General features: G+C 34.1%; 1 protein-coding gene across 1 annotated transcript; it reads right to left on the bottom strand.

The window, feature by feature from the left end:
- Window positions 1-25,894: 25,894 nt before the first annotated feature.
- LOC139899791 (uncharacterized) lies at window positions 25,895-54,671 on the bottom strand. Its single transcript, XM_071882627.1, has 12 exons — window positions 53,699-54,671; window positions 53,249-53,399; window positions 28,650-31,302; window positions 28,560-28,570; window positions 28,154-28,301; window positions 27,582-27,873; window positions 27,404-27,503; window positions 27,193-27,317; window positions 26,648-26,732; window positions 26,434-26,566; window positions 26,203-26,354; window positions 25,895-26,141 (listed from the first exon to the last, which is right to left on the bottom strand). Exons 1-12 carry the CDS (start codon window positions 54,669-54,671, stop codon window positions 25,895-25,897), a joined length of 5,070 nt encoding a protein of 1,689 aa, XP_071738728.1.
- Window positions 54,672-72,089: the final 17,418 nt, after the last annotated feature.

The raw sequence follows: 72,089 nt of genomic DNA, 5'->3' as shown, positions 1-72,089 counted from the left end.
TTAAAAGCTATTAAACGAAATGATTAGGAAATAATGAGTAAGAGTATCATGATGAAATTAAAATATTATAAGATATTGATTTAGATAAAATTATCGTTCTTATTATTTTTATCATTACTATTATTATTAAAAGTATCGTTAGTATTAAAACTATCATTTTAACAAAAATTATCATTTTAATATAAATGTCATTGTTACTATAAAATATCATTATTATTATTATTTTAAATAGAATTATTATTTTAAAGATAATATTAAAAATTATCATAAATATTAAAGTTATCATAATTAGAATTATCGTTTTATCATAATGTCATCTTAGTAATTATAAATATTGATATTTTTATAATAATAATTATTATTACAAAATAATACAATTTTTACTTACTATCATTATATATATTATTTTATCAAATAAATATGTGATACAAACATATTTTACTACGTGTAATAACTTACTTTAATAATACCTATCATATTACCTTTATGATATTAAATGAACCCTATAAATTTTATTACTTAATATATATAAAAGTATATTTTATTATATAAATTTAATATAAAATTTTATTTATTAATAAATAAATTATATTATTTACTCTAATAAATCTTTTAAAAATATTTAAAAATATAAAACGACGATATTTAAACTATATATATTAATCATGTATAGATTTTTGGAAATTATTTTGAGTCAAATTTACTTTTGTTGACTTTTGCATATTAGTCTCGAGCATTAGGATTGTGGTACACTATGACTTAACCTAATTTGTTAGACAAATATTGACCAACACATAAATATATATAATTAATTTAGGTTCGTGAATCCGAGGCCAACCTTGCACTTGTTCAATGACGTTATATGTATTTTTACTACGAAATACAGTATGGTGAGTTCATTTAATCCCTTTTTTACTCATTACATTTTTGGGCTGAGAATACATGCAAATGTTTTATTAATTGTTTTACAATATTTATATGCGTGAGTTTCATTTACCTTTTTACCCTTTATATTTTTGGGACTGAGAATACATGCGCTTTTATAAATGTTTGACGAAATAGACACAAGTAATTGAAACTACATTCTATGGTTGAATTATCGAAATCGAATATGCCCCTTTTTATTAAAGTCTGGTAATCTAAGAATTAGGGAACAGACACCCTAATAGACGCGAATCCTAAAGATAGATCTATTGGGCCTAACAAACCCCATCCAAAGTACCGGATGCTTTAGTACTTCGAAATTTATATCATGTCCGAAGGAGGATCCCGGAATGATAGGGGATATTCTTATATGTATCTAGTTAATGTCGGTTACCAGGTGTTCACCATATGAATGATTATTTTTGTCTCTATGCATGGGACGTATATTTATGAGAACTGGAAATGAAATTCTTGTGGTCTATTAAAATGATGAAAATAAATGATTATGATAAACTAATGAACTCACCAACCTTTTGGTTGACACTTTAAAGCATGTTTATTCTCAGGTGTTAAAGAAATCTTCCGCTGTGCATTTGCTCATTTTAAAGATATTACTTGGAGTCTTTCATAGCATATTTCGAAGAACGTTGCATTCGAGTCATTGAGTTCATCAAAGATTATTATTAAATCAATTTATAGTTGGATAGTGGATATTATGAAATGGTATGCATGCCTATCAATTTTCGATGTAAAGAAAGTTTGTCTTTTAAAAACGAATGCAATGTTTGTAAAATGTATCATATAGAGGTCAAATACCTCGCAATGTAATCAACTATTGTGAATCGTTTATAATGTATATGAACGGGTCCTTTCAAAATTGATACCAAAATGTAGAGGATGAATAGAGGATCACGAAAATGTAATTTGTTTTGATGTTTGCTTCTTGATTCGGATTTGGATGATGATTTAGTGAAATGGGTGTTTGAGTTCAAAAATGTAAGAGATAAAAGAGAGAAGAGATAAGGAGGTTGAATGAGTGGTGGGGATGAATGGTTGACTAGTTGACCTAGTCAACTAGTTTGTCCCCTAGCCAATTTTGGTCCCTCGAGTTTCAAAGCGGGTGCGGGAATTAACCAAACGAATATTTTAAAAGAAAAACGCTCGAGTAAACGAGTGATGTTATAATTAAATAACGGTAATATTATGAACGTTAGTCAACGAAAACTACGAATTTAAATAACGAAAGATATAATTTAAAAAAAAAAGACAGTGTCAAAAATAAATTTAACGAAAAAATGCGGGATGTTACAGTAACGTAACAGACTAGTTGTTACACATGGTGTGTCTTTTAAGACAGACCAATATTATTAATGTCAGTGCAAGTGGGAGTCTGTTGGAAATATGTTCTCGGGTTGGCTACGGTTCGACCGTGATTTGACCGTGGTACATATATTCCGAAGATATGCTCATGACATTAAATAATAAAAGTCCATTTATCCTATTCGGTCACACACAAAGACCAATCGTAAATTGTTTGATATACCTTCTAATCGGAAATTAATTTATTAATCATTAGTTAATGGTTTAATAAATTAAGTAAGTTTTTTTATGTGTATACTTATACTTACAAATCTAAATATGTAGAGATTTGATTAGATTTTGCAAATCATATTTTATATAAGATATAAGATTTGATTTGATTTATAAAATATGATTTGATTTTGTAAATCTTATTTTATATAAAGATTTGATTTTGCAAATCTTTTCAAATCTTTATTTATTATATTTGTACTAGATGTATTATTGTATCAATTATGTGATATATGATATCAAGTCTTGGTATTGAAAAGTTACGTTACTTGTGATACAAAAACCACATATAAAAAAATGCTATTTCTTTTTCTCATTTTCAAGTAATCAAAATACTTGAGATCTATAATTGGGTTCGGTTTTGGTGGAAATAAGGAAGAAGAAAAGATCCGTTAAGTAGAAGATATAGATCGAAGCAAGGTTGGAACTTCGGGTGTCTACCGTTTCGAGGAACTCTTCTTTGAGTTTTCAAATTCGATCTTCAAAAGGCTACAAAGGTTGTATTCTAATCTTCTCTTGTTCGGTTTCGTTAATTTGTTTTGTTTACTAAAGTTTTGTACAATGATCCGTGGAAGTGTATGATCTTGTAAAGTTTTAAAAATGCTTCCGCTCGCTTTGTATTTGTATCATACTCCAACAATTAGGAGTGTTTTTATTGATGTTGGAACCTAAAATATAAAAGCTGAAACATGATACGAATTTCAAATCTAGGATGATGCTTTTTAATGAATTATCATCCTCATCATGTGAATAAGAGTTGAATGACATATCCGGAAGATTATATTTGTTTTCCGCACTTCTACTTGCCTCTTATCACTATTCTAAAGAGTTTAGGTCTATTTCAAAGCTTAATATGTAGCACGGGCCTCTTTCTAGACAACCTGAGATTAAATGTCATCAATGTCATGATACCTATTTTGATGTTGACATCAGTATATATATTATGCTTATTTTTTTATTAGTAAGGTACTGTTAAAGGTAATAACGACGTTAACTTGTTTTAGTTAGTAAACTAGATAGAATGATTGATGAAGATGCTAGTAAATTCCTTATAAATTGATTGGCTTCTTTATGCAGCGTCTGATGTTTACATAGTTAATTACATTATACTGTATTGTAGGCTAGGAGCGAGGATACTTAATTTTGGATTTAATTGGAGTTGTGTTTTCGTAGATGTAATGAGATCATGCATATCCTTGCATGCAGGTAGAGACTCAAAAAGTACTGTTGGATGAGCACAAGGTCATCCTGGACGAGGAGACACATGATTTTTCTCCTACTCGTCCGGTGTTGGCTGTAGAGAAAGTAGGTTCCAGCGAAGACATTGTGACCGAAATCCTATTAAGATTACCGGTAAGATCCTTGGTTCAGTGTAAGTCTGTATCCAAACATTGGTACTCAATTACAAACAACCCTGGTTTCAAAAAGCCTAATAAGCCAGCCGACCCTCCTTCCGGTTTGTTTGTCCATACTCTGAATGGATATGTGTTTGTCCCATTCGACATCCATAATCCGGTTAAATTCCCAACCCTCCAACATAATCTTTCTTCATACAAATTAGAGTATGTATTTTTTAGACATTCTTGTAACGGTCTGATGCTTTGTGGTAACTTGATAACACCTGATAATAGTATTTTGGAAAAAGTTACGGACGAGAGTTACGTATTTAATATTACCATCAACCACATGCATTATGCTTCCCGTCCCTCGTGAAGGAAAACATTTATTAAATATGAGCATAGCTTTTTATCCTTTAATCTCACCTCATTACAAAGTTATATATGTTTTTAAAGATTTGGATCAAGTGAAAGGGTGGTATCTGATATATATGTATTCTTCACAAACTCACACTTGCAAGCTTTCGTATACTTTTAAAAACACTAGAGTCCATCTAAACACGTTTACTACCGCTGTTTATTGGAACAACGCCATTCATTGGATTGACGATGCCGTTGGACTGATTGTGTGTTTTGATTTGGATCAAGAGATCACTTTCGAAATACAAGCCCCTTCTCTTCGTCCTGGGTACCATTCCAGTAAGGACTTTATATACTATGATCTATTTGAGTCTCGGGATCAGTTGCTTCTTGTTGAAACCTATCCTCATATTGTTACCAGCTTCAAAATATATGAACTGAAAAGAGATTATTCAGATTGGTTAGTGAAATACCATGTTGATTTTGGAGAATTTGATGGATTCTTGTCCACTATAAACAACCTGAACGTACTTCCTTTCCAATGTGATTAAATTTATTATCACTTACGAGATAAGGTTAATGTATTATCTATTGTGTTGGGGAGTGATAATGATGATGATGATGAGTTCTTCTTGGTGTTGGAAATATATGAGAAAATCACGAGGTTAAATTTGGAATCAAAGACATACCACGAGCTTCGTGACATTAGCCGTTATAAACGCTTCACACGTACCCGTCCCAATTTTTCTCAATGGCCGAATGTTGAATTTGCAGCGTCTCTCTACCATGCATTGATATGATGATGAGGTAACCATCTTTCTTTCTTTTCTTTTTTTCTTTTTTTTTTCAAAAATAACGGAAACTTGTGTAAATACGGAAGAAACGCCTTTGAATAGAAAATGTCTTCAACAAAAGTTACAAGAGAACCCCGATGAGGCTTGTACCTAGAAAGCGGCGAACATACAAACTATCTATACCGCCGAGCCTCATCTTGACTATACCGAAACAAAAACTGAGACAAGTCGGGACAAGAACTAGCCAGAAAGAACCCAACACGCTCAGAAAAACTAACAAGAAAAAGAAATCTCAAAACCGAATAGACACTACGAAACACGAAACCGAAAACTTTGAGCTCTTGTGACTGCATGCAGCCTTAACTTCATATTCACCGGATATAGTTGAATAATCAAGAACATTGGGATACTAACAATTGAGGCTGTCACATTTCATTGTTATAATTACTGCTTTATAAAAGTGTGTTATCTTTGATTTGATGATCAAAACATGTTTGTATACTTAAATGTGACAGGTATAGTAGATACCGCTTGTGATAGGAGTGTGAAGCAGATGGACTGCACTTTGAGATACAAGTTAAATCGTAATGGAACTTTTTTTTAAAAAGGAGCGTGAAGCTGACCTTGGAAAACAGTCATGTGAGAGCACTCCCAATGCTTGTCCGCCATTCGTCTCGCCACCAATGACAACGATGGCACCCACTCTGCCATCCATGTGCCATCCCCTCGCCCTCTTGTCGTGCTCTTGAAGCATATTCAACTACAAGATCATTGTGTGGTTCTTTGTATATCTAGTTTATTATTATTATTATTATTATTATTATTATTATTATTATTATTATTATTATTATTATTATTAAGATTTACAAATGATGGGACTACCTCTGTAGATGTTTGTTAAACAATGGAGGGTAGTTTCAACTTTCAGTATTATAATGTAAACTGTATGCAGATTGCATAGTCGATAGTTGGGTTTAACTTAAATATGTAACTCTTTGTTTTTACTGAATGTGTGACAAACCCGACCCATAAGCCAGTGCAATGGAAAAAGCGTTAATTTTTCATTACAAACATTATAGCACATCAGCTATTTATTAAAAATGAACAAGGAATGAGAAATGGTCTGTCCAATCCACACATCTTTCCAACCCACACATCTTGAGAACTCTCATATTATAAAGTGACCACTCTATTTAAAACAGCCAATGACATACTACTCGTATTAGTTATGGATTGTATTTAAGTACTCTTTGATCAAATATTCTAGATTATATTTAATACGTGAATATTTTCTGTGTTTGCTTTCTTTATTTGCAGTTAGGTATAGCATTTGTATGTTTATTGTTTAACACATATTAAAAGCTTTTGATTTTTTGTTTTTGTTTTTGCGGCGTAAGATTGTGGCTGATGGTGGAGACCGACGACTGTTGTCGATATCATGGTTGTTTCTAGTTACCTCTGGTGGTCAGTGGCGAAGCCAGGATTTTCGATGGATGGTGTCATAAAATAATATCAAAATTATCAAGTCGCACTAGAAGTTCTCTTTCTCTAATACCAAGAAGACATCCATTTGAAAATTTTCTGAACAAATAATCAAAGAATAACAAGATATGATTCTTCAATCACATAAGAATGAAATCTCTAATCACAAGAGATTTAACCGAATTAAAAACAAAGAAAATAAACGATCCAGTACACTCAGAATCACTATGATTCACTACTAACAAGATCAATACAGTTTGATCTTGTTATAATTCACAGATTGAAACAGAAATATCAAACCCTAATTTGAGAGAGAAATCGCTCAAAATTACAGAAAATATGAAGACTGAATAAATTAAAAAATAATTTAACTAGTATTTATAAATTAACAATTTGCAGTTTGCCCCCTTGAAGTCTTGTTTAAGTCGGCTGCACAAAACTTTTCCTTTTTACACTTCAGCCACCAAACATCAGAATAAGAGAATTACAGCTTCAGTCCCTGCACATGCTTAACCCAGAAATAAATACAAGCTTAACTAAAAATGTTTAGATTATAAATGTTTATAATTCAATATCCCCCCTTAATCTAAACATTAGTAAATCAATCTGAAAGAGTGAGCAGGTCACACAACACATTGTGTTGATTTCCATTTAAACCTTTTGTGAATATATCTGCAAGATTATCACTAGATGTGATCAAATGAGTTTGTAAAATTCCAGAACTTATTTTTTCCCTTACAAAATGCAAATCAACTTCAAAATGTTTTGTTCTTTCATGACAAACAAGGTTTTTAGCAATTTGTAAAGCAGTTTTACTATCATAGAAAATATTAACAGGTAAATTATATTTAATATTTAGATCATTAAAAACTTTTAAGATCCAAATAATTTCACAAGTTACAGAGACAAGAGCTCTATATTCAGTCTCTGCTGAAGATCTTGAAACAGTTGACTGTTTTTTGCTTTTCCAAGAAATTAGATTATTTCCTAAGAAAACACAGAAACCAGTGACATATTTTCTCAACATGTTACTTTTTGCATAATCAGAATCAACAAAAGCAGATAAGGTAAAATCACTAAAGCTTTTAATAGTAATACCATTACCTGGTGATCCTTTTAGATATCTTAAAACCCTTAAAGCAACTTTCATGTGAGAATTTAAAGGAGCATGCATAAATTGACTAAGACAATGAACGGCATAAGCAATATCTGGTCTTGTTAATGTTATATAGATTAATTTTCCAACTAATTTTTGATAAACACTAATATTATCAAGAAAAAATTAGAACTGGAATAATCATCTATATTAGAAAAAACAACACCAGACTCAATTAGAGTAATAGCAGGTTTACAAGCAAGCATTCCAAATTCAGCAATAACTTCTAAGCAATATTTTCTTTGACAAAGAACAAAACAGTTATTATTTTCAATAAGTTCAAGTCCAAGAAAGTACTTAAGTTTTCCTAAATCCTTAATTTTAAATTTAGTTTCAAGAAAATTTTTACACTCATTAATTGAAGTCTCAGAATTACCAGTAATGATTATATCATCAACATACACAAGCAAGTAAACACAAACATTACCATTTATTTTAACAAATAAAGAGTAGTCATTCACACTTTGTTTGAAACCAAACTCAAATAAAACATCACAGAATTTCTCATTCCATTTCCTAGGAGCTTGTTTAAGGCCATATAATGACTTAACAAGTTTACAAACTCTAGTATCAGTTTTATCAAAATAACCTTCAGGTAATGACATGTAAACATCTTCAGTTAAGTCTCCATAAAGAAAAGCATTGTTAATATCAATTTGATACAAAGGCCAACAATTTTTGCAAGCAACAGATAAAATGATTCTAACAGTTACCATTTTAACAACAAGAGAAAAAGTTTCATCAAAATCTAAACCCTCTCTTTGATTATAACCTTTAGCTACTAATCTAGCTTTGTATCTATCAATTTCACCTGTTGACTTGTATTTAATTATGTAAACCCACTCACATCCTATTGGCTTTCTATCTTTTGGTAAATCAGTTAAAACCCAAGTGTTGTTTCTATTTAAAACCTCGATTTCATCATTCATTGCATTTATCCAGTTTTGGTCTTGACAAGCCTCTATGAATGAATTTGGTTCATGACCTTTGTTCAAACATGTTACAAAACAGTAATTTTCTGATCCCAATTTAGAAAAATTCAAGTAGCTGTTAAGAACAAAGTCTTTGAATTTAGAAGGAGTTTTTGTCTGTCTACTTGATCTTCTTAATTGAGGAACACAAATATTTATATTATCATTTTGATTGCCCTCAGGGACAGTCTGTGTCTCAATACCATCATCATTGGAAGTTGCAGGTACACCATTACTTGATGATTCAGAAGAACCAATAAGTAAGGTATTGTTGCCATCATCCTTAGTACTGTCTCTCCCTTCATCATTGGGACTTACAAAAACAGTTGACTCATGATTATGAGTAAAAATATTTTGTTTACAATTATCAGTAAACTCATCATAACAGTCAAAAAAGTTTTGGTAATTTACATTATCTTCAGTAAAACTAGTTTTAAAAACAGAATCCAATTTGAAAGGAAATATATTTTCATAAAACTTGACATCTCTTGAAAAAATAAAGCTTTTATCATCCAAGCAAAACAGTTTATAACCTTTTTGAAAATTAGAATAACCTAAGAAAACACATTTTAAAGCTCTACTAGAAAACTTATCATGATTGTTTAAAACAGTTGCAAAACAAAGACAACCAAAAGTTTTTAAATGGGAGAGATTAGGACATTTTCCATATATCAATTCATAGGGACATTTGCCATTTAAGACAGAAGAAGGAAGCCTGTTAATAAGATAAGTAGCAGTTAGAACACATTCAGACCACAAATACAGAGGTAATCCCCCCTGAAACATAAGGGATCTAGCAATATTAAGAAGATGCCTATGTTTCCTTTCAGCTATTCCATTTTGTTGGGGTGTGTATGTACAAGAAGATGAATAATCCCTTTGTTTTTTATAAACTCACTCATTTTGTTATTTAAAAATTCAGTGCCATTATCACTTCTAATAGTTTTAATTGTTTTACCAAACTGATTTAAAATTAAGTTGTAAAAAAGTTCAAAACAATTAAATACTTCTTCTTTTGATTTTAACAAGTAAGTCCAAACAGCTTTTGAAAAATCATCAACAATTGTTAAGAAATATCTTAATCCATCTTTACTTTTGATTTTATATGGTCCCCATGTATCAAGATGAATTAATTCTCCTAAGCTTTTAGTTTTGTGTTCACTCAATGGAAAAGGTTCTCTTGTTTGATTTGCCTTATGACATGTATCACAAGGTTCAGTGTTATCATTAACTTTACTAAAACCAAGTTTATCACTTAATTCATTTAAAGCTTGATTAGCAGGATGACCTAACCTTTCATGCCAGAGTTTATGTTTAGATAAATTAGTATATATCATGTTGCTCTTAAACATCTTACCATGTAAAGTTTCATCAAAAAAGTAAAGACCATCAAATTCACTACCAATCCCCATTAGCCTTTGATGTATTAAATCCTGTATATAACATCTACTTTTATCAAAACTCACAACTAAATTACTGTCTTTAATCATTTTGTTAACAGACAATAAACTAACACAGTATTGAGGAATAACCAACACATCATACAGTTCAATAGTGTCAGACAGTCTTAAGTTCCCCATTTGTAAAATTTTAGCAACAGTACCATTTGGGTGGTTAACAGTTAAATTTAAATCAGTAACATCAATAACATTATTTAAGTTTTGAGAATTAGAAACCATGTGTTGATTTGCCCCTGAATCAATTATCCACCCTTTAGAAACAAACTTAAATTGAAAACAGTTTGAAGAAATTTTTTTATCAAAATGTGTATTAAAAAACACATTATTATTTTAAAAGATACCTGACATGTTTGATTCCATTTGACTGTAAGCAGGTTTCTCATTAACAAGACTAAATAGCTTCATAATATGTTCACTAGTAAGTTGAACATTAGTAGTACTTGTATCATGTTTATCACTAACACAATTATTGCTATTAAACATAGGTGCACCTTGATTAAATAGTTTCTTAATATAACCAGGAGGATAACCAATTAATTCAAAACACCTCTCAACAGTGTGACCAAGCATGTTACAGTTAGTACATTTTAAAGGTGGATTTTTATATTTTCTTCTGTTATTATTAGAGTTATTATTAACAACATTAACAGTTTTAGAATTGAAAGCAGATGATTGTGTTTTGCTAACATTAGAACTTGAAGAAGTATGCATTCTATGTGACTCATCCCTAGAAATAATAGAAAATGCAGTTTTAACAGTAGGAACAGGGTCAGAGGTGAGAATTTGACTTCTAATAGGAACATAAATATCATCAAGACCCATTAAGAACTGCATAAGCTTTAAAAACTGAACATGTTCTTGAAAAGACTTATTAGCAGACACAATATCATCAATTTTAATCATATCATCAAATTGTCTCCACATAGCATTCAACTTATGATAATAATCAGATAATGATTGTCTAGATTGACTACATGAATCAATTTTCTGATATAGATTAAAAGTAACAGAAGCATCTATCTTATCATAGGTTTCTTTTAACTCAATCCAGACAGATTCAGCAGTTTTGGAGAAAATTTGGCCACTATAAACATCCTCGGATAAAGACAATAAAATCCAGGTAAGCACCACAGAATTACATCTATCCCATTGACCGAGTAAAACTTCATCATCTTCATATTCATATCTAGGACAAGAACCATCAATAAATCCTAATTTGTTTTTAGTTTGCAAAGCAAGTTTGATAGCACATGACCATACATTATAATTTTCAGTACCCTTTAACTTTTGAGTAATAAGTGATGCTCCAGATGTATCACTATGATGTAGATAAAGTGGATCATTAAACTCTAAACTACTAATCTTAGTCATACTAGCAGAACTAACAGAACTATCATCAGACATGATTACAGATAAAAGAAGAAGAAAATAGAAAAGAAATACAGTAAACACACAGTAAAAGACAATCAACAGATATAGCTATTAATAAAAAACAGAAAACAATTAGCACACAGCAAAAGCAACAAATCCACAGATCAGACACCTGTAAGGAAAGAAAGAACAAACCCCAATCGACTGGTTACTAACCAGGCAACCTGTAGAGATGATTTACAGTAAAAAATGGTCAAGATCAAACTACGCTTGATCAGGTATTCATAGATCTCAAGGATCTAGATCAAGAGTTGGGCGTAGTGATCTGGTCAAACAAGGTAAAAGAAAAAAACACAAATAAACGTGAGACTCCCCTTTGAAGAATCCAAGAATAAAGCAGTAGCAGCGGAAGAACACAGTTAGGGTTTTAAAGTGAAACCCTAATTTATCAAATCAATGAACCCTTGCACCAACATGATCAACAACCGAACCCAAGCATAGTAGAAACACTTTTCTTTCAATCGGCTGAAAGAAGAATAACAAGAACCACAGAAACCCTAATTTTTCAATTCAATTGAAAAACAGGAGAAGAATGCAATAAAGACGAACACGATCAAATTAATCAACCTTGCCGCTCTGATACCGTGAACAAATAATCAAAGAATAACAAGATATGATTCTTCAATCACAGAGGAATGAAATCTCTAATCACAAGAGATTTAACCGAATTAAAAACAAAGAAAATAAACGATCGAGTACACTCAGAATCACTATGATTCACTACTAACAAGATCAATACAGTTTGATCTTGTTATAATTCACAGATTGAAACAGAAATATCAAACCCTAATTTGAGAGAGAAATCACTCAAAATTACAGAAAATATGAAGACTGAATAAATTAAAAAATAATTTAACTAGTATTTATAAATTAGCAATTTGCAGTTTGCCCCCTTGAAGTCTTGTTTAAGTCGGCTGCACAAAACTTTTCCTTTTTACACTTCAGCCTCCAAACATCAGAATAAGAGAATTACAGCTTCAGTCCCTGCACATGCTTAACCCAGAAATAAATACAAGCTTAACAAAAAATGTTTAGATTATAAATGTTTATAATTCAATAGTTTCATTCATTCATTCATTCAATTAATAATATCTTATTTTACAAGCTTTATCGTCAATAAACACCTTTGACCTTTCAACCGTTGTTGCAACAAGCAAAACTAAAGCAAACTTTAACAACTAATAGATATGATGATATGAACTAAAAGTCCTCTCTGAGTGATGCTTATATCGCCGTTCGGGAAAAAAAATATACGTATATTAAACGGTACATACATGATATAAACTAAAAGTATTTAACTAAATTAACCATAAAAATTAGTAAAACATTAATAAACCATAGAATTTTAGATAGCACAAAATTTTAAGAACTATAAAGACAATTACCTTAAGTATGTGAAATATAATGGGCTGTGTCTTTGACATATTCAAATTTGTCAAATACATCGTCCAAAAGAAACCCTAGAAATAGGTGGAGGAAACTTACCAGTTACCCCAAATTCGTTATTCTACTCCGTATTATTTAGTTTAAACGAGCTTTCACGTGTAATTTCATTAGTTTAATTGTAATTAACCCAGATTAATCACATTAACTAGATTTTTAAGCAGTGCGATCCACGACAGTTACAAAATTATTTATATATTTACTTTTAATTACCTTAAAACTAAGCAGTGTTGTTAAATTTAAACGGTTTATCTACATATGAAACGATTTGTAAAATAATAAATATATATCAGAGGAACAAATCGTCAAGTTTTGTTAATATAAGTAACTAAATATGAAAACTATAAATGTTGCAAGACTCATTTATAAATGATGTTTGTAATAATGTTTTTTAAGTGAGTGCCTTGTCAAAGTGTATTGTATGACACATTTAAAATTTGGAGACGATGTTTGTAGTGGATTTTTTTTGATAAAGTGTTATTAATTTGATATTTCGTTTTTCTTGTGAATGCCTTTTTTTCCTCCGAACTATCTAACTTTTTAGTTAAGGTCAACCAAACTTAGAAATGTGAAACATAATATACACTTCTATCTATCTATCTATCTATCTATCTATCTATCTATCTATCAATCACTACATTATATAAAATTAATACACCAACATTATATGAGGTAGTATAGTGACCGGAGTATTACAAACCTCACACCTAGACTATAGTCTGTAACTTCGTAAGATACTATGTGATTTTAATAGTAGTAAGTTTACTTTATACATTCGTATACCTTTCTTTTTATGAAAATAAACATATAATTATGTTATACTGATAGAGTTATACCACACATTGTAATTAATATTTGTACATAAAGACTTTATAACACCCGTGATATTTGTATTCTAATAACCGATTTATTACTACCATAATAGCTTATTTCAAAATGTAACGTAGCGTTGCGCTGCGCTGTACTGTATTGTATTGAGCTCGAATTATCGTACCCCATTGACTCTGGATTCATTTAAAATCCCATTGACTCTGGATTCGTTTGAATCCCATTGACTCTGGATTCGTGTGAATTCGATCGACTCTGGATCCTTTTGAATCTCATTAACTATCTATTCGTTTGATTCTTATTGTTAAGCCTTTTCCTTCGTTTGACTTATCTCAAAGACATCGTTTTATCAAAAAGTATTTTATAAAATATATACAAGTGGCTTTCTATATTATTTAAATCTTCATGTTTGGTATTTTTTTTCAAAACACCCCCACTTTAGATTTTATAAAGCAAAAACATTTCTATATAACAAATATATATTTTTCTTTTGTTTGTATCTGTGCACCGAGCCTTTCGCTCAACCGCATTTACTTTCCATGCGACAGGTACTAAAGAAACGCAAGACAAGGAGTTCTGAAGAACCTAAGGAAGTCGAAAAGTTTGCTTAAAGATTTATTATTATTTTGAATTTAATTATGTAACGCACAGTCAGTTAGTGTATTTTAATGACTTATGATTGTATTAGACGAACTTTTCTCCTATTGATTATCGTTAGTGTGATATCCCTTTCCGGTTGCGAAAATGGGTCGTTACAGCTAATCTAGTTAGAGTGTATATATGATCCTCTATGTCTTAATTGATCAATTCTTAATTATTAATAACTATTAGCCGATGTATATGGAAAATATTATGATATCTTTTACTTTTATTATTTGTAATTATCTACCAAATCATTGTATATTTAGAATATGTTGTATATCCCTATTATGTTGGGGAAGTTGGTCAGAGGTAGGATTCCCTTTCATGTATAAATACACACATATAATGAATAGATCGGCAAGCATTGATTTGTAAACTTTCATGGTATCGAGCAATACCTTGATTTATCTTCGATAGGCATCTCATCCTCTACTACTGTAGATTCTTTTTTTCTGCTATTCATCGTCTTCCTCTCCCAATTAAATCACCATGACCACCGATAATAAAACAACACCAATCGCTCAACCAATTAATCATATCACCCACTCCGTTCCTATCAAGCTAGAGATGGAAACAAGTTCATACGCATCATGGTGTGAGCTTTTCAAAATACACTGTAGGGCTCACGATTCATCAATCATCTCACATCCGAGAAACCTCCTGAAGCCTCAAAAAGTACCGAACCTGCAATCACAAAAGAAGTTTGGGATCGTCAAGATGCAATCGTCTTACAGATTACAGTGGTTATATGCAACCATCTCCAAAGATCTTCTTCAGGCAATTCTTGAACCCGACGCTACCGCCATGAAAGCTTGGAACCGTCTTCCAAACATCTTTCATGATAACAAACACTCGTGAGCTCTTGCACTTGAGAAAGCTTTTTTGAACACTAAATTGGATAATTTTCCCAATGTGTCGGCTTATTGTCAAGAATTGAAGACAATTTCTGATCAGCTAGCCAACGTCGGATCTATGGTCGAACCCCATCGAAGGGTTCTCCGGGTTTGAACGGGTGATGCAGAACCGAAATAATCAATTGCTTGGAGCTAAAGATAAGGAGTGCTAGTTTATTTTGTTTTAAGATTATCTATTACTCCGTGATATTAACTATATATCTATTAGTTTATTTAAATTATTTATTATTTAATTACTTAAGTTAGATCCCGTGTAAGTCTAGGTCGGTTAGAATCCGTCTATTTATTTATATATACTCCAACATGTACGTAGATTTTGGAGATCATCTACCTCTATTTGTTTTTAACTAGAAAAGTGACCGACCGCGCGTTGCGGCGGTCTAGTTTGGATGTACATTTTTGGTGATTACATTTTAGATACTTACATAGCTTATAAAAAAGTGTTATGTATATAAACAGAATGAGAAGTGGTACTAATATTTACATGTGTGGGCTTACAAAAGTGCAGCAAATAATATGTGAAGATAAGGACCTGCTGCAATATTTGTTGGCCTTCTCGTCCTTTGTTTTATTTTAGATTCATTTGTGGGTGTAGTTCTGTAAATACGTGCTTCCTGCATCGTGTATAATTGCCACAATTAGTACAAACATCACTATATATATATATGATTGTAATTGCTACTGTTCATTACGCTCGATCATTTTATCTCAATTCAAATTAGCATCACTGCAGGTAAGGCAACTTGCCTTTCAGTCTTCTTTTACATATACTGGGCAGCCGGCGTAGAACGATTCCTTGGTCGTGTAGATGTTGCCGAGTGTGCCTTGATATGTGAACAGAGGCCCCTGCAGATGTACAACTGTTTTTGTTTAGTGGTTGTATGTGGTATGAGATGTTGGATGGAGCCAAAATAGTATATCTCCAATAATGATAGTATGTGAATGCACATTATTTGACTCACCAACATCCAATCCATTACAGTTGACATCAAATGATCACCTAACATAACATATGAAACATTTCAGCCAACATCAGCAGCAATAGACATCGAAATCCGACATCAATGAAAATCTGAAACAAAATACGAATCATACCATAGCCGGCATTTGCAGCATCACACATCAACTGTCGATTAGTCGAGGTAGTACATACATATTCTTCAAGAGAAGAGACACCAATAGTTCCAATATCATCGGGTATAACCTCCATTCCCTTATTCAAACACTTCTAGTCATTATAGCTATCGATTATCAAGTTCACACTTTTTTCTCCAACACTACCCACCTGAGGAAAAAAAGTCCATCATGCATCCGTATAAAGTAACTAACTAAGTAACTATATAAGAGTAAAAACATGTTGAATGAATTCAACTAATTACAACAATGAATCTAAAGAAACATAGAATCAAAATATTGAAAATTAAGAAAATGTATCCAAAATTGTAGTAAATGAGTAACTCGTGTCAACCACCAGCACTATCACGACTCATGACTGGTCAGTTTGTTAACCATAGTGAAGAAGTTGTCAAAGGCGTTGGAGACATCTGCAATCATGTATGACATGGCTAAGACTTCACAATCGTTATAGATAGCAAGAATTTATTACCATTAGAGGTCGGTCACCGCACTGACGTCAGAGTTGTCCGTGGTTCATTATTATTGTGCTTCTGTGCAGGGTTGCTGACAGTATTAAACGTGAGATTAATAGCCGATCCATTTGAAATCGGTCTTATAAAGCACCCGCTCAAAATAATGGACTTGTAATTATGGTAGTGGCTAATTTTTTTAAAGTATTATGCTATCAGCTTAAACTTACCATTTATGATAAAACTTGCAATATCATATTAGAACACCAAATTTTGCTGTTTAATCTATATCGAATTCACTTGCAAACCATGGCACTTAAATTATCTTATTCACTTGTAAACCATGACACTTAATTTACCTTATTCACTTGCAACAAAGGCACATGAGTCCTAAGGATGAATGATTATGTAAATGCAATCCAACTTTCCCCTTCTTTCCATAACTACAATAAAAACATTGCAGATGCAGTATAGTCCCTGTCATTCAATAAAATGAAAACACAGCCCTAGAACAATAATTAAGGTGCAAATTTTAGTTAAGCAACCGAAAATACAAACTTACTTGATTTCAAAATCCAAATTGCCAATTCTATAATGGACTCTTTACCATCATAATCTGCACATACACTAGCGAGTAGACCTGTGAGAGCCCCCATCAAAGGTCGATATCTTTCCTTGTATAATCTGTAGATTAACCTTACTTTTAAAGGAAACTAACAACAAATAGAAGAAAAAGAAGCAAGTATAAACTAAAAAATATTCAGATAGCCATTGGAAACTTACCAATTAATAAGAGCTTCAGTTTGTCAACCCTAATTCCCCCCCCCCCCCCCCCCCCCCCTCCCTTTATCGGAATGGATGGATGGGATGAGGCCGGGGATGGTGGTGGCGGTGCCGATGGTGGTGGCGGTGCCGATGGTGACAGCGGCGGCGGTGGTGTGGACGATGGAGGTGATACAATGGTTGTGTATCAAACTTATGTAATTCTATTGAATTAGTTAACACTTCAGATCAAAATGAACAAAAGAATATTTGTAGACTTCAAAAAGTTAGAAACATATTCAAAGTACCAACACATATATAGATTGCAATTACTATACCAACTCAATTTCAATTAATAATCATTAAAAAAAGAAAAAGAAAAAAGAAAACAACATTGTAGAACTGACAAATTAAAACTAAAATCCCACCTAAGCTAAAATGTCACGCGACCATATAATGGAACACATTGTAGAAACTAACATAAGAATCTATAGTTTCAGACAGATAACCACAAAAATGATTAACAATTTCCAGTTAAGTATTTCATTTACCTAGCTTTCATTTAATTTCAATATCTAAATTCCTAATTAATCAACCCATCAAGTCATCATATGAAAAATTGAAAGCAAATGTAGATGTATCTGATGGCCAAACCTTTGAGATGATTAAGCAGAAGATGGCGAGGTTGTTGGTGCTGATGACCAAACCTTTGAAATGATTAAGCACTTACGAACATAGAGTAACTTCCACTTTCCCAACTGTGTTCTACACACAATAAAACAAAAATATGAATAATGTAGTGTGATCAATAAGAAGAATAAAACGTATGAATTGTGTCCAGTAATGAATAACCTGAGATAACATGTGGCTAAACGATTGTGAACGATGAAGCTAAAAGTTGGCTCCATGAACACAATAATTTTCAGTCGCTTCATCAATTGTCATTTATATTAGTAATGAAAACCTCTAACTACCTAATTGTTGCAAATTGATGTAGTAAAATCATCTTTACAGATCTGCCAAACCTCCTGCTCCTTAGAAGCGTCACGTGCTTTAAGAAGTATAGACCTGTTAATCTAAAGTTGGATTGCAATTTTAATGATAAAAAGAGGAAAGAACTTCGATAAAATAGCAACCATATTGGTTAAATTCTTCCTTGAAAAAATGCATTGCACTTGCAGCGTGCATCATGCTTAATTACATGTAGCTGAAAGTGGTTAAATGGATGGGTTGGCTAACATGTTATACATGGTACTTTTGCAACCTAAACTGTAATAAAAAATATTAAGCGTACGTTTTTCAAAGCGACTTCATTTTATACAAACTTCCGATAGAAAAAATAGGTTAGATAGCATGCAACTTATTATTACATCTTAGTATTTAGCAAATAAGCATCCTTACTGCTAACACCTTCATGAGTTAAAATCTTAATCGTCCATGAGTCATTGCAGCTACAAATCTTCATCATAAAACTATTTGACTAATATGACCCTTCTGATCAAAAGGCATTATGTGTTGAAATCATACAACACCTTTAATTTTTAAAAAGACAAAGCCACTTGCTAAAATCATATAGCACATTTGATATAAAAAACAGTTAACCACATTAAAACAACATGTGATGTACTTTGAGTCCAATTTATCAAATGTACCTGACATATTTGCTAAACAACAGAAATAATAAAAACAATCACTGCATCACCTTCTTATTATAACAACTTAGTAAAAACCGAAACACCATACCTCCAGAAAAATCAAAATAGAAATCTCATATTACATATAATATATTAATACCTTCCAATCTCAGAAAGTCAGAAGCCAAAACATCAAATTGACCAACGGTGGTGGCTGCCGTTTTTTGGTCTGTAAATTAGATAATTCAAATCAATAATCTACACATAAACTCAATATCACGTACACCTACAATTATCCCCAAATACAAATCAAAACTATAAAAGAAATCAAAAATTTGACTCAAAACTAAAAGAAACCAAAATATACACACTGCTACTATTTGCTAATTTCTATCAACAAACCTAATACATAATTCCTTCTTTCTAATTTTCTTCAAGTAAGAACCATTAGTAACTGTAAATCGAAAGAAAGCATAGCATAACCCAAGTCGAGAATCAAAACAAAAACCCTAAAATAAACCTACAAATCCAACCAAAAAACAGGGAGGTGAATAAAAAAAAAAAAAAAAAAAAAAAAAACATACCTGGACGGCGATCGTGGTGGCTGTGGTGGCGATGGTGGCGATGGTGGCTGTGGTGGGAGCGGAGGTGATGGCTGTGGTGGCGATGATGGCTGTGGTGGCGATGATGGCTCTGGTGTGTGGGGTGGCGATGGTTGCGGCCGGTCCTGCTCGTGCAGCGAACAATCTGGAACAAAGGGTAGGGTGAGGGTAAGCAGAGGAGAGAGGAGAAGAAGAACGGGATGTGGTTTTTTTTTTCTTTTTTCTTTTTTCTTTTTCCAGCTTATATTTTTTTGGAAGATGTCGTTTTGAAAAATGGATGTGGGGGAGGGCGATCAAAACGAGTGAAAGCCTGGTGGCTTTCGGTATGTAAGGGGGTGGCTTTCGGTATGTAAGGGTAATAATAATATTATTATTATTTGATTAAGAATTGATATTGCATTCTTTTAAATCACGTTTGTGTTTTAATTTATTGTTGTGAAGAGCGTTTGTCTTTCAACGGATCCTTTGATCTTCATCAATGGGGCTTATGAAGTCGTCGCCTCCCAAATCACCCAAACCGAACCTCTTCCGTCATTTTATGATGCACGCAGCAAACTGGTACTTGAAGAATCGAGGAAAGCAAGACAAACTGTTATGGCCGCCATTGCACAATCGGTGACCGGACTAATCAGCACCACGGAATCCAACGATTCTTCGGTCACAAACAACGGGAGGAGAAATCACTAATTTAATGGGTTCGGAGCAATGGGAGTTTTAATCGAGGAAGAGGTGGACGATCCTGCAACAGAGGTGGTAGGAGCAATGGACGGGGTCGTGGGAGAAATTCAGGTAGCTACGGTGGGTATTACAACAACAACTACAACAATAACCCCAATTTTTTGGGCCGAGAGGTTTTGCACCATGGACTCAAAATAATTGGACTACTCTTATTTGGGCCTCACCTCCTTGGAACGGTTCAGCACCTTGCCCCTATCCAACTGGTCCGTGGACCAGGCCAACCAACCCATCACCAACTGCTGGAATACTTGGGCCAGCAAGCATAGATGGCCCAGTCTGATGCCGCTTACACTTATGCACCCACTGGCATTGATCAGACACTATATACGATGTCTCTCAATCTACCGGATAACATCTAGTATATGGACACAGGTGCTTCTTCGCACATGACAGGTTCTCGAGGTACTCTCACTCGTAATTTTAATATGCGCATCAATAAAAATATTATTGTTGGTAATGGCAATAGTCTTCCGATTCAAGGTTTCGGTCATACTACTCTTCCTTATTCGTATCCACCCTTTTTACTTAAAAATGTATTACATGCTTCCCATCTAATTAAAAACCTTATTTCTGTTCGCCGACTATCTACTGAAAATTCTTTATCTGTTTGTTTTGATCCTTTTGGATTTACTGTAAAGGATTTCAGGACAAAAATTCCACTCATGAGATGCAATAGCTCTGGAGACCTCTACCCCATCAACAATTTCGCACTTCGCTCTCTATGCAAACCTTCCACCTTCCTTGATGTTAATCAAGACCTCTGGCACTATCGTCTTTGTCATCCCGAAGTAAATGTTTAACGTTTTCTAAATAATAAAAAGTTTATTAATTCTTGTTGTAATAAAAACTCACCTTTATGTGAGTCATGTGTCCTTGTAAACATATTAAGTTGCCATTTTATGAATCTACTTCTTTTACTACTTCTCTGTTTGAGATTATTCATAGCGATGTTTGGACCTCACCCGTAGTAAGCTCGTCGGGTCACAAATATTATGTATTTTTCTTAGATGATTACTCAAATTTTCTATGGACATTTCCTATTAGCCATAAGTCTAAAGTATATCCCACCTTCCTAACTTTCTATACATACGTTAAAACACAATTTTCAAAATCCATAAAAGCTTTGTAATGCGATAACGGAACTGAATACAATAACTCTTCCTTCCACCAGTTTGCCAACAAAATGGTATGATTTTCCATTTTTATTATCCTCACACATCTTCTCAATATGGCAAAGCCGAACGCAAAATTCGCGTCATAAATAATATTCTTCGCACCATGCTTGCTCATTCCTCCATACCCCAAAATTTCTGGCACCACGCGCTCTCTATAGCTACCTACATTCTCAATATTCTTCCTACTAAAATACTTAACCACTACTCTCCCAAATATATCCTATACGCTCTCCAACCCTCCTATGGACATCTACATGTTTTCGGATGTTTATGTTACCCTTTTCATCCCTCCACCACAATTCACAAATTACAACCCCACTCTACTCCATGTGTGTTTGTGGGATATCCCCCGTCTCATCGAGGATATAAATGTTATGACATTCACTCGTAGAAAATTCTCATATCTCGACACGTTCTTTTTGAAGAATCCTTTTTCCCTTTGCTTCAAAGTCTTCGAAACCTACTGCTTTAACTAACTTTCATCCACAAACACTTCCTTCTCACCCGTTAACCCCTCGGCCCATTGATCCTCAGCTCAAAGTTACATAAATTCTGCCTCCTCTTCTTCTTCGGACCTCCCTTCTACGGCCTAAACAGTTCCATCGAGCCAAAATTCTCCGGCCCACAGCTCTTTTACCCAATCCACTTCTCATACAAATAACTCAACTCCGTCATCACCTCATCCACCTCCTCGATCAATCACTACCCGTAGTATGACTAGCATTACCAAACCAAAAATCCCATTTAATCTTTTAACTACCACCTTTCCTTCTCCCATTCCCCGAAATCCTCGGGACGCACTATATGACCTTAATTGGAAAAATGCCATAGCCGACGAGTTTGATGCAATTATTAAAAATGGGACTTGGGAGCTCGCTCCTCGTCGTCCTAATATGAATATCATTAGATCAATGCGGATTTTTAAGCATAAATTTAACTATGATGGTTCTTTTGAGCCTATAAAGCGCGTCTATTTGGTGATGGCAGGTCACAACAGGTTGGAGTTGATTGTATCGAGACTTTTAGCCTGGTGGTTAAACCGGCTACGATTCGGGTGGTTCTTTCTCTAGCTTTGTCGAATTATGGCAGATTCATCAATTAGATGTGAAAAACGCCTTTCTTCATGGTCACTTACATGAGACTGTCTACATGCATCAACCGTTAGGGTTTTGGGATCCACGTTTTCCACATCATGTGTGTCACTTGAAGAAGTCTCTGTATGGTCTTAAACAAGCTCCGCGAGCATGGTATCAAAGGTTTTCCCACTTTGTATCCATTATTCGATTTACTCATAGTAAGTATGATCACTCTTTGTTTGTTTATCAGCATGGTCGAGATACTGCATATCTGTTACTCTATGTCAACGATATTATTATCACTGCATCATCTTACGTGCTTCGATAACATAGTGCTTCGACAGCATATCCTTAGTTATTTATCCTGTGAGTTTGCTATGAAGGATCTTGGTCCTCTTCAATATTTCTTGGGCATTGAAGTCACTCGTACGTCGAATGGTCTTTTCCTCAATCAATCTAAATATGCACGTGAGATACTTGATCGGGCTGTCATGATCACATGTAAACCATCTAAAAACCCGGTGGACACTAAACTTAAACAAAGTGCTACGGCTGCGGCTAGTTCATCGTACCATGATCCGACATACTTCAGGAGTTTAGAAGGTGCCTTACAATACCTTACGTTTACTCGTCCTGATATCTCTTATGTTGTTCAGCAAATTTGTTTACATATGCATGCTCCGCACACTATCCACATGGATGCTATGAAACGCATCTTGCGGTATATACAGGGCACTATCACTTACAATTTGCATCTTAATCGTAGCCCCACGCATCATCTTGTCTCATATACTGATGCCGATTGGGCAGGGTATCCAGACACACGACGTTCCACATCCGGATATTGCGTCTATTTTGGGGATAATTAGGTCTCGTGGTTTTCCAAGCGTCAGTCGACTTTGTCACGTTCTAGTGCCGAAGCAGAATATCGTGGTGTCTCGCATATGTCGTTTCTGAGTCATGTTGGTTACGTAATTTATTATTGGAGCTTCATAACCCGATTACTAAAGCTATGATTGTGTATTGTGACAATGTCTCCGCTATGTATCTGTCGAGTAATCTCGTTAAACGTCAGCGAACGAAGCATATTGAGTTAGACATTCATTGTGTTCGGGAAAAGGTAGCTCGAGGACAAGTACGTGTACTACATGTTCCTTCTCGGTATCCGATTGCGGATATCTTCACCAAAGGACTACCTCAAGTTTTATTTGATGACTTTCGATCCAGTCTCAACGTCCGATTACATCTCGTTTCGACTGCGTGGGTGTATTAGCCGATGTATATGGAAATGATTATGATATCTTTTATTATTTGTAATTATCTATCAAATCATTGTATATTTAGCAGTGTTGTAAAATTCGTCCGACTTGACTGACGGGTCGGCCGATGCGTCGTTTTTTTGGGTTCTCCGTCCCGTTTTTTCTGAAAACGACTCAAAAGACGGTCAGAGCTAAAAGTTCGGTCAAAGTCTGTCAAAGACGGTCAGAAACGGTCAAAGTCAGTTAAATTTTCGTCAACATCTGATATATTTTAAAATTAGGGTTTGTTTTCATATTTTGGGCCGCTCTTTTCTCTGTGTCCTTACTGATTATGTACTCGATAACATTAATTGAGTTTGAAGTTTGATTGTTTTTATATTCAAGTTCTTATTTAAGAAATTTATGGTACATAATCAACTATTTTACATATATATAAATATATATTTAAGAAATTATTAATAAAGTCAACGTTTGTCAACGACCGATGCGTCCCCGACGCGTCCCCCGACTCGGCCGACGCGTCCTTTTTAGGTCTCGACCGATGCGTCCCCGACTCACGACTTTTACAACCTTGATATTTAGAATAGGTTGTATATCCCTATTATGTTGGGGAAATTGTTCAGAGGTAGGATTCCCTTTCATGTATAAATACACACATATAATGAATAGATCGGCAAGCATTGATTTGCAAACTTTCAATGACATATTGAATAAGGATGGAAAGGATTGTAACATAATTTTTTTTTATCAATTCTGGGTGAAAAGGAGTGAGGTGGAAAAGAGAAGAGGTAATAAGGCCGGAAAGGATTGTAACCTAAAATATTTTATGAGAATTCTCAAGTTGAAAGGAAACTAAAAGAAAGGAAAAGTTAGTGATTACATATTACTCAGTATATATTTATTATTTATTTTATTATAATTATATTATAATCATATCATAAGTCACCACATACGGTCGTAAATGATCTGGTGACGGTCATGCACTTTTATACGATTACAAAAAATTGTTATTAAACAAGGTGTTCGCTATCCGCGCGTTGCTGCGAATGTTATTGTTGGTGGTGTATGAGGAAACATAAATACATACATAATTTACGATGACCATCCAAAGTACATTACATAACTTTGTTATTATAACAAAATTATATGAAGTACATAACTTTATAGATTACGTAAACTAACTATTTCGTTCATAACTTTATAGACTACATAAACTAACTACGTAGACAAAAGTTTTACAAAAGTTGGTTCATAAGGGAATGGTGTTTGCGCTTGGTGCGTTTGTGTTTTGGTACGTCGTTGATGTTTCCTATGTTATTTCGCTGGCGTGTCTGCAATTGGAATAGGAATTGCCACTGATCATGATGATAGATAGAAAGATATAATCGAATGACTACAATGTGAAGGAACTTTGTGTGCTATATTTAAAGATTAATTTTTGTACTTTTTTTGAACTGTAACTTATAAGAAGTTGTTTAAGTAACGATGTTATAATTTAATTTTTTTATTCAAGTAATTTGAGTTAAAAGATGGTGTACAATAAGTATATTAAAAAAGTGTAATATGGTAGATGTACCTGGTTTGAATGAAAGTGGGAGTTTAGGTGGTGTGTCGGGCTCTTTTTGTATGGTGTTGCTGGAAGAGCATGTTGCGATTGAAGTTGGTCCTGTGTGATGTTCGTACATTAATAAATGGGATTGGAAAATATGTGTTTCATTAGAGTACTTACTTTATTGTTGCGAATTGAAGACACCGGTGGCTTTGAACTCGCCTTGTCTTTCGGTGTGTTGGAATTGAAGAAGATGAGAAGTTCCTTTAAGTGCTCTTATCTGTTGTGGCAGTGGTTTCAGGCTATCTGGATCAGGGTCTGTTATGAGAGATTGGCATGGATGACCAACTATTTTTTCTCCAACATCATCAAAGAAAGTCAAGCCAGCTATTGCACTACTGTCATTGATAGTTACTCTGAAGTAGTACCTATATGTATTCTGAATGTTAGTACATTGTATAATTTTTTATTTTTTAATATTTTTTTTACCTGTAGTTGTTTGGTTTGTATCCGTGGTCCAAGCATCCCATCCCGTTTTTAAACTTGTCGAGTTTTTTGTTGCACTCGTCGCATGCATTATAACACCATATTCTGTGCTCATCTATCGTTTCAATTGTCGCTTCACATGTCATTATTGCTCTCTGCAAGAAGTTGTATCTTATTAGTTATGTGTATATATGCTATGATTTGAAGTTGTTGATTGAGTTGAGCCTTCGTTACTTTATAAAGGTTCGGGTTCCTTGATATTAATTCAGATAGCCGGTCTTTGGTTCTTTGTTTTGCTTCGTCTATGTTTTTGCATCGATTCCTGTTCATATTAGCCATCGGATTTGCATTGTATTTTTGTGTGTACCTGTGTTTTCTTAAAATAAATTATCATGGGTGAAATAAGGAGTAACGAAACATAGATTTATTCAATGTTGTTTGTGCTTACATGTTTATTGTTTCATGATATTCTGGAATGTCTGGGTTTAGGTAATAGTGAGTTGCGGGAGTGCTTGATAATTCTGGCCTTCCAGCTGTTGAATTTGTTGGTTAGAAATTATAAAGCAAACAAATGGTATGCAGTCATATGATATATACATATACATATATACATACATAAATATATACATATACATACATATATACATATATACATACATATACATATATACATAAATATATACATACATACATAAATATATATATATATACATACATACGTAAATATATACATAATAATAAATATATACATATACATACATACATAATATATATATATAATATATATACATATATACATATATTCATAAATATATGCATATACATACATATACATACGTATATAAATATATACATATATAAATATATACATACATGCATACATACATAGATACATATGTACATACATATATACATATATATATATATATATATATATATATATATATATGATAGCTTGTTAAAGGATATGATTGTAAGAGTGGTGAATGTTACCTTCATTTTTTGTTACCCGGCATGATGAGACTGCAATTATTACGGGTTTTGGTAAGGTTTCGTAATACTGCATATCGAAAGTAGTTGCTAGGTCACCCCAAATTGTCAGTTGAGTAATGGTGTCGCTGTATGGATAAGATGTATGAGTTTATGATTTTTTTTTGTAACAAAACAGTTGTGTATATAATATTTTGATATGGTTAGCATGTACCTTAAGTTGATGATGTCGATCCGCCTGTTCCTTTTGAATCCTTTGTTTATGTTTCCATATGTGTTAACACCACTGATGTAGTGTATTGCACCCATGTAATCTGTGGTTTTCAGGTGTATTTGTTTATATATATTTTTTTGTGCTGTGTAAATATGGTAATTTTTGTAAAATATATTACCTGTGAGTACTGGGTTGTTGTAGGTTGTTTTTTCTTGTTTTTTATCAGTAGCTCTCGTGTAAAGCTCATCGTGTGAAATAAAACGGAAATAATGTGATGGAAATCCTTCGGCTGGTATACGTTTTATCTGCGTAATTTTTTTCCCGAGTTTTAAAGTCGTTGGATGATCTACTATACGTTGCAGGGGAAGTGATGCATTGCACACGAAATCTGTCATTCTGTAGGCATTGTGTAGATCGATTTTTAGGTTGAAGAACCTCATATCTTCAGCAATGGCTTGTATTGCATTTCCCTGGAAAAAGAGAAATGTGTTTTAGAGGAGGATACAATTTTTTGATGAGTACTATATGGATCAAATGGTATGATGTAAGGCTGAAATAAGGATAGGAAGCCAAATTCTAAATATATGATTCGGGAGAAATAACTTGATTATTTAATTAAGGAAAGGCGTCTTTGTTTATGATAGTAAAAAAGTTAAAAACATTTATTGCAAACATAAGAAATTTACCAAACGAATACCTATAGTAACTAAATTATTTTTAAAGGGTGAAAGTTTTTTGTAATGAAAATACCTCTTTGTTTAGTAGCATGTAACCGTATCCGAGCTCCGTTTCATGTGGCGGTTGTTTAATTATCCATCTACGATAAACTTTGGCTTCAATTGTTTTCCCTATATCATGTGGCTTTAGTGCCGCTAGTGGAGTTATTATTTCTTCCATTCTGCAAGGAGATAGAAACATATTGAAGTTACAATTAGTAGTGGTGTTGAACATATGAGTATGAATGACAGTTGAGAGAAACAATAAAACACTTTAAAATATATTAGATGTCAGCATAAATATAGGACATAATAAACATAGTACATAATGTAAATCATACATGTAGAATTTAGATAAAATTGATGGAAAAATATATATATATATATATATATATATATATATATATATATATATATATATATATAATATTATAAAAGACCTGGTGTAAGGCTACATTTAGAAGGAAATCCTTGTAAACTATGTTTTTGGTATAATTTTTTCCATATTTTTCTTGTTGTTTGATTAATACTTTTAGACCATCTATCGAAGTTGCTCTAGATAGAGCCACATAAAGCTGACCGTGCGAGAAAATGGGTTTAGGTAAATATACACCAATTTTGCTTAAAGATTGCCCTTGGCTCTTATTAATAGTCATTGCATATGATAGTTTAACAGGGAATTGTATTCTCTTAAATACAAAAGGTAACGATGTTTCTTTATGAATAAGAGTTATTCTCGGTAGATGAACTTTTTCTCCGATTCTCGTCCCTGTTATAATCTCAGCGGCTATCATTTTGCTTCGAAGTTGAGTTATGATCATTCGTGTTCCGTTACATAAGCCACCGGCGACGCTGATGTTTCTTAGAAGTATAACGGGAACGCCTGCTTTCAGTTCTAATTCATGGGGTGGTAGATTTGGGTAATTTAGGGTGTTTAAGTATTCTGGCGGGAATAATAGATCTGAATCTGCTGTATCATTTCCGTATGGTTTAGCTATATCGTGGCTAGTATATATTATTGATTTTGTTGGGATGTTTTGTAAAATGTGTTTGTTTATTGTATCGGCTTCGTCATTTTTGGGACATACAATTGCCTTTTGTTGGAATTGTAATGGTGTAGGGTTATGGAAGAAGCCGTCACCATAAACAAAAGATATAAGCTTTTCTATCTCATTGTCATCATCATCTACACAATAAGAATCAGGGATTTCAACCCATGACGTGTTTCTTGGGTCTTCTTCATCGGGGATTCCTATAGTTCCATTGCCGATGTCAAGTAACCATGAAGAAAAATTGGAGGTCATTTCTTTTTCAGTTTTGGTCATTCCAGGTTTCGATAAACGCATGTTTTCTGTCAGTTTGAATAACTTAAAGTGAGGCCATAATTTAGAAGAGACTATTGAAGCATCTATAATTTCTGCTTTGTTCCCATGTTTTTCCACAGGAAGTGTTTGACGAAAATCACCGCCAAGAATTAGTGATTTACCACCGAATAATAGATTATCTTTTTCTGTTAAATCCCTAAGAGTTCGATCTAGAGTTTTGAAACAACGACGGTGGTTCATTGGAGCTTCATCCCAAACAATTAAGTCAGTTTGTAGTAGAAGAGATGCAAGCTGGGTTTTCTTTTTTATACTACACACTGATTCATCGGTTAATTCGATTGGGAGTTTGAATTTCGAGTGTGCTGTTTGGCCTGATAGGAGTAGCAAGGAAGCAATGCCTGATGATGCAACAGCTAACACAATCTTCCCTTCTGCTCTTAAAGATGTAATTATTGTCTTCCAAAGGAAAGTTTTTCCTGTACCACCATGGCCATAGACGAATATTAAGGCTTGAGTGTTATTGGAACTTGATTGCATTACCAAATCATATATTTGTTTTTGATCACCGTTTATTCTATGCAAAAGGTACGTCCTTTCAGCAGCTAATGCAGCTCTATCATATGATTTTTCTTCCATTATTAAACGGTTTTCTAAGTCTTTAAGTAATCTTTGTGGTATTGTTGGTAAACCAAAATCGGCGAGACTCTTGGATTGGTAACTAAGGAGTATCTCTATCTCGTATAAGACATAATATTCCAGTTCTGGTTCATTTATATGTAGCCTTTGTGAATGCAATTTTGCAGCAGCTTTTAGTGGAATGTCATCTGACATTGCTTTCCAGAATTTTTTCCATAGATTTACTGGATTCGAAACGTCGCAAAAGACTAAGATATAACTAAAAAGAGATCTTATTTGAGCAGCGGTTGCAGTAGCATTTGCTTCTTCGATAGCTGTTTCCCATTCTTTGTCATTACCTAACAGACCCATAGCCTCACACGCTGCTCGGTATGTATCATATACTATATTGTTGACGGTTCGTAGGTCAACAAAGTTAGTTGAGCCTTTTTTGTGACAGAGAAGCATACGTAAAAAAAATACCTCACCTGATGAAGGGTGCATATAAGATAAACGGCCAATTGCTCCTTTTCCATTAGGTGATCTTTTTTTCCATATTTTAGCATCAGACTGCCAATAGAATTCACTTGGGAAATCAATATAAGTAAGGTGTGAACCGTCTGAATGCTCAGTGTTATAGGTCAACCATTCAGTTAGCGTTGTCATCTTTCTTAATGGATCGCTAATAATGGAATGAATAGGTTGCTTGGCGCGATACCTAATTAACTGCATGTTAGGGAGGTGAACTGCTAAAATTTGTACAGCAGGTTCTCTAAAATGAACTGGGAAGTTGAAAATACGCCATGCTGCTTCATGGGGACATATAAATCTCGCGTCTACAAAATTCTGAATTTCATCAACAATTGGAGGTGATGACGTTGATGTTTTTCCAGCAGCAGGTGAGTTGCTTGTGACATATGCAGCAACCCGATCAGCACCTTTAGAAATGTATTTAAAAAGGTACTTAATTAACATGCTCCACCAGCAGTATTCAACGTTGATATGAGCGTGAAAAGTTAAGCATAATAGACGGTTATAGGGTACAACGTACGTATTATCAAGGTCCACACCAAATCGTTGTGTCTCAATTCCTGTTCTTCGTCGTCGGTAGTGAACGTAACCATCCTTATCAAAGAAAGTTTCTTGCTTAAATGGTTTTAGAAACTTTTTAGAGCATTTTTTCCCCTGTGTACGCTCATTTTCTTGCATACAGGGCGCCTCTGGATGGGCGTCACCACATGGCCTGAAATGTCCCGTTCTTATTGATTAAAAACGTTCCATATTAATTGATTTCGTTGCGAGGTTTTGACCTCTATATGAGACGTTTTTCAAAGACTGCATTCATTTTTAAAACAAACCATAACCTTTATTTCATAAATAAAGGTTTAAAAAGCTTTACGTAGATTATCAAATAATGATAATCTAAAATATCTTGTTTACACACGACCATTACTTAATGGTTTACAATACAAATATGTTACATCGAAATCAGTTTCTTGAATGCAGTTTTTACACAATATCATACAAACATGGACTCCAAATCTTGTCCTTATTTTAGTATGCAACAGCGGAAGCTCTTAATATTCACCTGAGAATAAACATGCTTTAAACGTCAACAAAAATGTTGGTGAGTTATAGGTTTAACCTATATATATCAAATCGTAACAATAGACCACAAGATTTCATATTTCAATACACATCTCATACATAGAGATAAAAATCATTCATATGGTGAACACCTGGTAACCGACATTAACAAGATACATATATAAGAATATCCCCATCATTCCGGGACCCCCTTCGGATATGATACTAATTTCGAAGTACTAAAGCATCCGGTACTTTGGATGGGGTTTGTTAGGCCCAATAGATCTATCTTTAGGATTCGCGTTAATTAGGGTGTCTGTTCCCTAATTCTTAGATTACCAGACTTAATAAAAAGGGGCATATTCGATATCGATAATTCAACCATAGAATGTAGTTTCACGTACTTGTGTCTATTTTGTAAATCATTTATAAAACCTGCATGTATTCTCATCCCAAAAATATTAGATTTTAAAAGTGGGACTATAACTCACTTTCACAGATTTTTACTTCGTCGAGAAGTAAGACTTGGCCACTGTTGATTCACGAACCTATAACAATATATACATATATATTAAAGTATGTTCAAAATATATTTACAACACTTTTAATATATTTTGATGTTTTAAGTTTATTAAGTCAGCTGTCCTCGTTAGTAACCTACAACTAGTTGTCCACAGTTAGATGTACAGAAATAAATCGATAAATATTATCTTGAATCAATCCACGACCCAGTGTATACGTATCTCAGTATTGATCACAACTCAAACTATATATATTTTGGAATCAACCTCAACCCTGTATAGCTAACTCCAACATTCACATATAGAGTGTCTATGGTTGTTCCGAAATATATATAGATGTGTCGACATGATAGGTCGAAACATTGTATACGTGTCTATGGTATCTCAAGATTACATAATATACAATACAAGTTGGTTAAGTTATGGTTGGAATAGATTTGTTACCAATTTTCACGTAGCTAAAATGAGAAAAATTATCCAATCTTGTTTTACCCATAACTTCTTCATTTTAAATCCGTTTTGAGTGAATCAAATTGCTATGGTTTCATATTGAACTCTATTTTATGAATCTAAACAGAAAAAGTATAGGTTTATAGTCGGAAGAATAAGTTACAAGTCATTTTTGTAAAGGTAGTCATTTCAGTCAAAAGAACGACGTCTAGATGACCATTTTAGAAAACATACTTCCACTTTGAGTTTAACCATAATTTTTGGATATAGTTTCATGTTCATAATAAAAATCATTTTCTCATAGTAACAACTTTTAAATCAAAGTTTATCATAATTTTTAATTAACTAACCCAAAACTGCCCGCGGTGTTACTACGACGGCGTAAATCCGGTTTTACGGTGTTTTTCGTGTTTCCAGGTTTTAAATCATTAAGTTAGCATATCATATAGATATAGAACGTGTGTTTAGTTAATTTTAAAAGTCAAGTTAGAAGGATTAACTTTTGTTTGCGAACAAGTTTAGAATTAACTAAACTATGTTCTAGTGATTACGAGTTTAAACCTTCGACTAAGATAGTTTTATATATATGAATCGAATGATGTTATGAACATCATTACTACCTCAAGTTTAGTAGGTAAACCTACTGGAAGTGACAAGAAATGATCTAGCTTCAAAGGATCTTGGATGGCTTGAAAGTTCTTGAAGTAGGATCATGACACAAAAACAAGTTCAAGTAAGATTTTTACTCGAATTAAGATAGTTTATAGTTATAGAAATTGAATCAAAGTTTGAATATGAATATTACCTTGAATAAGAAAGATAACCTACCATATATAACAAAGGTTTCTTGATCTTAGATGATTACTTGGAATGGATTAGAAAGCTTGGAAGTAAATTAGTAAACTTGAAGGGATTTTTGAAGTGTTCTTGAAGTGTTCTTCCTATGATGATTATAGCTTGATTCTTGAAGTGATTTTTGATGAAGATGATGATTAAATACTGGAAAAATACGTTCATAATAGTGTGGGTGTGTTGAGAGAGAATTAGAAAGAGAATTGGAAGTGAAATGGAGTGAATGATGAGTGGTAATTGGTGAGTGGTGAGTGGGGTTAAAAGGAGTTCTAGTTAGTTGACTAGCTCATGGTAGAAGTTAAAATTGATTAGTCATACATGACATAATCAAGAGTGTAATCCCATGCTAGTTCCTATTGGTATATACCCATAGTAAGTACGTTTTGAAGCTGTGTATAATACGGGTAAAAATACGACTAGAATTCTTGATGAAAGAAAAGAATGGGAAAGTAACTGTAACCATTTTCGTTAAGTATGAGTGTTTTGATATATGTCTTGAAGTCTTCCAAAAGTATTTTAATACATCTAAATACACTACATGTATATACATTTTAACTGAGTCGTTAAGTCATCGTTAGTCGTTACATGTAAGTGTTGTTTTGAAACCTTTAAGTTAACCATCTCAATTAATGTTGTTAATCCATTGTTTATTATATCTAATGAGATGTTAAATTATTATATTATCATGATATTATGATATATTAATATATCTTAATATGATATATATACATTTAAATGTCGTTACAACGATAATCGTTACATATATGTCTCGTTTCGAAATCCTTAAGTTAGTAATCTTGTTTATATGTATATAACTCATTGTTAATATACTTATGGAGATACTTACTTATCATAATCTCATGTTAACCATATGTATATCCATATATATATCGTCATGTCGTTTTTACAAGTTTTAACGTTCGTGAATCGCCGGTCAACTTGGATGGTCAATTGTCTATATGAAACATATTTCAATTAATCAAGTCTTAACAAGTTTGATTGCTTAACATGTTGGAAACATTTAATCATGTAAATATCAATCTCAATTAATATATATAAACATGGAAAAGTTCGGGTCACTACAGTACCTACCCGTTAAATAAATTTCGTCCCGAAATTTTAAGCTGTTGAAGGTGTTGACGAATCTTCTGGAAATAGATGCGGGTATTTATTCTTCATCTGATCTTCACGCTCCCAGGTGAACTTGGGTCCTCTACGAGCATTCCATCGAACCTTAACAATTGGTATCTTGTTTTGCTTAAGTCTTTTCACCTCACGATCCATTATTTCGACGGGTTCTTCGATGAATTGGAGTTTTTCGTTGATTTGGATTTCATCTAACGGAATAGTGAGATCTTCTTTAGCAAAACATTTCTTCAAATTCGAGACGTGGAAAGTGTTATGTACAGCCGCGAGTTGTTGAGGTAACTCAAGTCGGTAAGCTACTGGTCCGACACGATCAATAATCTTGAATGGTCCAATATACCTTGGATTTAATTTCCCTCGTTTACCAAATCGAACAACGCCTTTCCAAGGTGCAACTTTAAGCATGACCATCTCTCCAATTTCAAATTCTATATCTTTTCTTTTAATGTCAGCGTAGCTCTTTTGTCGACTTTGGGCGATTTTCAACCGTTGTTGAATTTGGATGATCTTCTCGGTAGTTTCTTGTATTATTTCCGAACCCGTAATCTGTCTATCCCCCACTTCACTCCAACAAATCGGAGACCTGTACTTTCTACCATAAAGTGCTTCAAACGGCGCCATCTCAATGCTTGAATGGTAGCTGTTGTTGTAAGAAAATTCTGCTAACGGTAGATGTCGATCCCAACTGTTTCCGAAATCAATAACACATGCTCGTAGTATGTCTTCAAGCGTTTGTATTGTCCTTTCGTTCTGCCCATCAGTTTGTGGATGATAGGCAGTACTCATGTCTAGACGAGTTCCTAATGCTTGCTGTAATGTCTGCCAGAATCTTGAAATAAATCTGCCATCCCTATCAGAGATAATAGAGATTGGTATTCCATGTCTGGAGACGACTTCCTTCAAATACAGTCGTGCTAACTTCTCCATCTTGTCATCTTCTCTTATTGGCAGGAAGTGTGCTGATTTGGTGAGACGATCAACTATTACCCAAATAGTATCAAAACCACTTGCAGTCCTTGGCAATTTAGTGATGAAATCCATGGTAATGTTTTCCCATTTCCATTCTGGGATTTCGGGTTGTTGAAGTAGACCTGATGGCTTCTGATGCTCAGCTTTGACCTTAGAACACGTCAAACATTCTCCTACGTATTTAGCAACATCGGCTTTCATACCCGGCCACCAAAAATGTTTCTTGAGATCCTTGTACATCTTCCCCGTTCCAGGATGTATTGAGTATCTGGTTTTATGAGCTTCTCTAAGTACCATTTCTCTCATATCTCTAAATTTTGGTACCCAAATCCTTTCAGCCCTATACCGGGTTCCGTCTTCCCGAATATTAAGATGCTGCTCCGATCCTTTGGGTATTTCATCCTTTAAATTTCCTTCTTTTAAAACTCCTTGTTGCGCCTCCTTTATTTGAGTAGTAAGGTTATTATGAATCATTATATTCATAGATTTTACTCGAATGGGTTCTCTGTCCTTCCTGCTCAAGGCATCGGCTACCACATTTGCCTTCCCCGGGTGGTAACGAATCTCAAAGTCGTAATCATTCAACAATTCAATCCACCTACGCTGCCTCATATTCAGTTGTTTCTGATTAAATATGTGTTGAAGACTTTTGTGGTTGGTATATATAATACTTTTGACCCCATATAAGTAGTGCCTCCAAGTCTTTAATGCAAAAACAACCGCGCCTAATTCCAAATCATGCATCGTATAATTTTGCTCGTGAATCTTCAATTGTCTAGACGCATAAGCAATCACCTTCGTTCGTTGCATTAATACACAACCGAGACCTTGCTTTGATGCGTCACAATAAATCACAAAATCATCATTCCCTTCAGGCAATGACAATATAGGTGTCGTAGTTAGCTTTTTCTTCAATAACTGAAACGCTTTCTCTTGTTCATCATTCCATTCAAATTTCTTCCCTTTATGCGTTAATGCAGTCAAGGGTTTTGCTATTCTGGAAAAGTCTTGGATGAACCTTCTGTAGTAACCAGCTAGTCCTAAAAATTGGCGTATGTGTTTCGGAGTTTTGGGGGTTTCCCACTTTTCAACAGTTTCTATCTTTGCCGGATCCACCTTAATACCTTCTTTGTTCACTATGTGACCGAGGAATTGAACTTCTTCCAACCAAAATGCACACTTTGAAAACTTAGCGTACAATTCTTCCTTCCTCAATACTTCTAACACCTTTCTCAAATGTTCACCGTGTTCTTGGTCATTCTTTGAGTAAATAAGTATGTCATCAATGAAAACAATGACAAACTTGTCAAGGTATGGTCCACACACTCGGTTTATAAGGTCCATGAACACAGCTGGTGCATTAGTTAAACCAAACGGCATGACCATAAACTCGTAATGACCGTAACGTGTTCTGAAAGCAGTCTTTGGAATATCATCTTCTTTCACCCGCATTTGATGATACCCGGAAAGTAAGTCAATCTTTGAATAAACAGACGAGCCTTGTAGTTGATCAAATAAGTCGTCGATTCTCGGTAGTGGGTAGCGGTTCTTGATGGTAAGTTTGTTCAACTCTCGGTAGTCGATACACAACCTGAATGTACCATCTTTCTTCTTGACATACAAAACAGGAGCTCCCCACGGTGATGTGCTTGGTCGAATGAAACCACGCTCTAAAAGTTCTTGTAATTGACTTTGCAGTTCTTTCATCTCGCTGGGTGCGAGTCTGTAAGGAGCACGAGCTATTGGTGCAGCTCCTGGTATAAGATCTATTTGAAATTTAATGGATCGATGTGGGGGTAATCCCGGTAATTCTTTCGGAAATACATCGGGAAATTCTTTTGCAATGGGAATATCATTGATGCTCTTTTCTTCAGTTTGTACTTTATCGACGTGTGCTAGAACAGGATAGCAACCTTTTCTTATTAGTTTTTGTGCCTTCAAATTACTAATAAGATGTAACTTCGTGTTGCCCTTTTCTCCGTACACCATTAAGGGTTTTCCTTTTTCTCGTATAATGCGAATTGCATTTTTGTAACAAACGATCTCTGCTTTCACTTCTTTCAACCAGTGTATACCGATTATCACATCAAAACTCCCTAACTCTACTGGTATCAAATCAATCTTAAATGTTTCGCTAACCAGTTTAATTTCTCGATTCCGACATATATTATCTGCTGAAATTAATTTACCATTTGCTAATTCAAGTAAAAATTTACTATCCAAAGGCGTCAATGGACAACTTAATTTAGCACAAAAATCTCTACTCATATAGCTTCTATCCGCACCCGAATCAAATAAAACGTAAGCAGATTTATTGTCAATAAGAAACGTACCCGTAACAAGCTCCGAGTCTTCCTGTGCCTCTGCCGCATTAATATTGAAAACTCTTCTGCGGCCTTGTCCATTCGTGTTCTCCTGGTTCGGGCAATTTCTAATAATGTGGCCCGGTTTTCCACATTTATAACAAACTACATTGGCATAACTTGCTCCGACACTACTTCCTCCGCCATTACTCGTTCCGACACCATTTGTTCCTTTCGTTCTATTAACCCCTGGTCCGTAGACCTCACACTTCGTCGCGCTATGACCATTTCTTTTACACTTGTTGCAAAATTTGGTGCAGAACCCCGAGTGATACTTTTCACACCTTTGGCATAGCTGCTTCTGATTGTTGTTTTTGTTGCGGTTATTATTGTTGTTGGGATGATTGTTGTAGTTACTGTTGTTGTTGTTGTTGTTGTTGTTGTTGTTGTTGGGCCGTTTGTTGTAGTTGCGATTGATGTTGCGATTGCTGGGATAATTGTTGCGATTATTGTTGTAATTGCTGTTGTTGTTGTATTGGTGATTCTTATCACCGTTTTCCTCCCACTTTCTTTTGACTTGCTTCACATTGGTCTCTTCAGCAGTCTGTTATTTAATTCTTTCTTCAATCTGGTTCACTAGTTTGTGAGCCATTCTACATGCCTGTTGTATGGAGGCGGGCTCGTGTGAACTTATATCTTCTTGGATTCTTTCCGGTAATCCTTTCACAAACGCGTCGATCTTCTCTTCCTCATCTTCGAATGCTCCCGGACACAATAGGCACAATTCTGTGAATCGTCTTTCGTACGTGGTAATATCAAATCCTTGGGTTCGTAACCCTCTAAGTTCTGTCTTGAGCTTATTGACCTCGGTTCTGGGACGGTACTTCTCGTTCATCAAGTGCTTGAATGCTGACCACGGTAGTACGTACGCATCGTCTTGTCCCACTTGCTCTAGATAGGTATTCCACCATGTTAACGCAGAACCTGTGAAGGTATGCGTAGCGTACTTCACTTTGTCCTCTTCAGTACACTTACTTATGGCAAACACCGATTCGACCTTCTCGGTCCACCGTTTCAATCCGATCGGTCCTTCGGTTCCATCAAATTCCAAAGGTTTGCAGGCAGTTAATTCTTTGTAGGTGCATCCTACACGATTTCCTGTACTGCTAGATCCAAGGTTATTGTTGGTATGTAGCGCAGCCTGTACTGCGGCTATGTTTGAAGCTAGAAAAGTACGGAATTCCTCTTCATTCATATTCACGGTGTGTCGAGTAGTCGGTGCCATTTCCTTCAAAATAGTCAAATGGAACAAGTTAATCATACAGAATATTAAGAGTAGTTAATAGTATTTCGTAGCATAATATGAACTCATTTATAAAAGCTTTTTCTTCATATTAGCGTTTTATAAGTTTAAATTCGGGTAGTACCTACCCGTTAAGTTCATACTTAGTAGCTAATATACAATTCAACTACTACAATTCTATATGAAAAACTGATTATAATAATATTTCGCGTTCAAACTTTTACACAATATTTTACAAACTTACAATACCGCTTAATTTACATATAGCATGAAATATAGCACACAATAAATTTGATACAAGATGGTTGTGAAGATAATTCTAGCTAGTACACAAGTCGTTCAGCAAAGGCAATAAAGACACGTAATTCATACGTCCAGAAACAAGTCATGCATTCTGGTTTTACTAGGATTACTTCCCATCCTTGGTCTTGTGGAACATAACCATTATGGCCTGTTGATAAGACAGCGTGTTGTAACGTCGTCAAATGGACGAGGGTTACGTAATGTCCAACAGTCCCGTAACAATCTAAAAACCTCATTTCTTACCCCAATTACCGACTCCGTCACTTGTGGGAACGTTTTGTTTAATAGTTGTAGGCCGATGTTCTTGTTCTCACTTTGGTGAGAAGCGAACATTACTAATCCGTAAGCATAACATGCTTCTTTATGTTGCATGTTAGCCGCTTTTTCTAAATCACGAAGTCTAATATTCGGATATATTGAGTCAAAATAATTTCTTAACCCATTGCGTAAAATAGCATTTGGGTTCCCCGCAATATATGCGTCAAAGTAAACACATCGTAACTTATGGATTTCCCAATGTGATATCCCCCATCTTTCGAACGAAAGCCTTTTATAAACCAAGGCATTCTTGGAACGTTCTTCGAATGTCTTACAAACTGATCTCGCCTTAAATAGTTATGCCGAAGAATTCTGACCGACTCTAGACAAGATTTCATCAATCATGTCTCCGGGTAGGTCTCTTAAAATATTGGGTTGTCTATCCATTTTGTGTTTTTATACTGTAAAATAGACAAGAGTTAGATTCATAAAAAAAATACTTATTAATACAAGCAATTTTTACATATATCATAAAGCATAAGCACACTATATTACATATATTACACCACACGAATACAACTATCTTATTCCGACTCGCTTGTTTCTTCTTCTTCGGTTTTGGTTCGTTTTGCCAAGTTTCTAGGGATATATGATGTTCCCCTAATACGAGCCGTCGTTTTTCACATTGGTTTAGAAAAACCTGGTGGTTTAGAGGTTCCCGGGTCATTGTTACAACTTAAGGACTTCGGGGGTTGACGATACATATAAAGTTCATCGGGGTTGGAATTAGATTTCTCTATTTTTATGCCCTTTCCCTTATTATTTTCTTTTGCGTTTTTAAATTCAGTTGGGGTAATTTCTATAACATCATCGTAATTCTCGTCAAAATCCGATTCATCGGAGAATTGGTAATCCTCCCAATATTTTGCTTCCTTAGCGGAAACACCATTGACCATAATTAACCTTGGTCGGTTGGTTGAGGATTTTCTTTTACTTAACCGTTTTATTATTTCCCCCACCGGTTCTATTTCTTCATCCTGTTCTGATTCTTCTTCCGGTTCCGATTCTTCTTCTGGTTCCGACTCTTCTTCCGGTTCCTCTTCGGGAACTTGTGAATCAGTCCACGAATCATTCCAATTTACATTTGACTCTTCATTATTATTAGGTGAGTCAATGGGACTTGTTCTAGAGGTAGACATCTATCACATAATATCAAACGTGTTAAGAGATTAATATATCACATAATATTCACATGTTAAAAATATATAGTTTCCAACAAAATTTGTTAAGCAATCATTTTTCAAGTAAACACGGTCGAAGTCCAGACTCACTAATGCATCCTAACAAACTCGATAAGACACACTAATGCAAAATTCTGGTTCTCTAAGACCAACGCTCTGATACCAACTGAAATGTCCCGTTCTTATTGATTAAAAACGTTCCATATTAATTGATTTCGTTGCGAGGTTTTGACCTCTATATGAGACGTTTTTCAAAGACTGCATTCATTTTTAAAACAAACCATAACCTTTATTTCATAAATAAAGGTTTAAAAAGCTTTACGTAGATTATCAAATAATGATAATCTAAAATATCTTGTTTACACACGACCATTACATAATGATTTACAATACAAATATGTTACATCGAAATCAGTTTCTTGAATGCAGTTTTTACACAATATCATACAAACATGGACTCCAAATCTTGTCCTTATTTTAGTATGCAACAGCGGAAGCTCTTAATATTCACCTGAGAATAAACATGCTTTAAACGTAAACAAAAATGTTGGTGAGTTATAGGTTTAACCTATATATATCAAATCGTAACAATAGACCACAAGATTTCATATTTCAATACACATCCCATACATAGAGATAAAAATCATTCATATGGTGAACACCTGGTAACCGACATTAACAAGATGCATATATAAGAATATCCCCATCATTCCGGGACACCCTTCGGATATGATATTAATTTCGAAGTACTAAAGCATCCGGTACTTTGGATGGGGTTTGTTAGGCCCAATAGATCTATCTTTAGGATTCGCGTCAATTAGGGCGTCTGTTCCCTAATTCTTAGATTACCAGACTTAATAAAAAGGGGCATATTCGATTTCGTTAATTCAACCATAGAATGTAGTTTCACGTACTTGTGTCTATTTTGTAAATCATTTATAAAACCTGCATGTATTCTCATCCCAAAAATATTAGATTTTAAAAGTGGGACTATAACTCACTTTCACAGATTTTTACTTCGTCGAGAAGTAAGACTTGGCCACTGTTGATTCACGAACCTATAACAATATATACATATATATTAAAGTATGTTCAAAATATATTTACAACACTTTTAATATATTTTGATGTTTTAAGTTTATTAAGTCAGCTGTCCTCGTTAGTAACCTACAACTAGTTGTCCACAGTTAGATGTACAGAAATAAATCGATAAATATTATCTTGAATCAATCCACGACCCAGTGTATACGTATCTCAGTATTGATCACAACTCAAACTATATATATTTTGGAATCAACCTCAACCCTGTATAGCTAACTCCAACATTCACATATAGAGTGTCTATGGTTGTTCCGAAATATATATAGATGTGTCGACATGATAGGTCGAAACATTGTATACGTGTCTATGGTATCTCAAGATTACATAATATATAATACAAGTTGATTAAGTTATGGTTGGAATAGATTTGTTACCAATTTTTACGTAGCTAAAATGAGAAAAATTATCCAATCTTGTTTTACTGTAACGACCCGCACTTTTCCGATCGTTCTATACTTATGAGATTAATATTTACATAAATTAAACCTTACCAACATGATAAGCAATCCAAATTGTTGAGACTTATGTTTTTGAAAAGAGTTTTACACAACGTTTGACCGTCTAGTTTGACCGATGATATCACGAACTATACAATATATGATAATTATACATACATATTTAACATGATCTAAAGATGTTTTAATATCTCATTTTGTATTAATAACAAAAAGTCATAAGTATATTTTGAAACTACTAACTTAAGTTTTCAAAACAATAACCTACGTAACGTTATTTGACATAAATACTGATGATTTATAATGTTTATACATATATCGTATAAGTAATGTATTTAATCATTTTTAAAGGGCTTTTATACATAAAACAATATAAGTATATTTACAAAAGATAGTTATATTTGAATTCTCGTTCCGTTTCCTCAATAATCCTATACGTATATCTAGGGTACTATACACAGCTTCTAGAAGTATTTACTATTGGTATATACCAATAGAAATCTTCAATTATTGGAATAATATGTCATTCATGACATAATAAATTTTAACTTATCTTAGATATTTTCACTAAAAACCAAATTTTCAAGCCTATAAATAAGCACCATTTCTAACTCATTTTTACACATTCATTTTCCAAATTTTACTTCCAATTTTCACACACACTTGCAAGAACTCTCTCAACTTTTATTTTACTACTTCTTTCCAGCAACTTTACATTTTAAACTTGAGGTTCGTGATATCAACCGGAGACCAAGTCAAATTATATATATATCTTCAAGACGAAAGTGAGTATATAGTCCCACTTTTAAACTCTAAATATTTCGGGATGAGAATACATGTATTTTATGTTTTACGTTATGGACACAAGTAACTGAAAAATATATTCTACGTTGAGTTGTACCACTGGCATACTTCCCTGTAGCTTGGTAACTGTTATTTACAGCGGTATTGTAAACGCGAATCCTGTTGATAGATCTATCGGGCCTGACAACCCCAACCGGACTGGACGACCAGTATTCAACGGTTGTACAGTACTTCGTTTTGTGACTACACTTGGTACGGTGTAGTAAGATTTCATAATAAAGGGAATATGCGACGTGATTAAATGTTAAGTATGGTTACCAAGTGCTCAACCACTTAGAATATTTTTATTAAACTGTTTATATACGAAATCTTGTGGTCTATATATATATATTGCTGCCGGCATTAAACCTATATCTCACCAACTTTATGTTGACCTTTTAAAACATGTCTATTCTCAGGTGATTACTAAAGCTTCCGCTGCATTATGTTGAATTTGAGCAGGATCTTGCGTACGCATATTTGTGTCAAAAATAAAACTGCATACCCAAGGATTTGTGTTGTAAAATATGCTCGAAATCGTGTTGTTATCATTATATGTAAAGTTTGTAAGTCGAAGATTATCGCTAAACGATAATCATCTTTTTATTGTCTAAAGTTTGTAACAAAAATAATGGTTATGGTTTGTAATGTATAATATATGCAGTTTCTCTTTTAAAAATGTCGCATATAGAGGTCAATACCTCGCAATGAAATCATACGGTATCTAACACGTTCTTATGGTTAAGGACGGGTTATGACATGTGGTATCAGAGCGGTGGTCTTAGCGAACCAGGTTTGCATTAGTGTGTCTAACCGATAAGTCGTTAGGATACATTAGTAAGTCTGGACTTTGACCGGGTCTGATTTAAAAACCATTGCTTATCATTGTTGGTTAAAATTTATATGTAAATATTATGTAGTACTAATGGGTTAGTTGTTGTATGATAGATGTCGGGCTCAAAACTTGTTATCACATTCAGCGACTCCGAACCAGAATCTTCAGATGGTGTTCCAGTCATTAACCTATCCGATGACGAAAATAATATCTTTGGAGAAGACTCACAAATTCCGGATGAACCGACTATAGAGAACCCGGAAAATGAACCCGAGGAGGAAAGTGAACCCGAGGAGGAAAGTGAACCCGAGGAGGAAAGTGAACCCGAGGAGGAAAGTGAACCCGAGGAAGAAATACAGGAAATTACAAAAGACGAGTTCGAACTAGGAAAGAAACGAAAGGCTAATGAATTAGAAAATTCAAATCCCGAGTTTAGTAAGGATGATGTGGCACCAACTCCACTAGACACTACCACCCCTATTCCCGCTATTCCTATTCGTGCTGTCCCGGCATCCAGTTCTTCAGCCCCACAGCCAAAATATAGGCAGACAGCTAGGATAAGCGTTAGGCCATTCCTTGAACCTAAACGTCCTAGAAAATAGACCAAACGATGCGCTGCCGTATTAAACCATGGGATCATATAATGTTTTGTATAATATTATTAGTGTGGTTTTCTTAATGTTCGATATAAGATAAGCATATGTAAAATAGTGAAGTGTGAAATGCAATAATTTTCCATGGTTAAGTATTATTTAGATGGTAGTAATTGATTCTGTACTAAGCTATTAAGTATGGACATTAACGGGTAGGTACTACCCTAGATATAATTATAAAACGCTAATAAGAAGAAAAGGCTTTTATAATAATACCTGGTTCATATTATTAATAAGCTATAATGTACTGTAAATATACACTACATCTATAATATTCCATGTGAATAATTATTTTCTTTTCATTCTTATAGAAGAATATGGCGCGATTGAACCGAATGACGGAACAAGAAATCCAGGAACTCATCAATCAACGAGTGAACGACAGAATGTTATGGGTCGAGGCTGCAAGAGGTGCTGCAGTTAACCCAAATCCTCGTGTGGGGTGCACTTACAAAACTTTTCAAGCTTGCAAGCCCTCATCATTCAGTGGAACAGAAGGACCAATCGGTTTAACCCGGTGGATAGAAAAGATGGAGACTGTGTTTAAAATCAGTGGTTGTGTTGAAAAGGACATGACCAAGTATGCATCGTGCACTTTACAAGATAGTGCACTCACGTGGTGGAAAAATTATGTGAAGGCTGTAGGAGGAGATGTAGCTTATGATACTCCATGGGAAGAATTCAAAACAATGTTAATCAACGAATATTGTCCAAGGAACGAGGTTAGGAAGTTGGAAGATGAGTTACGAAGTCTGAAGGTTATTGGTACTGAAATCACCAACTACAATCAGCGATTCATGGAATTAGTTTTGCTATGTCCTGAATTGGTTCCAACCGAAGAACGGAAGATTGAAATGTACAAAGATGGTTTGCCCAAAAAGGTCAAGGCAAACGTTACAGCATCGAAACCTAAGACAATTCATGAAGCTATAACCATGGCAAACGAGCTAATGGATCAGGTCATCATGGATAAGAAAGCATCCAATACTGATGTGAAGGTATCAGGTAACAAAAGAAAGTGGAATGGAAATTATGATCGAGGTAACCAACAACAATCTTTTAAGAAACAAGAAACCATACAAGGTGCAGGTGGTGGTTCAAGCTTTGGTTACAAAGGACAAAATCCTTTATGCAACCGATGCCACAAACATCACTCTGGCTACTGTAATGTGGTATGCAACAAATGTAATCGAAAGGGTCATCTTGCTGAAGATTGTAGGGCTCTCGTTACAAATACAAATGGTACCAAGACTCCTGCCACCAATGCAAATAGAACTGCTTTGGCTACCATTACTTGTTTTGGGTGTGGAAAACAAGGTCACTATAAGAGCCAGTGCCCGAATCCAGAGAAGAATATCGGACCTGCACGTGGGAGAGCATTTGTTATTAATGCTAGAGAGGCATGTGAAGACCCGGAGCTTGTTACGGGTACGTTTACCATTAATAACTTATCCGCATCTATTATATTTGATACTGGTGCTGATAGAAGTTACGTGTGTAGAGACTTTCACGCTAAATTGAATTGTTCATCATTACCTCTAGATGCTAAGTACATGATTGAGTTAGCTAATGGTAAACTAATTAAAGCCGATAAAATTTGCCGTGATTGTAAAATAAATTTAGCCGGAGAAACATTTAAAATTGACTTAATACCCGTAGAATTAGGAAGTTTTGATGTAATAGTCGGCATGGACTGGATGTCCAAAGTAGGAGCTGAAGTTGTGTTTGCCAAGAAGGCAATTCGCATTCCTTGTAAGGATAAAATGCCGGTGATGATTTATGGAGAGAAGGGTAACTCAAAGTTAAAACTCATTAGCTATTTGAAAGCCAAGAAGTGTTTAGAAAAGGGATGTTATGCTATTCTAGCACATGTTAATAAAGTCGAAAAGAAAGAAAAAGAGAAGTGCATCAATGACGTGCCTGTGGCAAGAGATTATCCTGATGTTTTTCCGGAAGAGTTGCCAGGATTACCTCCATTTAGATCTGTAGAATTTCAAATAGATTTAGTACCAGGAGCTGCACCAGTGGCTCGTGCGCCATATAGACTTGCACCGTCCGAATTAAAAGAACTTCAAAGTCAGTTAAAAGAATTACTAGACCGTGGATTCATACGACCAAGTACTTCACCGTGGGGAGCTCCAATTTTGTTCGTCAAGAAGAAAGACGGATCTTTCCGAATGTGTATAGATTATCGTGAATTAAATAAGTTAACTATCAAGAATCGGTATCCACTACCGAGAATTGACGACTTATTTGATCAACTCCAAGGATCATGTGTGTACTCGAAAATTGACCTAAGATCGGGCTATCATCAATTACGTGTCAAAGAAGAAGATATACCGAAAACTGCTTTTCGGACACGCTACGGTCATTACGAATTTTTGGTCATGCCGTTTGGATTGACGAATGCGCCAGCTGTATTCATGGACCTCATGAATCGAGTTTGTAGTCCATATTTAGATAAGTTTGTTATCGTTTTCATTGATGATATTCTTATCTATTCCAAGAGTGAGCAAGAGCATGAGCAGCATTTAAGGTTGATATTAGAGTTGTTGAGAAAAGAACAGCTATATGCTAAATTTTCTAAATGTGCTTTCTGGTTGAAAGAAGTGCAATTTCTTGGCCACGTTGTTAGTAGCAAAGGAATTCAGGTTGATCCAGCAAAAATTGAAGCCATTGAAAAATGGGAGACTCCTAAGACACCAATGCAGATACGCCAATTTTTGGGTTTAGCCGGTTATTATAGAAGGTTTATTCAAGATTTTTCCCGAATAGCTAAGCCGTTGACAGCGTTAACGCAAAAAGGAAAGAAATATGAATGGACTTCTGAGCAGGAGAGTGCATTTCAATTACTGAAAAAGAAGTTGACTACGGCGCCTATTTTATCGTTACCATAAGGGAACGATGATTTTGAAATATATTGTGACGCTTCGCGACAAGGTTTTGGTTGCGTTCTTATGCAACGGAAGAAAGTTATTGCATACGCATCCCGACAATTAAAGATTCACGAGCGGAATTATACGACGCATGATCTAGAACTGGGAGCAGTCGTGTTTGCATTGAAGATATGGATACACTACTTGTATGGGGTTAAATGCACTGTGTTTACTGATCATAAAAGCCTTCAACATATTTTCGATCAAAAACAGCTGAACATGAGGCAACGTAGGTGGGTCGAGTTAATAAACGACTATGATTGTGAAATTCGTTATCATCCCGGGAAAGCGAATGTGGTGGCTGACGCACTAAGCAGAAAGGAACGAGAACCAATTCGAGTACGAGCGATGAACATAAAAATTCGCATGAATCTCAACTCACAAATCAAAGAAGTTCAACGAGAAGCACTTACTAAAGAAAATATAGGAAATGAAATAATGAAGAAGTATGAGAAGCAACTCGTTATACGGGAAGATGGAATTCGATATTTTGCAAACCGTATTTGGGTACCGAAGTTGGGTGGATTAAGGAAGTTGATATTGAACGAGGCACATAAGACAAGATACTCGATACATCCTGGAGTTGGAAAGATGTATCAAGATCTTAAGACACATTATTGGTGGCCTAACTTAAAGACAGACGTTGCAACATATGTTGGGGAGTGTTTAACTTGTTCCAAGGTCAAGGCAGAACACCAGAAACCATCAGGGTTACTTCAACAACCAGAAATCCCAGAATGGAAATGGGATGGTATTACCATGGATTTCATCACGAAGTTACCAAAGACTGCCTGGGGATACGACACCATTTGGGTGATTGTTGATCGTCTTACCAAATCTGCCCATTTCTTGCCTATAAAGGAAACGGATAGAATGGAGAAACTATTACGATTGTATATAAAGGAAATTGTTTCAAGGCATGGAATACCTATTTCCATTATATCCGATCGTGATAGTAGATTTACCTCAAAGTTCTGGCAATCACTGCAGGAGGCACTAGGAACTCGTTTAGATATGAGTACCGCATATCATCCGCAAACCGACGGGCAGAGTGAAAGAACGATTCAGACTCTTGAAGACATGCTCAGGGCATGTGTGATCGATTTTGGAAACGGATGGGATAAGTATCTACCGTTAGCAGAATTTTCGTATAATAATAGTTATCATGCAAGCATTAAAGCTGCACCATTCGAAGCATTGTATGGAAGGAAGTGTAGATCTCCTATCTGTTGGAATGAAGTAGGAGATCGACAATTAACTGGTCCCGAGATCATACACGAAACGACTGAGAAGATAGTACAAATCAAGGAGAGATTGAAAACAGCCCGAAGTCGCCAAAAGAGCTACGCCGATGTCCGAAGGAAACCATTAGAGTTTCAGATTGGGGACATGGTTATGCTAAAGGTGTCACCTTGGAAAGGTGTAATACGTTTCGGTAAAAGAGGTAAACTGAACCCAAGATATGTAGGCCCGTTCAAGATCATCGAACGCATTGGACCGGTAGCTTATCGACTCGAGTTACCGCAACAACTCGCCGGAGTACACAATACCTTTCACGTCTCCAACCTTAAGAAGTGTCTTGCAAAGGAAGACCTCACCATTCCTCTTGAAGAAATCCATGTCGATGAGAAACTACAATTCATCGAAGAACCAATCGAAATCATGGATCGTGAAGTTAAACAGCTCAAGCAGAGCAACATACCAATCGTTAAGGTTCGTTGGAATGCTCGAAGAGGTCCTGAGTTTACTTGGGAACGAGAGGATCAGATGAAACAAAAGTATCCACACTTGTTTCTCGATGACGCAAAATAGGTACAATTTTAAAATTTCGGGACGAAATTTATTTAACGGGTAGGTACTGTAACGACCCGCACTTTTCCGATCGTTCTATACTTATGAGATTAATATTTACATAAATTAAACCTTACCAACATGATAAGCAATCCAAATTGTTGAGACTTATGTTTTTGAAAAGAGTTTTACACAACGTTTGACCGTCTAGTTTGACCGATGATATCACGAACTATACAATATATGATAATTATACATACATATTTAACATGATCTAAGGATGTTTTAATATCTCATTTTGTATTAATAACAAAAAGTCATAAGTATATTTTGAAACTACTAACTTAAGTTTTCAAAACAATAACCTACGTAACGTTATTTGACATAAATACTGATGATTTATAATGTTTATACATATATCGTATAAGTAATGTATTTAATCATTTTTAAAGGGCTTTTATACATAAAACAATATAAGTATATTTACAAAAGATAGTTATATTTGAATTCTCGTTCCGTTTCCTCAATAATCCTATACGTATATCTAGGGTACTATACACAGCTTCTAGAAGTATTTACTATTGGTATATACCAATAGAAATCTTCAATTATTGGAATAATATGTCATTCATGACATAATAAATTTTAACTTATCTTAGATATTTTCACTAAAAACCAAATTTTCAAGCCTATAAATAAGCACCATTTCTAACTCATTTTTACACATTCATTTTCCAAATTTTACTTCCAATTTTCACACACACTTGCAAGAACTCTCTCAACTTTTATTTTACTACTTCTTTCCAGCAACTTTACATTTTAAACTTGAGGTTCGTGATATCAACCGGAGACCAAGTCAAATTATATATATATCTTCAAGACGAAAGTGAGTATATAGTCCCACTTTTAAACTCTAAATATTTCGGGATGAGAATACATGTATTTTATGTTTTACGTTATGGACACAAGTAACTGAAAAATATATTCTACGTTGAGTTGTACCACTGGCATACTTCCCTGTAGCTTGGTAACTGTTATTTACAGCGGTATTGTAAACGCGAATCCTGTTGATAGATCTATCGGGCCTGACAACCCCAACCGGACTGGACGACCAGTATTCAATGGTTGTACAGTACTTCGTTTTGTGACTACACTTGGTACGGTGTAGTAAGATTTCATAATAAAGGGAATATGCGACGTGATTAAATGTTAAGTATGGTTACCAAGTGCTCAACCACTTAGAATATTTTTATTAAACTGTTTATATACGAAATCTTGTGGTCTATATATATATATATTGCTGCCGGCATTAAACCTATATCTCACCAACTTTATGTTGACCTTTTAAAACATGTCTATTCTCAGGTGATTACTAAAGCTTCCGCTGCATTATGTTGAATTTGAGCAGGATCTTGCGTACGCATATTTGTGTCAAAAATAAAACTGCATACCCAAGGATTTGTGTTGTAAAATATGCTCGAAATCGTGTTGTTATCATTATATGTAAAGTTTGTAAGTCGAAGATTATCGCTAAACGATAATCATCTTTTTATTGTCTAAAGTTTGTAACAAAAATAATGGTTATGGTTTGTAATGTATAATATATGCAGTTTCTCTTTTAAAAATGTCGCATATAGAGGTCAATACCTCGCAATGAAATCATACGGTATCTAACACGTTCTTATGGTTAAGGACGGGTTATGACATTTACCCATAACTTCTTCATTTTAAATCCGTTTTGAGTGAATCAAATTGCTATGATTTCATATTGAACTCTATTTTATGAATCTACACAGAAAAAGTATAGGTTTATAGTCGGAAGAATAAGTTACAAGTCGTTTTTGTAAAGGTAGTCATTTCAGTCAAAAGAACGACGTCTAGATGACCATTTTAGAAAACATACTTCCACTTTGAGTTTAACCATAATTTTTGGATATAGTTTCATGTTCATAATAAAAATCATTTTCTCATAATAACAACTTTTAAATCAAATTTTATCATAGTTTTTAATTAACTAACCCAAAACAGCCCGCGGTGTTACTACGACGGCGTAAATCCGGTTTTACGGTATTTTTCGTGTTTCCAGGTTTTAAATCATTAAGTTAGCATATCATATAGATATAGAACATGTGTTTAGTTAATTTTAAAAGTCAAGTTAGAAGGATTAACTTTTGTTTGCGAACAAGTTTAGAATTAACTAAACTATGTTCTAGTGATTACGAGTTTAAACCTTCGAATAAGATAGTTTTATATATATGAATCGAATGATGTTATGAACATCATTACTACCTCAAGTTTAGTAGGTAAACCTACTAGAAGTGACAAGAAATGATCTAGCTTCAAAGGATCTTGGATGGCTTGAAAGTTCTTGAAGTAGGATCATGACACAAAAACAAGTTCAAGTAAGATTTTTACTCGAATTAAGATAGTTTATAGTTATAGAAATTGAATCAAAGTTTGAATATGAATATTACCTTGAATAAGAAAGATAACCTACCGTATATAACAAAGGTTTCTTGATCTTAGATGATTACTTGGAATGGATTAGAAAGCTTGGAAGTAAATTAGTAAACTTGAAGGGATTTTTGAAGTGTTCTTGAAGTGTTCTTCCTATGATGATTATAGCTTGATTCTTGAAGTGATTTTTGATGAAGATGATGATTAACTACTGAAAAAATACGTTCATAATAGTGTGGGTGTGTTGAGAGAGAATTAGAAAGAGAATTGGAAGTGAAATGGAGTGAATGATGAGTGGTAATTGGTGAGTGGTGAGTGGGGTTAAAAGGAGTTCTAGTTAGTTGACTAGCTCATGGTAGAAGTTAAAATTGATTAGTCATACATGACATAATCAAGAGTGGAATCCCATGCTAGTTCCTATTGGTATATACCCATAGTAAGTACGTTTTGAAGCTGTGTATAATACGGGTAAAAATACGACTAGAATTCTTGATGAAAGAAAAGAATGGGAAAGTAACTGTAACCATTTTCGTTAAGTATGAGTATTTTGATATATGTCTTGAAGTCTTCCAAAAGTATTTTAATACATCTAAATACACTACATGTATATACATTTTAACTGAGTCGTTAAGTCATCGTTAGTCGTTACATGTAAGTGTTGTTTTGAAACCTTTAAGTTAACCATCTCAATTAATGTTGTTAATCCATTGTTTATTATATCTAATGAGATGTTAAATTATTATATTATCATGATATTATGATATATTAATATATCTTAATATGATATATATACATTTAAATGTCGTTACAACGATAATCGTTACATATATGTCTCGTTTCGAAATCCTTAAGTTAGTAGTCTTGTTTATATGTATATAACTCATTGTTAATATACTTATGGAGATACTTACTTATCATAATCTCATGTTAACCATATGTATATCCATATATATATCGTCATGTCGTTTTTACAAGTTTTAACGTTCGTGAATCGCCGGTCAACTTGGATGGTCAATTGTCTATATGAAACATATTTCAATTAATCAAGTCTTAACAAGTTTGATTGCTTAACATGTTGGAAACATTTAATCATGTAAATATCAATCTCAATTAATATATATAAACATGGAAAAGTTCGGGTCACTACATGGCCCATGAATCATAAGATTGGATATAATTTTGTACCCGCAAAAATCGTCTCGTGGATCGGGTAACTCGGCAGATATGTACTGGTCGATATCAGATGGCCTTAAAGAAGTTGTTGGATTTGAGACCCACAAAATCGTGTGAAAGTGAGGCAATCCTCTTTTCTGGAACTCAATAGTGTATAGTACTGCTACATAGGAAAAGCAGAAAGTGTTAAAATAATAATATTTATGTTATAGATTTAGGTATGCAGGGACGATAATTTTATAGTAAATAGCAGGTGGAAAGGCGGAAGAATTAGAGAAGAAATAATATATAGTGATTGATCACAATATGATAAGAAAAGATATGAGGGGGAAAAAAAGAGTGTTAGATGAATAATAAGGTACTTTAAAAAAAGAAGATTGGTTTTTTTACAAAAAGGAAAATAAAAGTAAATCTTGAATAGGTACTTAAGAACAAATAACTAATGGTAGATTAAATGGTTACCTCCTTTAACCGAGCCAAAAGGTTTTTCTTTTTTCAAGAAAGAAACAAATTGTTTAACCCGCATATGGAAAAGACGGGCGACAATATCAGCACGGTCCGCAGGTGTTAGATAGGGGTAGAAATCCAAGAACCTGCGAATTTCGGGCCATTTTGGGTTACATGTGAAAGTGATAAAAAATTGAGGATTTCCGATAACACGGCATATAGCTAGCGCATCTAGGTAATGGCTATACATGTAGCGTGGACCGCCAGTGAACGATGAAGGTAATATAACACGTGAGCCTACATCGGACCCACTGTAATCACCTCTATCGATTGTGTCGTGAAGACCACTTAGATATTCATTTCGGATATCTTGTTGATTATTTCTAATGTAATCAATTCTATTGAGTTCAATACAACAATATGCACCAACAATATATTGTTGGAAAAGACGACCAGAACGTAAGAGCAAACTGTACAGGGACTGCCGTTCGTGAAGCTGGAAGGCATAATACATGTTCATTGTAAGTCGTGTGCGTTTCATGCTCCTTGTTCCTGTGGGATTTTTTAATGTCATTGTAGGATCAAAACCGGGTTGTCCGTAAACAAAAAGCAATGGATATTGTAAAGACATGTAGAATCGATGCAACTTGTTAACCCGCTGTGGTATTCCACCCGTCTGCTCGACAATAACATCGTAGTCACCGACAGTTTTAGGACCACTATCAAATACAATTGTACCAACTGTCTCACCTGTCGGCAAGTCGTACTGTTTATTACCTACAACTGAGAATAATTTCACACGGAACAAAGGAACATCAACATCCGCCAGTTTATCTCTAGCTGTTCTAAACAATTTAACTAAATGATTATATTCATCTAATACGGTGATCAATGTTGTGACGATATCAGCTGAGAGTCGTTCATCTGCGATACCTCCGAAATGAGACAGTCTGTTTTCGACTTCATGTTCTGTATCGTATACATACATTTGCAGGAATCTTGGAGGTTCACCTTCTGACGGACAATCGAATCGTCGACCTTAGCACCAAACGAAGTCATGCTAAACATTTGGTTATACGCGCGTATGTTCTCTAAAAAATGAGTATTAGTCATTAATTCTTTCATAATTTCAGGTGGGTCCGGTTCCTTTGGCACCCACACGCGACCTTGAGAACAACATCCATGATAACGTAAATCATTTACTCGGGAAGTCCACGCAGCTCGTTCCTCGTACCAAAAGTTTGCATCGCAATTGTTGCAAACATTATTACAGTCGCCCAAATCTTTATAAAAGGAAGACACACCTATTTAGTAAATGAAAATTACAAAGGTGTTAATAAAAGAATAAAAATACCTTAAACAAAAGCTAAAATATAAAAAAAAAATTAAGAAAAAAAAATTAAAAAAAAAATAATAATAAGCGCAAGATAGAATACCATCTGAGTTAAATAGTCCAACGTCATGACATATGGGCGATCTGCAAATCAGTGAATTTTCAAGATCATTTGAAACTGCATGTGAGAATAAACAACTATAAGGTTAAAAGACAAAAAGCTGAAGCAATAGTAGCAACTGTATCACAATTGATTAAAAAAAACGTCCTGCACGTACCCGAAGTAGAGGGACCAATATTCTGAAATCCCGATGTATTAGACGGAAGATCATCAGAAGGGATTAAAAAAGGCCGCTCGGAAGATGAACCGGCTAGTAGATGACGACGACGTAGTATATTTCTAGCCGATAATTGTTCTGAAGAAAGCAGAGACGTCTTTCTCTCTAAACTATCATCTCTAATAGCCTGTTCTCGAGTGTTTTGATCAACTACTAATCGCCTTTGGCGTTTTTTAGGTGACATTTTAATTTTATTTGACAGCTCAACCCGAACGAACACGATTTCAAAAAAGATATATTTTAATATTTGTTGACCACTGACCAACAGGGGAAAAAAAAAGTAAAAACAAAGAAGGAAAAAAAGAAAAAAGAAAAAAAAGAAACCCTGCAAATTCAAGTGGAACTAAAGTGGCAGCTATGTAGAAGACATTAAGAGAATGTAGCTAACAACATACAAACTGCTAACATCAATTGACATTATCTTTGTGAAATCGTTGACATGAATTATTGACACATTATTTGTTTAATTGTACATTAGTCTTGGTATCATATCACTTATGAATGTGGTGTTATACAAAGTACATTACATAAGTACATTATTTCAACAAAACTACATGAACTACATAACTTCATAGACTACATAAATTACTTGTAGCGCATAAACTACATCACTACATACACAACATACAAACTACCTTGTTAGGTATCTAAATGGGTTCTCTTTTAAAAACATAACTTAAGGTGTCAAAATGAACATCAACATTAGGTGTTAATTCCACAAAATAATATAGACATTGATGAAGTTGGTCAAAACTATATACAACATTCATGACCCATGTCATCTTGTTGAAAGCAGTTCAAAGCTTTTTAAAGTGTGAAAATTGGTCTTGGAATCACAACAGTCATGACTTATTGTCAAGCTTTTTTAAAGTGCCAAAACAGTTCAGAACACATATTGCAACTTCACTTTTTTTTTCCTTCTAAAATTGGTCATGAAATCACAACAGTCATAACATGCCAAAATATTAGGTAATTAGGTCAAAACAATTTTAACATGCCAAAGTCGTATGGTTCAAACATGTCAAGCATTTCACTTTATATTTGGTCATGAAATTCTTTTAGTCATGACCGTCTTTTGGTCATCACTTTCTTTTAAACATGACTGTTTTTTTTTTTTTTTTTTTTCCAAAACAGATGAAGCAACTTCACATTAGCAGTTAATTTGATGTCAAAAGTAACTAAAATCAAAGAACAAACAATTAACCTGAATTAAACATATTCATTCATAAAAAAATCTCAAACTTTGAGAACTGATGACAAAAACTATTTCATTCATTATCCAAGATGGTTGTTATTATTTGTTAAGGTAGTTTAGTTGTATACTAATTTTTTAATACTTAGTGTTTTTTATAACTTCTTTGGCATATTGTAGGTATTGGTAAATTGGTTATGGTTGAAACATAGTTGGTGACAAAGTAACTACACAGCAGCTAAAATGTTTAGTTTGACCTCACTTCCTTTGTTTGGGTCAGGTAATATGTTCTAAAATCCATAATCAATTTTAGGCATTCCCTTTACAACAAATTTCTCCACAACATCTCAACAATTTCTGCCCAAACCCTAAATTTAATTTTGCATCTAACGACTGTTTGGATAGGTTCTTCAAACCCTAAATCAAGAACATAAGTAATAGATTACAGTTTTCACACACTTAACGTTGATGACCGGCACATTTAATAGAAGAGAGAAAGATTAGACAGAAATCATATGAAGCAATCAACAATTCCTAAGATAGGTTCTTCAAACTCTAAATCATTAATAACCACAAAGAGCTTACATATGGGTACATTTAATAAAAGAGATAAACATTTAACAGAAGTTATTAAAAAAAAAAAAAAAAAAAAATCTACGTACCTGGCAAGGAGGAAAGCTGGGTGTAGATAGCAGATGTGTTGATGGTGGGTGTGCGAGAAAATACGCCGGTTAACAGGTTGGATATGTCGACGTTAGAAGATGAAAGCGGGAAGAGAGTTGACCGTCGTAGGGTGTAGCGTGGAGGGAAGTCGGAGGAGATGGGAAGAAGATTCAGGAACTATGGGGTAAAAAGTACATCCCACTGACTGGAAGTAAAAGGCCCAAATACTGTTGGAGAGCTACTGTTGCGGAACAGTGTTTAGAATTTGCTCAATTGTAATAAGTATAATGTAAATCAAGTGCATTCCATCATGTTGATAACGATAACGATTAAAATATTATGGATGTGTTTTAGTGTTTACCTGCAAAGATTCTTGGGAGTTGCTACTCAGATTACTCGTATCAAGAAAGAAAGATGAAATTAATTACGAATAATAGGGTTTATAAGAATAAGAATAGAACAATCATTATACACAAACAAAATGCTTTTCTCTCCAATGTTCCCAATTTTGAGCGGATAAGTCTCTTGACAAAAAACCCATATACTATCACCTCAACCCCTCTCCTCCCCATTCCTTTCTTTTGTGAAAAAAAACCCTCAAAAATAGGTAATTAATGTACTATCCTCTACTCTCCTTTCTTTTCATTATAAAAAAACTCAAGAATACAGTAGATAAGATGATTTAATATATAAATACAGATAATCTATAATAAGATAAATAATAGTAGATTAGAAAAGAACTAGCGAAACAACCTGTGGTTATTTAAACGAAGAAAATTAATGATATATATTAGATATTAAGTGAATGTAAATATTAAAGTTATTTAGTTTAATGACCTGGATTCCGACTAAAAAACTTGTCGTTGTTTTAGTATTAAGTCAATATGTTTTTACAAACCGTTGGTCCCGATTTAACAACATGAAGTTTGTAGAGGGATGAATACAATTCTTTTTGTCAATTAAACAAGTTTAATAATTAATGCAATAATTAAACAAAGAATTAAATCAGAGTCATATGTAATTTTTAACGTTACTCTTTTATTGAAATAATTTCAAATAATCACAGTTATCCTTTGGCGAAATAGATAACTGGTTTATACATTACACCCAGATAGCTTTCGAAGTTAACTAAAGCTCATACAAGGTTGGACTCTAACGATTTAATATCCCACAACACTATTTAATTACCCATTGTTTGGTACACTTGGATATGCAGGTCCATGTACTCATTGTATTATATTGTATTAAGCTCAGATTGTCGTACCCCATTGACTATGGATTCCTTTAGATCCCATTGACCATGGATTCGTTTGAGTCTCACTGACTCTGGATTCGTGTGAATTCGATTGACTCTGAAGTCGTTTGAATCTCATTGACTATCTATTCGTTTGATTCGTATTGTTAAGCCTTTTCTTTCGTTTGACTTATCTCAAAGATATCATTTTATCAAAAAGTATTTTATAAAATATATACTTGTGGTTTTCTATATTATTTAAATCTTCATGTTTGGTATTTTTTTTCCAAAACACCCTTCTTTAATTTTATAAAGCAATAACATTTCTATATAACAAATATATATTGTTTCTTTTGTTTGTATCCGCGCACCGAGCCTTTCGCTCAGCCGCATTTTCTTTCCATGCGGTAGGTACTAAGGGAACGCAAAACAAGGAGTTCTGGAGAAGCTAAGGAAGTCGAAAAGTTTGCTTAAAGATTTATTATTATTTTGAATTTAATTATGTAACGCACAATCAGTTAGTGTATTTTAATGACTTATGATTGTATTAGACAAACTTTTCTCATATTGATTATCGTTAGTGTGATATCCGTTTCCAGTTGGGAAAATGGGTCGTTACAGCTAATCTAGTTAGAGAGTATATATGATCCTCTATGTCATAATTAATCAATTCTTAATTATTAATAACATATTGAATAACATAACAATTAACAATTAACAATAACAATAATAATAAAACATCTAATATTTTTCACGACTAAACTGATAGCATGTTATGTATTGGCCCACTTATTCATTGTAGGAGCAATTTTGTGTCTTTCCAACTGGATGAAAACGACATCACCAACCATATTTCTATACCACGCCTTCATTTATGGTCTACTTTGCAATAAACTTAGTGGTATAAACCCTAAATTTATTATTTTACTCAACAAATCATAAATAAACACCAACCAATTCTTTAACGAGCCGTATCTCCCTTCTGGACACGAGTTAAAATTTCCCGCCTTCACCGTTCAACTCGAAATAATTTTAAAAAACACAACGCAACTAGCTACGCGCGAAACGGACACTTTAAGAAAAACCGCTTAGTATTTCGGATTACCTTCCATACATACATAACACACCCGCAGCAACGCGTTTTTTACTCTGTAAATACATAACGTTACGTTAAATATGAGTACACAACCCGAAAGACCCCGCCGCATCGCGCGGGCCGATTCAGATCTAGTTTTAGCTGTATATAATGTATGCTGAATGGCAAGCAAATCATTTAACCATTACGCCTATTCTTCTGCTTCCCTTACTAAATTTCTAACCCTCTCCAACTATCCCCTCTCTTCACCTTCATCTTCCAACTTTTTGAATTGTCTACCTTCTCTTTGCTTTTGAAGGTCTGCATTGTCCATCATCATCATCATCATCTCATTCTCCACATCAGAATCATGGCCCCAACTTATGACAAAATATATACAGTGACATCACTCACTCATCTTATACCAATAAAACTTGACCTCGCAAAGTTAAACTACGCATACTCGAGTGAGTTATTTATCACTCACTATGACAGTTTCGATGATCTCAAATTCATTAAGGGCACCTCAAGAGCTGATGGGCAAAAGCTGATGTTGTGGTACGATCATGGATTTATCTTACGATTTCAGAGGCCTTACTCGAACGGCTTCTCAAGACTCAACCAAAAACTGCCTATGAAGCTTGGAGCCATTTACAAAAGATTTTTCTCGACAATAAACGCATGAGGACAACTGAACTTATGGCAGAATTACGCACCTTGGAACTTGGCTGCCTTTCTGTTGACGGGTACTTTCGTCGAATTGATTCTATTGCACTCTTCTAAGCAACCTTGGCTCAGCTGTAAGTGAAGACGATCTTGTCAACTATGTGATTAGCGGCCTCCCTGATAAGTTCTCGCGTGTTTCGAGCATCATTTTTCACCATGAAAAGCTTCCCGATCTTGAAACCGTTCGTTCTATGATTAGTTGATTACCATGGAGGATTCGCTAATGAAACGAAAATAAGTCTGTCACTGATTCCCAATCAATACCCTCTAATCCCGCGGTTCTCCTCGCTCAAGCGAATAAATCTCAAACGATTTGTAGGAACTTTTATCGTGGACATTGTCGGTTTGGAGAAAAGTGTAGATATCTTAATTCTACACCAAGTCAGTCTGCCAATTCGGTTGGGACTACTTCTGGCCGAACACAATCATGGACTCCCACCAGCAGGCCAAATGGAAATTCACAAGCACATCTATTACGTGTGATTCAGGTGCAACAACTTCTATTGGCCCAACATTGCCTTGGACAGCCACATGCCCAAAACCATAATTATATTCCCTCTTTTGCAGGTCCTATGCATGGGATTGGAGGGCCTGACGTTTTTCCTGGGCAACAACCTTCTGGTAGGCCTAATGTTAATAGTGGGCCTGGTATTTTAGGCCGTAGGCCTGGTAACATTGGAAATGGGCCTGGTAACATTGGCAATGGAATTTTATCTCAATCTTCTGGTGGTAGTGGGCCTCAACGGGCCTTTATTACTCAACATCAATTTTTGGGCCGAATCATCATACATATTAGCCGTGTTGTGAAACTATGTTGCCTCATGCCTTGAAATATTTACTTTGTAGGATATTGATGACACTAATTGTCATATGGACACAGGTGCTTCCACACACCTCACTTCATTTGCTAATACTCTAAGACATGTTTTTAATCATCGCATTTATCCGCCAGTTGTCGTGGGTGACGGGAATTCGATTCCTGTCATCAACACTGATTATAACAGTGTTTCAGCCCTAAAACGACCCTTACACCTAAATAATGTCCTTGTTACACCAAATATTATTAAAAACCTACTAAGACATCCCAAGCTCTCCCACTCCTGCCTGGCTAGCTCCCTCAACTGCTCCCATGGATTGAACTGTTCGTCTCATGCAGTTTCCGAAAAAGAGTAGTTACTATCCTACGCGTCTACTGGTGCTACAAATTCAATCAGTCCTAACTTGCATGCCCCAACCACTAGCCCGCATCATTATCTATTCATTTGCATGCTATCGTCAGTTTACACGTAATAATAAAGTCTCTATTTATTTTGATGAGTTTGGTTTTTTTGTGAAGGACTATTGGACTCGACGACCCCTCCTCCGATGTAATAGCACGGGTGACCTGTATCCGGTCACGGGATCTCTTTCTCAGCATCTTCCCTCTACCATGCTTACTGAAATGTCCCGTTCTTATTGATTAAAAACGTTCCATATTAATTGATTTCGTTGCGAGGTTTTGACCTCTATATGAGACGTTTTTCAAAGACTGCATTCATTTTAAAACAAACCATAACCTTTATTTCATCAATAAAGGTTTAAAAAGCTTTACGTAGATTATCAAATAATGATAATCTAAAATATCATGTTTACACACGACCATTACATAATGGTTTACAATACAAATATGTTACAACAAAATAAGTTTCTTGAATGCAGTTTTTACACAATATCATACAAGGATGGACTCCAAATCTCGTCCTTATTTAAGTATGCGACAGCGGAAGCTCTTAATAATCACCTGAGAATAAACATGCTTAAAACGTCAACAAAAATGTTGGTGAGTTATAGGTTTAACCTATATATATCAAATCATAATAATAGACCACAAGATTTCATATTTCAATACACATCCCATACATAGAGATAAAAATCATTCATATGGTGAACACCTGGTAACCGACATTAACAAGATGCATATATAAGAATATCCCCATCATTCCGGGACACCCTTCGGATATGATATAAATTTCGAAGTACTAAAGCATCCGGTACTTTGGATGGGGTTTGTTAGGCCCAATAGATCTATCTTTAGGATTCGCGTCAATTAGGGTATCTGTTCCCTAATTCTTAGATTACCAGACTTAATAAAAAGGGGCATATTCGATTTCGATAATTCAACCATAGAATGTAGTTTCACGTACTTGTGTCTATTTTGTAAATCATTTATAAAACCTGCATGTATTCTCATCCCAAAAATATTAGATTTTAAAAGTGGGACTATAACTCACTTTCACAGATTTTTACTTCGTCGGGAAGTAAGACTTGGCCACTGGTTGATTCACGAACCTATAACAATATATACATATATATCAAAGTATGTTCAAAATATATTTACAAAACTTTTAATATATTTTTGATGTTTTAAGTTTATTAAGTCAGCTGTCCTCGTTAGTAACCTACAACTAGTTGTCCACAGTTAGATGTACAGAAATAAATCGATAAATATTATCTTGAATCAATCCACGACCCAGTGTATACGTATCTCAGTATTGATCACAACTCAAACTATATATATTTTGGAATCAACCTCAACCCTGTATAGCTAACTCCAACATTCACATATAGAGTGTCTATGGTTGTTCCGAAATATATATAGATGTGTCGACATGATAGGTCGAAACATTGTATACGTGTCTATGGTATCTCAAGATTACATAATATACAATACAAGTTGATTAAGTTATGGTTGGAATAGATTTGTTACCAATTTTCACGTAGCTAAAATGAGAAACGTTTTGAGTGAATCATTTTACCCATAACTTCTTCATTTTACCCAATTTTCACGTAGCTAAAATGAGAAACGTTTTGGTTGGAAAAATCATTTTACCCATAACTTCTTCATTTTAAATCCGTTTTGAGTGAATCAAATTGCCATGGTTTCATATTGAACTCTATTTTATGAATCTAAACAGAAAAAGTATAGGTTTATAGTCGAAAAAATAAGTTACAAGTCGTTTTTGTAAAGGTAGTCATTTCAGTCGAAAGAACGACGTCTAGATGACCATTTTAGAAAACATAATTCCACTTTGAGTTTAACCGTAATTTTTGGATATAGTTTCATGTTCATAATAAAAATCATTTTCTCAGAATAACAACTTTTAAATCAAAGTTTATCATAGTTTTTAATTAACTAACCCAAAGCAGCCCGCGGTGTTACTACGACGGCGTAAATTCGGTTTTACGGTGTTTTTCGTGTTTCCAGGTTTTAAATCATTAAGTTAGCATATCATATAGATATAGAACATGTGTTTAGTTGATTTTAAAAGTCAAGTTAGAAGGATTAACTTTTGTTTGCGAACAAGTTTAGAATTAACTAAACTATGTTCTAGTGATTACAAGTTTAAACCTTCGAATAAGATAGCTTTATATGTATGAATCGAATGATGTTATGAACATCATTACTACCTTAAGTTCCTTGGATAAACCTACTGGAAAAGAGAAAAATGGATCTAACTTCAACGGATCCTTGGATGGCTCGAAGTTCTTGAAGCAGAATCATGACACGAAAACAAGTTCAAGTAAGATCATCACTTGAAATAAGATTGTTATAGTTATAGAAATTGAACCAAAGTTTGAATATGATTATTACCTTGTATTAGAATGATAACCTACTGTAAGAAACAAAGATTTCTTGAGGTTGGATGATCACCTTACAAGATTGGAAGTGAGCTAGCAAACTTGAAAGTATTCTTGATTTTATGTAACTAGAACTTGTAGAATATATGAAGAACACTTAGAACTTGAAGATAGAACTTGAGAGAGATCAATTAGATGAAGAAAATTGAAGAATGAAAGTGTTTGTAGGTGTTTTTGGTCGTTGGTGTATTGATGTTTCGCGAGGTGTATACGAAATAGCTATTAAATTTTTCAGGAAATACTATTAAATACGATACAATTTTACACAAGATATTTATTTATTTAGAGAATGGATATACTTAAACCTTGCTACAACACTTATAGGCAGTGTACCTAATCGTACAGTAGTGTAGTTTTTAGTAAGTCCGGTTCGTTCCACAGGGAATCTTTTTAAACAAAGCTTAACGCTATATTAGTTTACTTTTATAAAAATACAAATATATATATATATATATATATATATATATATATATATATATATATATATATATATATATATATATAAGTAATATTATTATTATAAAGGGGGGTTTTTACCGTTTAATGACCGGTTTGTCGATTTTAAAACTTTAGTCGCAGTTAAAACCAAATGTAAAATAATAAAAATAAATACAAGACTTAAATTAAAGCGTAAAGTAAATAACGATAATGAAATTGCGAATAATAAAAGTGCGATAAAATAAACTTGCGATAATTAAAAAGTACGATAATTAAAAGTGCAATTAAATAAAAAATGCGATAATTAGAAGTGCAATTAAATATAAAATAAAGGAAATTAAATATGAAATAAAAGAATTATGCTTATTTAAACTTCCGTAATCATGATGTTTGACGTGTTGATTTTAGTTTTATGCCCATGGGTTAATTGTCCTTTGTCCTGGATTATTTAATATGTCCATACGGATTTTGTCCATAATAGTCCATCAGTCATAAATATAAAGAGTGAAAGCCTTCGTCAAATTATTCTTATTCCCGAAGTCAAATATTCCAACTAATTGGGGATTCGAATTGTAACAAGGTTTTAATACTTTGTTTAATGAATACACCAGGTTATCGACTGCGTGTAAACCAAGGTTTTACTACTTTGTTAACAATTACACCAATTACCCTTGAATGTAATTCACCCCTGTTTCAACAAGTCTATTAACTATTAATCCAGTTCCGTATCCGGTAAAATGAATAATTATTGGTATTTATAGATATCCCGCCCACCGTACCCAGTTAAGCGTATGTGGTTATATATAAATACGTCGAATTATAAGTTTGTATATTAAATTAACAAGATATTGTTTGGTTAATATAAAACCCATTAATAGCCCATAGTCTAATTTCCACAAGTGTCGTTCTTTTTTCCAAACCCCAATTATGGTACAAAGCTCAATTACCCAATTTTAGTAATTAGCCCAACATCATGATTACTTCGGATTAAATAAGCATAATAATAACTTAGCTACGAGACATTAATGTAAAAAGGTTGAACATAACTTACAATGATTAAAAATAGCGTAGCGTTACACGGACAGAATTTCGACTTACACCCTTACAATATTCGCTAACATACCCTTATTATTAGAATTATAATTAAAATTAAAATTAAAATTAAAATATAAATATTAATATTTACGTATATATTGAGAGAGGAAGGAAAAAAAGATGATTAAAATGATCAGACTTCGGTTGGCTTTATAGGCAGTTTCTCATTTTGGGGCTCCGCGACTCGCGGCATTTTTGCCTTCAAACTTCGCGAGTCGCGGAGATTGAAAATACAGCTCACCAGCTTTTGGAGTCTTTCTTGCCGACGATTTATTTATAAATATAATATATATATAATTAATATAATTAATTATATATTATATTATATTTATATACATAGTTAACTTGTAATTTTTAGTCCGTTGCGTCGAGCGTTGAGAGTTGACTCATGTCCCGGTTCCGGATTTTCGAACATCCTTGCGTACAATTTAATATCTTGTACTTTGCGTTTTGAATCTTGTACTCTTGTAATTTCGAGACGTTTCTTGTCAATAATTGGAACCTTTTTTATTGTCTTTTGTACTTTTGAGCTTTTTGGTCGTTTGCGTCTTCAATTCGTCGAATCTGTCTTTTGTCTTCACCTTTTATTATTTAAACGAATATCACTTGTAAATAGAACAATTGCAACTAAAAGCTTGTCTTTCTTGAGGAATAATGCTATGAAATATATGTTCATTTTTAGCATTATCAAATATTCCCACACTTAAGCGTTGCTTGTCCTCAAGCAATATCGTCTTGAAATACTAGAATCACTTCTTTATTCTTCACACTTTGTACATCAGTGATTTCTATACGGTGGTATAAACAATGGTAGTAACGATATGGTTTACAGTCCCACATGACTATAAAAATTTAGATCCATTAAGGAAATTGGATCTTTATGAAAACATTTGATCTTTTGAAAATTAAATCTAGTTTTTACCCTAGATAAGTTTTCCGGAATAACCCTTTACCGGTGTTTGCAAAATATTTTTGTGGGTTTGGTGGGTTTCAGATTTGAAAATTTTAGCTCAAAACTTGCGGTTTTGTGTCACCCACTTGCTAACCTTGTATTTGGAAAGCAACACGTCCAGTTTACTTGTCCCGTATATTACCTTTCGGTAAACTACCGTCCGGTTGTAAAGGAAAGCGTTGAACAAGCAACTGTTAAGGCAATGTCCCCTGACATGCTTTTAATTATGGTCTATAACGTGTCGGACACAATTACTATCCTTTGTAGGAGCAATAGTAAAGCTTACCCTTATTATTTTTCGGTCTGGCACAAGGTCCTGTCTTTGACCATGCTATGCAACCACCGTTCTTACGGTTGACACCCGATTTGGTTCAGGTGACCTAATGAATTCCAGGTGAATTCCTAGGATTTTACGTTCAATGGTAATGAACGCATTGAAAATGGGTTTTCAGAAAACAAATCGGTTTATAATTTTGATCAAAATATTTTCTCGTTCAAGCTCGAGTTTAGATATCATTGAATTCCATGAGTTTGTAATTCTCAATCTTTAAGGTCAATCTCAAGGATTGAGTTATATCAGGCTTAAAAGCTGATTTTTGATCTTTTAAGGAGATTATCCTTTCTGGGGATCTGATTCATTAGTCTTATCAAGCTAATTTGCATGGTACCCCCCCATTTTACGAGATAAATCCTTCTCATGGTTAGGATAAATCTGACCACTTGGCGACCCTGTTTAATGCTGAGGTCCGTGGATTTCCTGCTGATTTTAGTGATGACTTTTCTAGATTTTTCGTCAACCTACAGCTGGTCTGGACGACAACTTCCTGACCTAAATCAAGAAGCGCGTGTCTTTTTCGGAAGACTTTACTTCCCTTTAATGATGGAATTGATTCATCGTGTAGATCCATTTTTTCTTTTCTTTCATCGGGTAAAACAGTTTAGTTTAGTCCAAAGCAAAAGTATTTTCAGTTATTTGTTACAGATATATGTGACATATGTTTAAGATAACTTGGTAAATTTTCCCACACTTGGCTTTTATTTTCCTTTTTATCGTCCTCTATTCCATTTTAAATGAATTTTAACATTTTGGTTTGTTTCTCAATTTATGTCCTTTCCGAGGTAACAATAATTTCGGTGTTAAAACCTAGTTTTATTGTTCATAAATATGTATAAACATGATTTTGAGTTCATTTAATTGAAAATTTTTAAAAATTTTACTAGAATTGGGTAGTCAGTATATAAGACTAGGGCTGTTCTTTATTATCAGAGAGCACTAGATTCTAATACAACTACTGCTTTACTAGTATTTTTAATGGTAACCAAGTGTTTAAGATAAAAATTTTAAAATCCGAAAGAATTTAACCCCTTCCCACACTTAAGATCTTGCAATGCCCTCATTTGCAAGAAATCAGTAACAATTTAAATTATTGAGGGTGATTTGTGTGAAATTGATTAAATTTTTACCAAAGTTTCCAAATATATTGGCGTTTGTTTGCTGAATGATAAATGGTGCACATCATTTGTTCATTCCGTCTTGTTGTTATTTCACATATATTTTGCATCTTGTCGTCAAAATTAGTTGCTTTTGCTGAACTTAATGCCAGTCTTTGAAAATGCGTTGTTTTACCCTGTTGTGTACATAAGATAAACTGCAAACATATATACATATTTTTGAAGTTTGGTATATTACCCCACATTCAAAAATTATTAAAATCTAAGAATAAAAGTTAGACAATTATAAAAACTATTACAATATTAACAAAAGTATTAAACGTATCAATCATTACAAATTACAAAATAAATAAAACTAAGTAGACTAGGGATGATACTGGTCCCAATAGGGGTTCCAGGCATAACCATAGGTGCTATAGAATGCTTCGGCAGGGTTATACGTAGGATACGGTGGTTGCATCTCTATAGACCAGGGAGGGAAGATGGGTTTCGGTGTAGGAATATAGTTTCTACCTATATGTTGGCAATGAGCTATGATTTGGTTCTGATGAACTTGCCAATCTTCAAATGCTCTCTGTCTAGCATTTTCGTACTCCTGTGAAGCTATAAACCTTTGCATTTCTTGCATTTCATTTACCCCTCCTACATTACCTTGCTGTTGGTTTCTCTCAACCTGTGAATGTCTACCATGGTATTGTACTGCGGCGTTATTTCGCCTCTTCAAAACTTTCGCACCATGGTATACATTTAAACCTATAGTATCGCGGGGTTCTGGTTCTTCTACTAATAATCCCCCCCGACTTATATCCACACCGAGATATTCACCAATCAAAGTAATAAAAATACCACCTCCTATTATGCTATGCGGTCGCATCCCCCTAACCATAACTGATAAATAATAACCCACACAATAAAGTATACTTACAGCGCTTTGTGGGTCTCGAATACACATATGGTAAAACAAATCCTGTTCATTTACCTTTTCCTTGTTCTTACCTCTTTGTGTAATCGAATTAGCTAAAAACCTATGAATCACTCTAAATTCGGCTCTATCTATATCCAAATAAGAGTAATTTCCCCCTTTGAAACGGTGATGGCTTGTCATTTGACTCCATACACCGTGTGTATCAAAATTTTCATCTATCTTTCTACCGTTTAGTATCAAACCTCTACAATCAGCCGATGCTAACTCCTCAGGCGTATATATACGTAAAGCCTGAGCCATGTCTAGTAAAGACATGTGGCGCATCGAACCTCCTAACAAAAATCTAATAAATGATCGGTCGGTTAAACTAGCTACCCGATCATTTAATTCTATACTACATAAAAATTCTTCACACCATACTTTATATACAGGTCTACGCATGGTGAATAAACGTACCCAGTCATTAAAAGTAGAATTACCATACCTCTGTACAAGTAATTCCCTAATTGGCCCGGCCAATTCTACAGCTTCTAAGGGTCCCCATTCTATGACCCTAGGTACCTCAACAACTTTGGAATGAAGAGTATGCAAACCCCTTTGATATTTTGGATAATCTATCCAAAGTCTGTCAAATCTCAGGTTCGGGTGCAACTCTTCCAAGTGCATATCAGAAAAGGTCATGACTGGATGAGGTATATCTTGCTTGTAGTAGTTATCCACCTCCTGTTGTTCCGCATTCTCAGCAGGAGCATTGCGAGCTTGGGATGAAGATTCACCCCTTTCAGTCTGCAAAACACATCAAACACAATTTTTGTGCATCCAAATATGCATTAGTGTCAGCAAAATCATCAATCAAAATAATTACAATGACATGATCAATTTATATCAAACTTAAGCTCATTTTCACATTTTTATCAAATCTACACTTTTTCAAATAAGCATATACGAAAATGTTCGCCAAGTTCATAAGCATTTAATTCAAATAACATGTCAAAATAATCATTACTAGCAATTAAACAAGTTTCAAATGGCATTATCTTTCAAAAATCAAGTTCATGAATTTTTAGACTTGAAAAAGTCCACTTTAATTCTCAAAATCATGTTTAGGCTCAAAGTTTGGATCATTTAACTACCTAAACATGTTACACTACTTAATTTAGCAACAATTCATGACAAAAATCGGCCATAACCTGTTTATATCAAAAAGCCCCAAATTTGCTCAAGAACACAAACCCTAGATTACTCAAAATTTGAAGTTTAAGGCTTCTAATCATGTTAAACAGCATCAATCTAGGTTATACAAGCATAATACATAAACAATTTAAGTCTAATTACACTAAAAAGCATCAAAATCAAATTGGGGAAAAAATTGCTCAAGAACACCAAATTTCGGATTAAATGGTGTTTAGGTGTAGAAATTTACCGTTTTTCTTGAGTAATTCCTAGATAGCATCCTTCTCAACATGATTTTAGTAAAAGATTTGATGATTAACGGTTAAAAATTGTGATTTTGGGGGTTTTTTCTATTTTTTTCGGGTTTTTCGCAGTGTTTTTTCAGTATTTTTGGTGTGGTGTGTTGGGACTGATCAGTTCGGCTGTTTTATTTTTTTCTGTAATTCGATCCTCCCGCGACTCGCGGTGTTTAAAGCTTCAAACTCCGCGCGGAGTTTGCTTTTTTTTTTTTTTTATAACATCTTATATTAATTAAAACAATTAAGTAATTAATTTTAAAATTTTGTTTCCCTTGTTATTTAGGACGAGGTCATTTCGAATCGATGTCCTAGTCCGTCCCTCGACAAAATTTTAAAATTTGTCTTTTTGTAGCGATTGTTTTAAAAGCTAAGATTTTTGGGTTTTTTTTAATGTTTTTGGCATACTTTAATTCAATAAGATTAAAAATAATGATAATAAAAGTTCTCGTCCCTCCCTCGGGTAAAGCAATTTCGGTTCAACGACCTAGTCTTCAACTTACGACGAATTTTAAAAATCATATTTTTAACTTAATGAGATAAAGTAAATTTTTGTTTTTAAATTCACACAATTTAAATATAAAATTCAAAATTAATATTAAAAATTTACACCAAACTTTAAAATTTGAAATGCATAAAATTAAAAATTCATATTTTAAAATTAAAAATTCACACCAAACTTAATTTAAAAAATTCATATTATAAATTCACACCAAACTTATATTAATTTTTCAAATATTAAATATATTGTTTTTACAAAGTTTACAATATTAATTTAAGATTTATATATTAATTTTAAAAACATGGTAAAAATAAAATTAAAAATCTTTTTGGCTTTTTATCCCACTTTAATCAATCAAATATTATCAAAAATATGCGCCTCTCTTTTCGGTAAAGTAATTTCGGTTCCAAGACCTAATTTAACTCATGACGAATTTTTGAAATATTTTGTGTTGATTGATTAAAGATATTTATACCTTAAGAATAAACGTTAAATTTCGCAGTGATGTAATAAATTTTTGTATGATATCAATAATTTCGGTCGCCAAACCTAATTTTATTCAATACCAATTTAATACTTTTTAGCGAACAAATTAGCGTTTATTATCAAAAGGTTAAAAATAAAAATAAAAACTGTACAGACTTACCTGTGAAATAGATTTCTTAGTTATATGATCTATCCCATTCATAAGATAGTCGGTTTAATTGGTTTTCCATGGCTACATAGGCGTAACCTCGAGCATTCAGTGTCTTTTCTTCTAAACATATGAACGGTCCGTCTCTGCATAAAGTAACAAATTCGGTATTTGAATAGGTTTGATTATTTGAACATTTACCTCCATGTGACCATTTTCCGCATTTGTGACGTCTTTCTAGGTGTCGTGCTCTTCTTTTCGCTGCGGATTTTGATTTTCCTTTACCAAATTGTAACTTATTATCTTCGCATCTGGATTCTTTTCTAACTCCGTCCATTTTTTCTCTGATTACTGATACTATTTCACTCGGTAGTATGTCATTATTACGTTTAGTGATCAAAGCGTGTAGCATTAGACCATGGTTTAGTTCACAGGCAGTCTTCATTTCGTAAAAACCTAAAAAAAATAAAAATTCAGAATGGGGGGAGAAGACTAGTTCTTTAGGGTCTGCTAGGGAAAGACCATTTGGGTTCCATTTTCGAGAACTACACGAAAACTTCGTTGGTGTCGAAATTGTGATTAACTTCGTTGTCAATTGAATCATCAACGACTTGTATATTTTTGACTTTTACTTCAATCCATTTGTTGATTCCCTCCGTAACTTTCACAAATTCAACTAACATTGCCTTTTCTTTTGACG

Source organism: Rutidosis leptorrhynchoides, chromosome 3 (genome assembly GCF_046630445.1).
Source record: "Rutidosis leptorrhynchoides isolate AG116_Rl617_1_P2 chromosome 3, CSIRO_AGI_Rlap_v1, whole genome shotgun sequence".
Classification (NCBI taxonomy): domain Eukaryota; kingdom Viridiplantae; phylum Streptophyta; class Magnoliopsida; order Asterales; family Asteraceae; genus Rutidosis; species Rutidosis leptorrhynchoides.
Note: the sequence above shows the minus strand (reverse complement) of the source record. Positions and strands in the feature narration are given on the sequence as shown.

Excerpts from the sequence above, each read along its gene's own strand:
- LOC139899791 (XM_071882627.1), bottom strand. The coding sequence starts at position 54,671 with ATGTATGTATACGATACAGAACATGAAGTCGAAAACAGACTGTCTCAT. Across the intron at positions 27,504-27,581 it reads CAACAACCCAGTACTCACAG|ATTACATGGGTGCAATACAC; the intron begins GTAATATATTTT and ends TGAAAACCACAG. Across the intron at positions 26,733-27,192 it reads CCGGGTAACAAAAAATGAAG|CTGGAAGGCCAGAATTATCA; the intron begins GTAACATTCACC and ends CAAATTCAACAG.